The sequence below is a fragment of the Acipenser ruthenus genome, chromosome 35 (assembly GCF_902713425.1).
Source record: "Acipenser ruthenus chromosome 35, fAciRut3.2 maternal haplotype, whole genome shotgun sequence".
Taxonomy (NCBI): domain Eukaryota; kingdom Metazoa; phylum Chordata; class Actinopteri; order Acipenseriformes; family Acipenseridae; genus Acipenser; species Acipenser ruthenus.
The window spans coordinates 5,427,631-5,499,719 of record NC_081223.1 but is presented as its reverse complement, the minus strand read 5'-3'; the positions used below and the strand labels follow the sequence as shown (position 1 = coordinate 5,499,719).

General features: G+C 40.2%; 1 protein-coding gene, 1 long non-coding RNA gene and 1 pseudogene across 2 annotated transcripts; 1 reads left to right on the top strand and 2 right to left on the bottom strand.

The window, feature by feature from the left end:
• Positions 1 to 26,774: 26,774 nt before the first annotated feature.
• Positions 26,775 to 70,373, bottom strand: LOC117968432 (uncharacterized). Its single transcript, XR_004662295.2, has 3 exons — positions 70,209 to 70,373; positions 70,063 to 70,121; positions 26,775 to 29,020 (listed from the first exon to the last, which is right to left on the bottom strand). It is a non-coding gene; the product is annotated as an uncharacterized LOC117968432 (long non-coding RNA).
• On the top strand, positions 30,456 to 46,118 carry LOC117395541 (DELTA-stichotoxin-Hcr4a-like). The gene is made up of 3 exons (XM_033994520.2): positions 30,456 to 30,538; positions 43,141 to 43,298; positions 45,264 to 46,118. The coding sequence occupies exons 2-3, from the start codon at positions 43,162 to 43,164 to the stop codon at positions 45,685 to 45,687; spliced, it is 561 nt and encodes a 186-aa protein (XP_033850411.1). The 5' UTR covers positions 30,456 to 30,538; positions 43,141 to 43,161; the 3' UTR covers positions 45,688 to 46,118.
• On the bottom strand, positions 59,416 to 59,590 carry LOC131705584 (small nucleolar RNA U3; annotated as a pseudogene).
• Positions 70,374 to 72,089: the final 1,716 nt, after the last annotated feature.

The window sequence follows — 72,089 nt, the reverse complement described above, 5'->3', positions numbered from 1 at the left end:
ATTTATAGAAGTAACATGTTTGCAGTTCAAATCTATGGAAGGGATTTAAAGTTTGCTATTGAGTACTTTGTTAATAAGTAATAAGGGGGAGTACATGTGCAGCAATGCATGCGAGAAAAGGTATGAGCAATGTAGGTGGAAATAAGGACAGTGTGATGTTGGAAGGAAAATACAGGAATTACCAGAATACTGCTGTCAGCTAATCAGTAAGAGAAACAGGTTAAAAGCCACGTAGGCTCTGAGAGAGAGAGGAGAATAGTCTGATCAACAGTGTCAAAGAGCAGTGCCTGAGATCCCCAGTTCAGAGAGAGAGAGAGAGAGAGAGAGAGAGAGAGAGAGGAGAGAAGAATAGCTTGATCAACAGTGTCAAAGAGCAGTGCCTGAGATCCCCAGTTCAGAGAGAGAGAGAGAGAGAGAGAGAGAGAGAGAGAGGGGAGAAGAATAGCTTGATCAACAGTGTCAAAGAGCAGTGCCTGAGATCCCCAGTTCAGAGAGAGAAAGAGAGGAGAGAAGAATATCTTGATCAACAGTGTCAAAGGCAGAGGAGAGGTCAAGGAGAATTAGGATGGAGGAGAGGGAGGGAGGCCGAGCAAAGAGGAGAGGGTCACAGAGAGGAGGGCGGTTTCTGTGGAATGTGTAGGATGGAACCCTGACTGAAGAGGGTCAAGCAGAGAGTGCTCTCTGAGGAAGGATGCCAGCTGGCGGTGGACAGCTCGCTGAAGAGTTTTAGAAGGGAATGGAAAGAGAGACAGGGTGATATTCTGGGTGGAGGAAGGGGCAAGAGAAGGTTTCATAAGAATGGGGGTGACGTGAGCGGTTTTGAAGGCTAAGGGAAAGGAGCAAGAGAGGTGTTAATGAGGGAGGAGATGAAAGGAATCAGAGCAGGGCAATGGATTGGAAGAAGCGAGTAGGAAGGGGATCCAGGGTGCAAGTAGTTAACCTGGAATCCAGGAGTAAGGAGCAAAGGTCCGAGTCAGATAGAGGTGAGAAAGTTGAGAATGAGGTGGGAAGGAGAAGATGGTCTGGAGAATACCTTCTAAATGTCCTCTACTTTGGAGCACTAGAAGGCATAGTCATCAGCTATAAAGGTGGAGGATTGGGGAGGTGGTGGGTGTTTGTGGAGAAAAGTCAATGGGGGTTGTTAGTGGAGGATAGTAGCTCACAAGCGATGCCTCTTGGAGAAGCACTCTCAGTCCATCCTGCTCAGCTGAAGGTGTGTATGCCAATGCTCTCCCAGTATACAGGCAACCTGATCTGTTATTTAACTACTGCTATGCTAGTGGCACATTATTGATTCTAAACAATAATGTTGAATGTATAATGCAATGCTTGGTATTTGACATAGGGGCCCATGGAGCCTGTACTCCACTAATATTCTGGACCAGTGTTTGGGCTTATATAAAATAATGCTATGTACCGTTTGATGTGAACGATATCTTTAAAAATTATATGTTTTAAAACTCCACCTTATAATGTCAAATTACAGCAGAAACACTTGATTCCTGGGCCCCTATTCTTACCAGTAATACTTCACTACTATACAGTGACTTTCAAACGGGGCAACAACGACACTAGCTGAATAATAATCAGAGTTCTGCAAATCTGGTGCACCATCAATACCTGCCTAGTCCCGTCAAGCAAGTCCCGTCTGTGACTTTGTAGAAATAAATAGTTTTTGATTCATTTCATGTTAAGGAAGTAAAGCTTCTCTCCTCTGAAGCTACTGTGACAGGCACAGTCCAAAGCAGATGCAAGGCATTACCGCAAGGCACAGCAGAGCACAGAACCGCACAGCACAGCACAGCACCGCACAGCCAGCACCGCACCTCACCACACCGCACAGCACAGAACAGCACACAGACTGTTACAGAATGTACCTTTGTTATGACCTCAGGGTTCTCCAGTAAACAGGGACAGGTACACAGGTACTCTAGCAGTACAGATCTTGGCTTGCGAGATACAGTTCCTCATATAAAAATTGTAATGCTGTTCTTTTTAAACAGGATTTGAACTTCCAGTGGACATAATGTTGATCCACCTCAGCCGACAATCAAAGAAAAAGCCACAGCCCTGTTTTCCTTCAGCAAAACCTATGATGTCTTCAACAACAATAATGCTGTCGAATGCATTGACATGATGTTTTCTGTACCATATGATTACAATTGCTATGAACGCTGGTTCACTTTAGGGTCCTTTAGTGTAGGAACGTCCTGTGATAATGCCTTATACAAGCAACAGCTGGGATCATAGAGTCTACTGGGAAAGCTTTTGAAATAAAAGCCACAATGTCTGCTGCCGGCAGGTCAATAATGCAGTTGAAGTATGAAACAAACGTACATGTGCTTGAGACATAGTGTGCTGGCTTTTCATTGACAGCCTGATATTTGCATGCATGAAATCATTCTACTCAGCTATTGTGGAACAGTCATATAGTGAGCACTAAATGCATTATACTTTTTATACTGTATAAAAGCATTTATCAACATGTATGACAAACTATGGATTGTGTTGAAGCTTTTGATATAAATGAACACTGTACTGTATGTACACTTCTAACTTGTATGGACACGTCTAACCGGTATGGACACTTACCATTGTGGACACTTATAACCTGTCCTTTTTCGGACAACTTGAGGTGAGGTGGTGTGTGTATTTCTCTGTCCAATCTCAATTAGTAAACTCAATAAAATACATTTTTCTTCCAAAGATGAAGCTTAAACTCACTAAAATAACAATTGTACAATGCATATGAATGTGCTACTTTAACTGCTATGCCTATTTTCATGCACAGTTCTTAGTTATTAACGCGTGCATTAATAAAGTGATTTGTTTGTTTCATGAAGTTGGAGATGTAGGGAATTACTTTTGGAAAAGTATTGTAAGGTGACATTTATAGAAGAAACATGTTTGCAGTTCAAATCTATGGAAGGGATTTAAAGTTTGCTATTGAGTACTTTGTTAATAAGTAATAAGGGGGAGTACATGTGCAGCAATGCATGCGAGAAAAGGTATGAGCAATGTAGGTGGAAATAAGGACAGTGTGATGTTGGAAGGAAAATACAGGAATTACCAGAATACTGCTGTCAGCTAATCAGTAAGAGAAACAGGTTAAAAGCCACGTAGGCTCTGAGAGAGAGAGGAGAATAGTCTGATCAACAGTGTCAAAGAGCAGTGCCTGAGATCCCCAGTTCAGAGAGAGAGAGAGAGAGAGAGAGAGAGAGAGAGAGAGAGAGAGAGAGAGAGAGGAGAGAGGAATAGCTTGATCAACAGTGTCAAAGAGCAGTGCCTGGGATCCCCAGTTCAGAGAGAGAGAGAGAGAGAGAGAGAGAGAGAGGAGAGAAGAATAGCTTGATCAACAGTGTCAAAGAGCAGTGCCTGAGATCCCCAGTTCAGAGAGAGAGAGAGAGAGAGAAGAATAGCTTGATCAACAGTGTCAAGGAGAAGTGCCTGAGATCCCCAGTTCAGAGAGAGAGAGAGAGAGAGAGAGAGGGGAGAGGAATAGCTTGATCAACAGTGTCAAAGAGCAGTGCCTGAGATCCCCAGTTCAGAGAGAGAGAGAGAGAGAGAAGAATAGCTTGATCAACAGTGTCAAGGAGAAGTGCCTGAGATCCCCAGTTCAGAGAGAGAGAGAGAGAGAGAGAGAGGGGAGAGGAATAGCTTGATCAACAGTGTCAAAGAGCAGTCCATGAGATCCCCAGTTCAGAGAGAGAGAGAGAGAGAGAAGAATAGCTTGATCAACAGTGTCAAGGAGAAGTGCCTGAGATCCCCAGTTCAGAGAGAGAGAGAGAGAGGGGAGAGGAATAGCTTGATCAACAGTGTCAAAGAGCAGTCCATGAGATCCCCAGTTCAGAGAGAGAGAGAGAGAGATAGAGAGAGAGAGAAGAATAGCTTGATCAACAGTGTCAAAGAGCAGTGCCTGAGATCCCCAGTTCAGAGAGAGAGAGAGAGAGAGAGAGAGAGAGAGAGAGAGAGAGAGAGAGAGAGGGGAGAAGAATAGCTTGATCAACAGTGTCAAAGAGCAGTGCCTGAGATCCCCAGTTCAGAGAGAGAAAGAGAGGAGAGAAGAATATCTTGATCAACAGTGTCAAAGGCAGAGGAGAGGTCAAGGAGAATTAGGATGGAGGAGAGGGAGGGAGGCCGAGCAAAGAGGAGAGGGTCACAGAGAGGAGGGCGGTTTCTGTGGAATGTGTAGGATGGAACCCTGACTGAAGAGGGTCAAGCAGAGAGTGCTCTCTGAGGAAGGATGCCAGCTGGCAGTGGACAGCTCGCTGAAGAGTTTTAGAAGGGAATGGAAAGAGAGACAGGGTGATATTCTGGGTGGAGGAAGGGGCAAGAGAAGGTTTCATAAGAATGGGGGTGACGTGAGCGGTTTTGAAGGCTAAGGGAAAGGAGCAAGAGAGGTGTTAATGAGGGAGGAGATGAAAGGAATCAGAGCAGGGCAATGGATTGGAAGAAGCGAGTAGGAAGGGGATCCAGGGTGCAAGTAGTTAACCTGGAATCCAGGAGTAAGGAGCAAAGGTCCGAGTCAGATAGAGGTGAGAAAGTTGAGAATGAGGTGGGAAGGAGAAGATGGTCTGGAGAATACCTTCTAAATGTCCTCTACTTTGGAGCACTAGAAGGCATAGTCATCAGCTATAAAGGTGGAGGATTGGGGAGGTGGTGGGTGTTTGTGGAGAAAAGTCAATGGGGGTTGTTAGTGGAGGATAGTAGCTCACAAGCGATGCCTCTTGGAGAAGCACTCTCAGTCCATCCTGCTCAGCTGAAGGTGTGTATGCCAATGCTCTCCCAGTATACAGGCAACCTGATCTGTTATTTAACTACTGCTATGCTAGTGGCACATTATTGATTCTAAACAATAATGTTGAATGTATAATGCAATGCTTGGTATTTGACATAGGGGCCCATGGAGCCTGTACTCCACTAATATTCTGGACCAGTGTTTGGGCTTATATAAAATAATGCTATGTACCGTTTGATGTGAACGATATCTTTAAAAATTATATGTTTTAAAACTCCACCTTATAATGTCAAATTACAGCAGAAACACTTGATTCCTGGGCCCCTATTCTTACCAGTAATACTTCACTACTATACAGTGACTTTCAAACGGGGCAACAACGACACTAGCTGAATAATAATCAGAGTTCTGCAAATCTGGTGCACCATCAATACCTGCCTAGTCCCGTCAAGCAAGTCCCGTCTGTGACTTTGTAGAAATAAATAGTTTTTGATTCATTTCATGTTAAGGAAGTAAAGCTTCTCTCCTCTGAAGCTACTGTGACAGGCACAGTCCAAAGCAGATGCAAGGCATTACCGCAAGGCACAGCAGAGCACAGAACCGCACAGCACAGCACAGCACCGCACAGCCAGCACCGCACCTCACCACACCGCACAGCACAGAACAGCACACAGACTGTTACAGAATGTACCTTTGTTATGACCTCAGGGTTCTCCAGTAAACAGGGACAGGTACACAGGTACTCTAGCAGTACAGATCTTGGCTTGCGAGATACAGTTCCTCATATAAAAATTGTAATGCTGTTCTTTTTAAACAGGATTTGAACTTCCAGTGGACATAATGTTGATCCACCTCAGCCGACAATCAAAGAAAAAGCCACAGCCCTGTTTTCCTTCAGCAAAACCTATGATGTCTTCAACAACAATAATGCTGTCGAATGCATTGACATGATGTTTTCTGTACCATATGATTACAATTGCTATGAACGCTGGTTCACTTTAGGGTCCTTTAGTGTAGGAACGTCCTGTGATAATGCCTTATACAAGCAACAGCTGGGATCATAGAGTCTACTGGGAAAGCTTTTGAAATAAAAGCCACAATGTCTGCTGCCGGCAGGTCAATAATGCAGTTGAAGTATGAAACAAACGTACATGTGCTTGAGACATAGTGTGCTGGCTTTTCATTGACAGCCTGATATTTGCATGCATGAAATCATTCTACTCAGCTATTGTGGAACAGTCATATAGTGAGCACTAAATGCATTATACTTTTTATACTGTATAAAAGCATTTATCAACATGTATGACAAACTATGGATTGTGTTGAAGCTTTTGATATAAATGAACACTGTACTGTATGTACACTTCTAACTTGTATGGACACGTCTAACCGGTATGGACACTTACCATTGTGGACACTTATAACCTGTCCTTTTTCGGACAACTTGAGGTGAGGTGGTGTGTGTATTTCTCTGTCCAATCTCAATTAGTAAACTCAATAAAATACATTTTTCTTCCAGAGATGAAGCTTAAACTCACTAAAATAACAATTGTACAATGCATATGAATGTGCTACTTTAACTGCTATGCCTATTTTCATGCACAGTTCTTAGTTATTAACGCGTGCATTAATAAAGTGATTTGTTTGTTTCATGAAGTTGGAGATGTAGGGAATTACTTTTGGAAAAGTATTGTAAGGTGACATTTATAGAAGAAACATGTTTGCAGTTCAAATCTATGGAAGGGATTTAAAGTTTGCTATTGAGTACTTTGTTAATAAGTAATAAGGGGGAGTACATGTGCAGCAATGCATGCGAGAAAAGGTATGAGCAATGTAGGTGGAAATAAGGACAGTGTGATGTTGGAAGGAAAATACAGGAATTACCAGAATACTGCTGTCAGCTAATCAGTAAGAGAAACAGGTTAAAAGCCACGTAGGCTCTGAGAGAGAGAGGAGAATAGTCTCATCAACAGTGTCAAAGAGCAGTGCCTGAGATCCCCAGTTCAGAGAGAGAGAGAGAGAGAGAGAGAGAGAGAGAGAAAGAGAGAGAGAGAGAGGAGAGAGGAATAGCTTGATCAACAGTGTCAAGGAGAAGTGCCTGAGATCCCCAGTTCAGAGAGAGAGAGAGAGAGAGAGAGAGGGGAGAGGAATAGCTTGATCAACAGTGTCAAAGAGCAGTCCATGAGATCCCTAGTTCAGAGAGAGAGAGAGAGATAGAGAGAGAGAGAAGAATAGCTTGATCAACAGTGTCAAAGAGCAGTGCCTGAGATCCCCAGTTCAGAGAGAGAGAGAGAGAGAGAGAGAGAGAGGGGAGAAGAATAGCTTGATCAACAGTGTCAAAGAGCAGTGCCTGAGATCCCCAGTTCAGAGAGAGAAAGAGAGGAGAGAAGAATATCTTGATCAACAGTGTCAAAGGCAGAGGAGAGGTCAAGGAGAATTAGGATGGAGGAGAGGGAGGGAGGCCGAGCAAAGAGGAGAGGGTTACAGAGAGGAGGGCGGTTTCTGTGGAATGTGTAGGATGGAACCCTGACTGAAGAGGGTCAAGCAGAGAGTGCTCTCTGAGGAAGGATGCCAGCTGGCGGTGGACAGCTCGCTCAAGAGTTTTAGAAGGGAATGGGAAGAGAGACAGGGTGATAGTTCTGGGTGGAGGAAGGGGCAAGAGAAGGTTTCATAAGAATGGGGGTGACGTGAGCGGTTTTGAAGGCTAAGGGAAAGGAGCCAGAGAGGTGTTAATGAGAGAGGAGATAAAAGGAATCAGAGCAGGGCAATGGATTGGAAGAAGCGAGTAGGAAGGGGATCCAGGGTGCAAGTAGTTAACCTGGAATCCAGGAGCAAGGAGCAAATGTCCGAGTCAGATAGAGGTGAGAAAGTTGAGAATGAGGTGGGAAGGAGAAGATGGTCTGGAGAATACCTTCTAAATGTCCTCTACTTTGGAGCACAAGACGAAGGCAAAGTCATCAGCTATTAACGTGGATGATTGGGGAGGGTGTGGGTGTTTGTGGAGAAAAGTCAATGGGGATTATTAGTGGAGGATAGTACCTTACGTGTGATTCCTATTTGATAAGCACTCCCTGCTCAGCTGAAGGTGTGTATGCCAACGCTCTCCATGTACACATGCAACCTGATCTGTTATTTAACTACTGCTATGCTAGTGGCACATTATTGAATCTAAACAGTAATGTTGAATGTATAATGCAATGCTTGGTATTTGACATAGGGGCCCATGGAGCCTGTACTCCACTAATATTCTGGACCAGTGTTTGGGCTTATATAAAATAATGCTATGTACCGTTTGATGTGAACGATATCTTTAAAAATTATATGTTTTAAAACTCCACCTTATAATGTCAAAATACATCAGAAACACTTGATTCCGGGGTCCCTATTTTTACCAGTAATATTTCACTACGATACCGTGACTGTCAAAAGGGGCAACAACGACACTAGCTGAATAATAATCAGTGTTCTGCAAATCTGGTGCACCATCAATACCTGCCTAGTCCCGTCAAGCAAGTCCCGTCTGTGACTTTGTAGAAATAAATAGTTTTTGATTCATTTCATGTTAAGGAAGTAAAGCTTCTCTCCTCTGAAGCTACTGTGACAGGCACAGTCCAAAGCAGATGCAAGGCATTACCGCAAGGCACAGCAGAGCACAGAACCGCACAGCACAGCACAGCACCGCACAGCCAGCACCGCACCTCACCACACCGCACAGCACAGCACAGCACACAGACTGTTACAGAATGTACCTTTGTTATGAGCTCAGGGTTCTCCAGTAAACAGGGCCAGGTACACAGGTACTCTAGCAGTACAGATCTTGGCTTGCGAGATACAGTTCCTCATATAAAAATTGTAATGCTGTTCTTTTTAAACAGGATTTACACTTCCAGTGGACATAATGTTGATCCACCTCAGCCGACAATCAAAGAAAAAACCACAGCCCTGTGTTCCTTCAGCAAAACCTATGATGTCATCAACAACAATAATGCTGTCGAATGCATTGACATGATGTTTTCTGTACCATATGATTACAATTGCTATGAACGCTGGTTCACTTTAGGGTCCTTTAGTGTAGGAACGTCCTGTGATAATGCCTTATACAAGCAACAGCTGGGAGCATAGAGTCTACTGGGAAAGCTTTTGAAATAAAAGCCACAATGTCTGCTGCCGGCAGGTCAATAATGCAGTTGAAGTATGAAACAAACGTACATGTGCTTGAGACATAGTGTGCTGGCTTTTCATTGACAGCCTGATATTTGCATGCATGAAATCATTCTACTCAGCTATTGTGGAACAGTCATATAGTGAGCACTAAATGCATTATACTTTTTATACTGTATAAAAGCATTTATCAACATGTATGACAAACTATGGATTGTGTTGAAGCTTTTGATATAAATGAACACTGTACTGTATGTACACTTCTAACTTGTATGGACACGTCTAACCGGTATGGACACTTACCATTGTGGACACTTATAATCTGTCCTTTTTCGGACAACTTGAGGTTAGGTGGTGTGTGTATTTCTCTGTCCAATCTCAATTAGTAAACTCAATAAAATACATTTTTCTTCCAGAGATGAAGCTTAAACTCACTAAAATAACAATTGTACAATGCATATGAATGTGCTACTTTAACTGCTATGCCTATTTTCATGCACAGTTCTTAGTTATTAACGCGTGCATTAATAAAGTGATTTGTTTGTTTCATGAAGTTGGAGATGTAGGGAATTACTTTTGGAAAAGTATTGTAAGGTGACATTTATAGAAGTAACATGTTTGCAGTTCAAATCTATGGAAGGGATTTAAAGTTTGCTATTGAGTACTTTGTTAATAAGTAATAAGGGGGAGTACATGTGCAGCAATGCATGCGAGAAAAGGTATGAGCAATGTAGGTGGAAATAAGGACAGTGTGATGTTGGAAGGAAAATACAGGAATTACCAGAATACTGCTGTCAGCTAATCAGTAAGAGAAACAGGTTAAAAGCCACGTAGGCTCTGAGAGAGAGAGGAGAATAGTCTGATCAACAGTGTCAAAGAGCAGTGCCTGAGATCCCCAGTTCAGAGAGAGAGAGAGAGAGAGAGAGAGAGAGAGAGAGAGAGGAGAGAAGAATAGCTTGATCAACAGTGTCAAAGAGCAGTGCCTGAGATCCCCAGTTCAGAGAGAGAGAGAGAGAGAGAGAGAGAGAGAGAGAGAGAGAGAGAGAGAGAGAGAGGGAGAAGAATAGCTTGATCAACAGTGTCAAAGAGCAGTGCCTGAGATCCCCAGTTCAGAGAGAGAAAGAGAGGAGAGAAGAATATCTTGATCAACAGTGTCAAAGGCAGAGGAGAGGTCAAGGAGAATTAGGATGGAGGAGAGGGAGGGAGGCCGAGCAAAGAGGAGAGGGTCACAGAGAGGAGGGCGGTTTCTGTGGAATGTGTAGGATGGAACCCTGACTGAAGAGGGTCAAGCAGAGAGTGCTCTCTGAGGAAGGATGCCAGCTGGCGGTGGACAGCTCGCTGAAGAGTTTTAGAAGGGAATGGAAAGAGAGACAGGGTGATATTCTGGGTGGAGGAAGGGGCAAGAGAAGGTTTCATAAGAATGGGGGTGACGTGAGCGGTTTTGAAGGCTAAGGGAAAGGAGCAAGAGAGGTGTTAATGAGGGAGGAGATGAAAGGAATCAGAGCAGGGCAATGGATTGGAAGAAGCGAGTAGGAAGGGGATCCAGGGTGCAAGTAGTTAACCTGGAATCCAGGAGTAAGGAGCAAAGGTCCGAGTCAGATAGAGGTGAGAAAGTTGAGAATGAGGTGGGAAGGAGAAGATGGTCTGGAGAATACCTTCTAAATGTCCTCTACTTTGGAGCACTAGAAGGCATAGTCATCAGCTATAAAGGTGGAGGATTGGGGAGGTGGTGGGTGTTTGTGGAGAAAAGTCAATGGGGGTTGTTAGTGGAGGATAGTAGCTCACAAGCGATGCCTCTTGGAGAAGCACTCAGTCCATCCTGCTCAGATGAAGGTGTGTATGCCAATGCTCTCCCAGTATACAGGCAACCTGATCTGTTATTTAACTACTGCTATGCTAGTGGCACATTATTGAATCTAAACAATAATGTTGAATGTATAATGCAATGCTTGGTATTTGACATAGGGGCCCATGGAGCCTGTACTCCACTAATATTCTGGACCAGTGTTTGGGCTTATATAAAATAATGCTATGTACCGTTTGATGTGAACGATATCTTTAAAAATTATATGTTTTAAAACTCCACCTTATAATGTCAAATTACAGCAGAAACACTTGATTCCTGGGCCCCTATTCTTACCAGTAATACTTCACTACTATACAGTGACTTTCAAACGGGGCAACAACGACACTAGCTGAATAATAATCAGAGTTCTGCAAATCTGGTGCACCATCAATACCTGCCTAGTCCCGTCAAGCAAGTCCCGTCTGTGACTTTGTAGAAATAAATAGTTTTTGATTCATTTCATGTTAAGGAAGTAAAGCTTCTCTCCTCTGAAGCTACTGTGACAGGCACAGTCCAAAGCAGATGCAAGGCATTACCGCAAGGCACAGCAGAGCACAGAACCGCACAGCACAGCACAGCACCGCACAGCCAGCACCGCACCTCACCACACCGCACAGCACAGAACAGCACACAGACTGTTACAGAATGTACCTTTGTTATGAGCTCAGGGTTCTCCAGTAAACAGGGCCAGGTACACAGGTACTCTAGCAGTACAGATCTTGGCTTGCGAGATACAGTTCCTCATATAAAAATTGTAATGCTGTTCTTTTTAAACAGGATTTGAACTTCCAGTGGACATAATGTTGATCCACCTCAGCCGACAATCAAAGAAAAAGCCACAGCCCTGTTTTCCTTCAGCAAAACCTATGATGTCTTCAACAACAATAATGCTGTCGAATGCATTGACATGATGTTTTCTGTACCATATGATTACAATTGCTATGAACGCTGGTTCACTTTAGGGTCCTTTAGTGTAGGAACGTCCTGTGATAATGCCTTATACTAGCAACAGCTGGGATCATAGAGTCTACTGGGAAAGCTTTTGAAATAAAAGCCACAATGTCTGCTGCCGGCAGGTCAATAATGCAGTTGAAGTATGAAACAAACGTACATGTGCTTGAGACATAGTGTGCTGGCTTTTCATTGACAGCCTGATATTTGCATGCATGAAATCATTCTACTCAGCTATTGTGGAACAGTCATATAGTGAGCACTAAATGCATTATACTTTTTATACTGTATAAAAGCATTTATCAACATGTATGACAAACTATGGATTGTGTTGAAGCTTTTGATATAAATGAACACTGTACTGTATGTACACTTCTAACTTGTATGGACACGTCTAACCGGTATGGACACTTACCATTGTGGACACTTATAACCTGTCCTTTTTCGGACAACTTGAGGTGAGGTGGTGTGTGTATTTCTCTGTCCAATCTCAATTAGTAAACTCAATAAAATACATTTTTCTTCCAGAGATGAAGCTTAAACTCACTAAAATAACAATTGTACAATGCATATGAATGTGCTACTTTAACTGCTATGCCTATTTTCATGCACAGTTCTTAGTTATTAACGCGTGCATTAATAAAGTGATTTGTTTGTTTCATGAAGTTGGAGATGTAGGGAATTACTTTTGGAAAAGTATTGTAAGGTGACATTTATAGAAGAAACATGTTTGCAGTTCAAATCTATGGAAGGGATTTAAAGTTTGCTATTGAGTACTTTGTTAATAAGTAATAAGGGGGAGTACATGTGCAGCAATGCATGCGAGAAAAGGTATGAGCAATGTAGGTGGAAATAAGGACAGTGTGATGTTGGAAGGAAAATACAGGAATTACCAGAATACTGCTGTCAGCTAATCAGTAAGAGAAACAGGTTAAAAGCCACGTAGGCTCTGAGAGAGAGAGGAGAATAGTCTCATCAACAGTGTCAAAGAGCAGTGCCTGAGATCCCCAGTTCAGAGAGAGAGAGAGAGAGAGAGAGAGAGAGAGAGAGAGAGAGAGAGAAGAATAGCTTGATCAACAGTGTCAAGGAGAAGTGCCTGAGATCCCCAGTTCAGAGAGAGAGAGAGAGAGAGAGAGAGAGAGAGAGAGAGAAAGAGAGAGAGAGAGAGGAGAGAGGAATAGCTTGATCAACAGTGTCAAAGAGCAGTGCCTGGGATCCCCAGTTCAGAGAGAGAGAGAGAGAGAGAGAGAGAGAGAGAGAGAGAGAGAAGAATAGCTTGATCAACAGTGTCAAGGAGAAGTGCCTGAGATCCCCAGTTCAGAGAGAGAGAGAGAGAGAGAGAGAGAGGGGAGAGGAATAGCTTGATCAACAGTGTCAAAGAGCAGTCCATGAGATCCCTAGTTCAGAGAGAGAGAGAGAGATAGAGAGAGAGAGAAGAATAGCTTGATCAACAGTGTCAAAGAGCAGTGCCTGAGATCCCCAGTTCAGAGAGAGAGAGAGAGAGAGAGAGAGAGAGAGAGAGAGAGAGAGGGGAGAAGAATAGCTTGATCAACAGTGTCAAAGAGCAGTGCCTGAGATCCCCAGTTCAGAGAGAGAAAGAGAGGAGAGAAGAATATCTTGATCAACAGTGTCAAAGGCAGAGGAGAGGTCAAGGAGAATTAGGATGGAGGAGAGGGAGGGAAGCCGAGCAAAGAGGAGAGGGTTACAGAGAGGAGGGCGGTTTCTGTGGAATGTGTAGGATGGAACCCTGACTGAAGAGGGTCAAGCAGAGAGTGCTCTCTGAGGAAGGATGCCAGCTGGCGGTGGACAGCTCGCTCAAGAGTTTTAGAAGGGAATGGGAAGAGAGACAGGGTGATAGTTCTGGGTGGAGGAAGGGGCAAGAGAAGGTTTCATAAGAATGGGGGTGACGTGAGCGGTTTTGAAGGCTAAGGGAAAGGAGCCAGAGAGGTGTTAATGAGAGAGGAGATAAAAGGAATCAGAGCAGGGCAATGGATTGGAAGAAGCGAGTAGGAAGGGGATCCAGGGTGCAAGTAGTTAACCTGGAATCCAGGAGCAAGGAGCAAATGTCCGAGTCAGATAGAGGTGAGAAAGTTGAGAATGAGGTGGGAAGGAGAAGATGGTCTGGAGAATACCTTCTAAATGTCCTCTACTTTGGAGCACAAGACGAAGGCAAAGTCATCAGCTATTAACGTGGATGATTGGGGAGGGTGTGGGTGTTTGTGGAGAAAAGTCAATGGGGATTATTAGTGGAGGATAGTACCTTACGTGTGATTCCTATTTGATAAGCACTCCCTGCTCAGCTGAAGGTGTGTATGCCAACGCTCTCCATGTACACATGCAACCTGATCTGTTATTTAACTACTGCTATGCTAGTGGCACATTATTGAATCTAAACAGTAATGTTGAATGTATAATGCAATGCTTGGTATTTGACATAGGGGCCCATGGAGCCTGTACTCCACTAATATTCTGGACCAGTGTTTGGGCTTATATAAAATAATGCTATGTACCGTTTGATGTGAACGATATCTTTAAAAATTATATGTTTTAAAACTCCACCTTATAATGTCAAAATACATCAGAAACACTTGATTCCGGGGTCCCTATTTTTACCAGTAATATTTCACTACGATACCGTGACTGTCAAAAGGGGCAACAACGACACTAGCTGAATAATAATCAGTGTTCTGCAAATCTGGTGCACCATCAATACCTGCCTAGTCCCGTCAAGCAAGTCCCGTCTGTGACTTTGTAGAAATAAATAGTTTTTGATTCATTTCATGTTAAGGAAGTAAAGCTTCTCTCCTCTGAAGCTACTGTGACAGGCACAGTCCAAAGCAGATGCAAGGCATTACCGCAAGGCACAGCAGAGCACAGAACCGCACAGCACAGCACAGCACCGCACAGCCAGCACCGCACCTCACCACACCGCACAGCACAGCACAGCACACAGACTGTTACAGAATGTACCTTTGTTATGAGCTCAGGGTTCTCCAGTAAACAGGGCCAGGTACACAGGTACTCTAGCAGTACAGATCTTGGCTTGCGAGATACAGTTCCTCATATAAAAATTGTAATGCTGTTCTTTTTAAACAGGATTTACACTTCCAGTGGACATAATGTTGATCCACCTCAGCCGACAATCAAAGAAAAAACCACAGCCCTGTGTTCCTTCAGCAAAACCTATGATGTCATCAACAACAATAATGCTGTCGAATGCATTGACATGATGTTTTCTGTACCATATGATTACAATTGCTATGAACGCTGGTTCACTTTAGGGTCCTTTAGTGTAGGAACGTCCTGTGATAATGCCTTATACAAGCAACAGCTGGGAGCATAGAGTCTACTGGGAAAGCTTTTGAAATAAAAGCCACAATGTCTGCTGCCGGCAGGTCAATAATGCAGTTGAAGTATGAAACAAACGTACATGTGCTTGAGACATAGTGTGCTGGCTTTTCATTGACAGCCTGATATTTGCATGCATGAAATCATTCTACTCAGCTATTGTGGAACAGTCATATAGTGAGCACTAAATGCATTATACTTTTTATACTGTATAAAAGCATTTATCAACATGTATGACAAACTATGGATTGTGTTGAAGCTTTTGATATAAATGAACACTGTACTGTATGTACACTTCTAACTTGTATGGACACGTCTAACCGGTATGGACACTTACCATTGTGGACACTTATAACCTGTCCTTTTTCGGACAACTTGAGGTGAGGTGGTGTGTGTATTTCTCTGTCCAATCTCAATTAGTAAACTCAATAAAATACATTTTTCTTCCAGAGATGAAGCTTAAACTCACTAAAATAACAATTGTACAATGCATATGAATGTGCTACTTTAACTGCTATGCCTATTTTCATGCACAGTTCTTAGTTATTAACGCGTGCATTAATAAAGTGATTTGTTTGTTTCATGAAGTTGGAGATGTAGGGAATTACTTTTGGAAAAGTATTGTAAGGTGACATTTATAGAAGAAACATGTTTGCAGTTCAAATCTATGGAAGGGATTTAAAGTTTGCTATTGAGTACTTTGTTAATAAGTAATAAGGGGGAGTACATGTGCAGCAATGCATGCGAGAAAAGGTATGAGCAATGTAGGTGGAAATAAGGACAGTGTGATGTTGGAAGGAAAATACAGGAATTAAAAGAATACTGCTGTCAGCTAATCAGTAAGAGAAACAGGTTAAAAGCCACGTAGGCTCTGAGAGAGAGAGGAGAATAGTCTCATCAACAGTGTCAAAGAGCAGTGCCTGAGATCCCCAGTTCAGAGAGAGAGAGAGAGAGAGAGAGAGAGAGAGAGAGAGGAGAGAAAAATAGCTTGATCAACAGTGTCAAAGAGCAGTGCCTGAGATCCCCAGTTCAGAGAGAGAGAGAGAGAAGAATAGCTTGATCAACAGTGTCAAGGAGAAGTGCCTGAGATCCCCAGTTCAGAGAGAGAGAGAGAGAGAGAGAGAGAGAGAGAGAGAGGAGAGAGGAATAGCTTGATCAACAGTGTCAAAGAGCAGTGTCTGAGATCCCCAGTTCAGAGAGAGAGAGAGAGAGAGAGAGAGGCTTTAGAGTGAGCAGTCACAGAAAATATGAGCTCCTGAAAATTTTAAAATGTATATGTTTCTTAGTGAAATAAAATGCCAATTTAATAACATAAACATATGTAAAGTAGTACTGTGGCAATGTGCCCCATCCCTGTGTGCATTTGTATGTTGCGTGCGTGTGTTAATGTTGGTGTATAGATTGGTACACGGGATATAAACGGGTCTGTGTTTCACGTATATTTAAAAAGTGTAGATTTGTATTTAGGCACGAGGAGAGCACAAATCACTTCACGTGCTGGTTAAATGTAATATGTGAGCACGGGGTTGCACGTAATTAATTCACGTGCTGGGATTCAAGTGAATAATTAATTAGTAATTGAATCCCAGCACAATAGTATATATAGACGCACATTTCTTGCAGTCGGGGTTAGGTGTTCGGTGAGTGGAGAACGGGTGAGAGAGAGAAGGAGAAATACATTTAAATATCAATTGCTATTACGTGCTGGTAGGACCAGCACGATACTTGTTTATTTAAAACTCACCGTGTTTGTTTGTGTGTCTGTCCGTTTACTGTATAGTCCGTTTTGTTTGTCTTTTTATTTTGGCGTGTAGTGCCGTGTCCCGTGTTTTTGTCTGTTAAACCCTTTTATTTTCTGTGCTGTTTTATTAAATGCTGAGCAAAACCATTCGTCTCTGTCGTTTGTGTTCCTGTTTCTGGTCTGACGCCACCCACTCCGGCCGTCTTTGTGACAAGTACTTAAAGTAGTATTTAACGTAATATGAAAAAATAAGAGAAAACATTTTGATTAAATATTATAAAAACACCAAAAGAAGATCCCAAGACCAAAAGAAAAAAGAACACAGAGGAAAGGGAAGGAAGGAAAGAAGAGAGAATTAAAGGAAGAGAAGACAAATTAAAAGAAAAGGAAAGAAAGGGAAAAAAGAAAGAGAAAGAAAATAAAGAAAGGAAGAAGGAAATAAGAGGAAAATAAAGAAAGGAAGAAAATCACAGAGCAAAGGGAAGGAAGGAAAGAAGAGAGAATTAAAGGAAGAGAAGAAAAATATTTAAGAAAGAGAAAAGGAAGAAAAGGATAAAGAAAGAGAAAGAAAGAAAAGATAGAAGTAAATAAAAGAGGAAAATAAAGGAAGAAAATTACAGAGGTAGAGGTAAGCGTTTTACACTACCATCATTTTATTTTATAATTTTATAGTAATAAATACAAAAAATACTACACAAATTAAAAGTTCAGCAGTAGTTTGCTTTTAAAAAAATAAAATAAAAAGTTCAGTTTACTTTCAAAAAGCAGCCGTTGGCAGTGACAGTTGGAAATTGCAACAAAGTGTAGTAGATTCTCCCGGTTGCCATGGAGACGAGTCAGAGTGCAGAGAGCAGGGAGTTCCAGTACCCGGCTGAACTGCGCAGCGCACAGGCCAGGAAGCATCATAAACTGAGCGTGCTGAGAGAGAACCCGGAGTGTCTGTACACAGACTACTCTGGGACAGGAGACAACAAGATGAGAAGCAACCTCATCTTCTACACTCAACACCTCAATGCCTGGCACACTGCTGTGTGTAAGACGTACAGCAACGTCACAAAAAGAGGGATCTGCCAAGGTAGACAGATTCTCTTAAGAGAAGACTCTGACCCGGACAGCACAGTCTTGAGTATTAATGTCTACCACAGCGGAACTGTGTTGATCCAGGGCAGTGAGGCCAGCCTGACCTCCTTTTAAAAAAAATATAAACAACTAAAAGAGGCAGCAGAGATTGAAAAAACAAACACTACAGCCAACGACCCCGAGAACACCGACCCCGAAGACCCTGAAGATCCTACCTCAGACAGCACATCACCCGACACCAACCTGCCCACCCCCACGACCCCCAGCGACACCCAGCACATGCGGGAGTGCCTGGCCCTGCTGGAGCTGGAGTTTGTGGAGTTCAGAGAACTTACACTGGCCAGACTCACGGAAACCAGCATCACCCAGCAGCTCAGAGATGAGGTGAGCCAGCTCAAGAGAGAGAGAACAGGGTGGCCATCACCGAGCTGACCAGCGAGATGAAGGACCTGCAGCAGGAGAACGCGAACCTAAGGACCCAGCTGACCAGCGTCAAGGAGGAGATGCAGCGCAGAGAGAAAACCACCAACAAGGAGCTGCAGGGATTGAGGGAGCAGCTCCACAGATACACAGCCCCCCACCCCTGCTCCCCGTGCTACCACCCTCCCTACACTCCCACCCCCGCTCCCCCCCTATTCCCACCCCCGCTGCCCCCCCCACTCCCACACCGGTCCCATCCCCACCCCCGCTCCCCCCCGGTCCCCCTCCCACCCCGCTCCCATCCCCACCCCTGCTTCCCCCCTGCTCCCCCTCCCTCATTGACAGCAACGGGAAATACCTGGACATGAGGAGACTGTTTCCCAGCCGGCGTGTCAACAACATCCGCTGCACAAACACGGAGCGAGCCCTGCAGCTGCTGAACCGGGACACACTGGGGAGCCCGAGCTGCATCGTCATCCACACCGGCACCAACGACCTGGGCTCCCTGCGCCACGACACCGCCAAGGCCGTGAGGAGGGTGGCTGAGAGAGCCATGCAGGAGTTCCCCGACTCCAGAGTGGTCATCTCCACGCTGCTGCCCCGAGCCGACACCCACCCACACACCATCAACGCTGTGAACGCAGAGATCACCAGAGGCTGCGCTGCGCTGCCTAACGTGCACCTGGCACACCACCCCACAGTGGGGCCCTGGCACCTCTACGACAAGGTGCACCTCAACCAGGAGGGGGTCAAAGTCTTTGCCAAGACCCTGAAGGATGCAGCCATGGGCCGTAGCCCAGCCAGCCCCCCTCGCAGCAGTGCCAGCAGAGGCCAGCGTAGCATGCAGCCCCCCCGCACTGCAGCGCACACATCCCGCCCCCGCAACACCGTACAGCCGCCCCCCACTCGTCCCCCCACTCGTCCCACTACCGCCAGGCTCAGCGACCACCAGCAGCAACTCAGCTATGCTGCAACTCTGTCCCAGCCCACCCCCCCAGCCCCCACCGAACTGGGAGAGATCAAACAGCTCCTCAGCATCCTCTGCTCCAGGCTGCTGAACTGAGACCTACAACACTCGGGTAGGGAAGAAAAAAAAAAAAAAAAATCTACATGTAAATAACTACAAATAAATAAATAAAGTATAAATAAATAAATAATTATTAATACTACTAAAAGAATTACTATATTTGTACTTTACTGTTTAAAGGGAACTTAAAATGATAAAAGGTTGTGTTATTGTTAGACATTTTATTTCATTAAGAATAATATTGGTTGGATTACATGAGTTCATTTACTGTTAGCTGTTGGAACATTCAGGGCCTGTATTCCTCTGCTTTTGGGCTGAAGAGCACAGACCCTGAATTTCTTAAAAATACAAAAGATGTTGATGTGATAGTTCTGTTGGAGACATGGTGCCGTGCAGACGCGCTCACACACTGCCCCTCAGGTTACAGGGAGGCGATAGTGCCCTCTATTAAACTGAGCACAGTCCGGCGCGGCAGGGACTCAGGGGGGATTATAGTGTGGTACAGAGAGGAGCTGGCCAGCTACATCAGCCCAGTCAAACAGGGCCAAACACACACATGGCTCAAAATTAACAAGGGAATAGCCCAATGTCAAAATGACATATACCTGTGTGCAGCATACACCCCCCCCCCTTCTGAATCCCCCTATTACAACGAAGAGTATTTTAACACCCTCCACACAGAGATCGGCCATTTCGAGTCAAATTGGATTCCTACCAAATCACTGCACAACAGATCATATTTACACCCTACACACCCTAATAAACAAACACGTACACCAAAAAAATAAAGGCAAAATTTTCGCCTGCTTCATTGACTTTAAAAAAGCATTTGATTCTATTTGGCATGAAGGTTTATATTACAGAATTCTTCAAAGTGGTGTAGGGGGTAAAATCTATGATATAATAAAATCAATGTACACAGAAAACAAATGTGCAGTCAAAATTGGCAACAAAAGAACTGATTTCTTCACTCAGGGGTGGGGGGTGAGGCAGGGCTGCAGTCTGAGTCCAACACTGTTCAATATTTATATTAACGAGTTGGCTACTATGTTGGAGCAGTCTGCAGACCCCGGCCTTACTCTACACAACACCGAAGTCAAGTTCCTGCTCTATGCAGATGACCTGGTCCTGCTGTCGCCCACAGAGCAGGGGCTGCAGCGGAGCCTGGCACTGCTGGAGCAGTACTGTCAGACCTGGGCCCTGGCAGTAAACTTTAAAAAGACCAAAATAATGATTTTTCAAAAAAAGGCCAGAACTCAAGGAAACAGATACCACTTCACCCTAAACAACACTACACTAGAACACACCTCAGACTACACGTACCTGGGCCTGACTATCAGTGCGTCAGGGAGCTTTAACCTAGCAGTGAATGCACTAAAGGAAAAAGCCAGAAGAGCTTTCTATGCCATCAAAAGAAGATTCTATAAAATAAATATTCCTATCAAAATATGGCTAAAATTAATTGACAGTGTCATCCAGCCCATTGCGCTGTATGGTAGTGAGATATGGGGTCCACTCAGTCAACAGGACTACACTAAATGGGACAAACACCCAATCGAAACCCTGCATGCTGAACTCTACAAAAACATCCTACAGGTGCAAAGAAAAACACCAAATCATGCATGCAGGGCAGAATTAGGCCGTTACCCAACACTCATAAATATAAAGAAAAGAGCACTAAAGTTTTGGATGCACCTAAAGAAAAGTTAATCAGACTCCCTCCAGTATGAGGCCATGCAAACCCAAGAGCTCAGCCCTGAAAAGAGTCCTCTAAGCCAGCTGGCCCTGAAGCTCACTGCACTGAACCCAACTAATAATACTAAAACAAACCAGCTTCAGGGCAGCACTGCTTACCAGCCCCCAATCAGAGTCAACCAAATTATAAAACGAACCAAAAACTGCTATCTGAAACATTGGGACACAGAAACAAAATCTCAAAATAAACTGGATTGTTTTAACGGGCCCTAAAAAGAGATTACACTCTGGCAGAGTATCTCTCTACTGTCAGAGATACAAAGCAGAGACAGATCCTGACCAAGTACAGGCTCAGTGACCACAGCCTGGCCATTGAAAAAGGCCGTCACCGGCAGACCTGGCTTCCTAAAGAAGAAAGGCTCTGTGGTCACTGTGAGACAGGAGAGGTTGAGACAGAGATGCACTTCCTTCTTCAATGTAAAAAAATACTCGGAAAATAGACAAACTTATTTTAAAAAATTTGCAAATTCCCTCCCAAACTTCCCAAACATGTCCAACCCTGAAAAAGTCCCAATCCTCCTGGGAGAGGAGAGAAGCACAGCCCAACTAGCAGCCCAGTATGTGTCTGCATGTCACAGATTGAGGGACACACAATGAGAGCTCTGCACAGAGACACACACACACTTATGTATATACAGTATGTATGTTGTTGTGTATGTAGGCATGTATGTATTATGTAAATGCTTATTGTCCTGATACATGTTTATTGTTAGTAGTGATATGTTTTTTTTTTTTTACTGTACTTTATAAATCAGTTTGTTTATATATATGTATTCATGATGCATTGTATATATACATGTCTGTATTGTATAATTGCTTTGGCAACACCTGCTTTTGTAAGTCATGCCAATAAAGCACCATTGAATTGAATTGAGAGAGAGAGAAGAATAGCTTGATCAACAGTGTCAAAGAGCAGTGCCTGAGATCCCCAGTTCAGAGAGAGAAAGAGAGGAGAGAAGAATAGCTTGATCAACAGTGTCAAAGGCAGAGGAGAGGTCAAGGAGAATTAGGATGGAGGAGAGGGAGGGAGGCCGAGCAAAGAGGAGAGGGTCACAGAGAGGAGGGCGGTTTCTGTGGAATGTGTAGGATGGAACCCTGACTGAAGAGGGTCAAGCAGAGAGTGCTCTCTGAGGAAGGATGCCAGCTGGCGGTGGACAGCTCGCTGAAGAGTTTTAGAAGGGAATGGAAAGAGAGACAGGGTAATATTCTGGGTGGAGGAAGGGGCAAGAGAAGGTTTCATAAGAATGGGGGTGACGTGAGCGGTTTTGAAGGCTAAGGGAAAGGAGCCAGAGAGGTGTTAATGAGGGAGGAGATAAAAGGAATCAGAGCAGGGCAATGGATTGGAAGAAGCAAGTAGGAAGGGGATCCAGGGTGCAAGTAGTTAACCTGGAATCCAGGAGTAAGGAGCAAAGGTCCGAGTCAGATAGAGGTGAGAAAGTTGAGAATGAGGTGGGAAGGAGAAGATGGTCTGGAGAATACCTTCTAAATGTCCTCTACTTTGGAGCACTAGAAGGCATAGTCATCAGCTATAAAGGTGGAGGATTGGGGAGGTGGTGGGTGTTTGTGGAGAAAAGTCAATGGGGGTTGTTAGTGGAGGATAGTAGCTCACAAGCGATGCCTCTTGGAGAAGCACTCTCAGTCCATCCTGCTCAGCTGAAGGTGTGTATGCCAATGCTCTCCCAGTATACAGGCAACCTGATCTGTTATTTAACTACTGCTATGCTAGTGGCACATTATTGAATCTAAACAATAATGTTGAATGTATAATGCAATGCTTGGTATTTGACATAGGGGCCCATGGAGCCTGTACTCCACTAATATTCTGGACCAGTGTTTGGGCTTATATAAAATAATGCTATGTACCATTTGATGTGAACGATATCTTTAAAAATTATATGTTTTAAAACTCCACCTTATAATGTCAAATTACAGCAGAAACACTTGATTCCTGGGCCCCTATTCTTACCAGTAATACTTCACTACTATACAGTGACTTTCAAACGGGGCAACAACGACACTAGCTGAATAATAATCAGAGTTCTGCAAATCTGGTGCACCATCAATACCTGCCTAGTCCCGTCAAGCAAGTCCCGTCTGTGACTTTGTAGAAATAAATAGTTTTTGATTCATTTCATGTTAAGGCAAGTAAAGCTTCTCCCTTCTGAAGCTGCTGTGACAGGCACAGTCCAAAGCAGATGCAAGGCAATACCGAGGTTAGGATGCAGGTCCAGCAAATGTGCCTTGTAGATGTAGTAGAGCACTGCAAGAGGCGAGGACGATACATCGGCTGGAAACGCATTCATTTTGTTTCCAGGTTCATTTAAACACGCTGCCCCAACTTGTGTGATTGTGAGACACTTCACATGTATTCCCCTCAAGTTTGCAGCACTGACAGCATGCACAATAAAACTTTGTTTGTAGTGTGTCAAAATGAGTTCAGTTTTAAATGTCTTACCTTTTTAGAGGCACATACTGACAAACTTGCACACAGCTTAAAACATCCACGCAGCTTTAAACCGTGTAGGCTTGTGGCGTTTAGATAAAAAGAACAGTAAAATGGCTAACAAGTCATTCATTTTGATCCAGACTTGAGGTGAATATAAGCTTTTTTATGGCTGCCTGAGCCTTAATCATTCGCGCAAGCCTTTCATGTTTTACAGGCCATCGGCTTGGACAAAGTGATGAAACCAGAAAGGTTTGTCATCATCCACTTTCTGTTGTCATTTCCATATTCAATATTAGGTTTGTGTATTTTATTTTTGTTTATAACTGTGACTGTGTAGCGTCGGCAGTTATTCTCAGAGACCAGAAGGCTGCAGTTTAAGCGCTCATGCAGATTTATTTACAAATCAAGACAACACAAAAACAACAAACAGCACAGCACAGCACCCTTGTTTGTTTCAATAAAGTGAAGCACGCAGACAAGTTTAGAGCGTACAGATATTCTGGAGCTGTAGTTTGAATCGTAGCGCTGGTGTGTGAGGGGAGATACTCGCCAGGGAGAGAGGTTAAATCTCAGAAGATGGAAGAGAGAGAGACCGCCAGTCTCCCAAAGTCTGTCAAGGATAAGGGTTCCTCATCGCTGGGTCCCAGTGAATCATTGCTGTACTGATCACATCTAAAACCTGGGTACGTGAGTAGTGAGACACACTCGCTTTTGGATGTCACTTGTCTTTGCTAAGATAGTTGCTATGAAGGATGCAGGTCAGTGAAAATAGTTATTTTATAACACCCTCTTCAACACCACTGAAGAGTTAAGGTGGGGAACCTCTACTCCCCTGCAGGCACGGCACACCCAAGGAACTTTTAAAACCGACACAAAACCCAGGCCGCTGAAACCTCCTGCCAGGCAGTGAGGACACTGGGTAAGGGAATCCTGTTTACCTGCATCACCTTCAGTGACAATACCAAAAATATAAACCCTTACATTTGTATTGTGTGTGTACTCTGTGGACTGTGTGTTTGTACTGTGTGTGCACTGTGCGTCTGTACTGCGTGTGTGTGTGTACTGTGTGTTTGTATTGTGCATGCGATGTACACAAGTACTACACAAAATAAGAAGCTGAAAAGAGGCAAAACAATCAAGTGAAAAAAACAAACAAAAAAAAACACTGATACTAAATTTAAAGACAAATATAAAATGAGATAAAACAGCCCCTGTCAAACGCTTACACACCTGCATGGAAAGTCCCACAGCATTGGGGTATGTAAACCTTTGACAAGTCTATACAGAGCTCTGGCAGAACAAATGAGCACCTGTGAAACACACACACATATATTATATATATTAAACTGTCACTCCGATTTTTGCCACTAGTTGGTGTAATTTCCCAGATATAGTCAAGACAGGACCAGGAAATACACGGTGAGTGGATTTTTATTTACAATTGTCAGTTAATAGACCCTAGTCCTGAACGGACATTAACTAACTCACTTTATTCTAGAGCTTTAAACATACGACTCCCAGCTTCATCTCAGTGGTCTTCTGCCGGCTGGGAATGATCACCTCCCTTGAGCCTGTGACTGGGTAGCACGGGTACATTGGGAAACTGTCACCCCCTCCAGGAACAGTAGGGTAAAGGTAAGTTGGGAAAATGGCTCCCCCTCCCGTAACAGAGAAGCACAGGTAAGTCAGAGAAATGGCTCCCCCTCCTGGAACAGTGAAGCACAGGTAAGTCAGGGAAATGGCTCCCCCTCCTGGAACAGTGAAGCACAGGTAAGTCAGGGAAATGGCTCCCCCTCCTGGAAAAGTGAAGCACAGGTAAGTGGGGGAAATGGCTCCCCCTCCCGTAACAGTGAAGCACAGGTAAGTCGGGGAAATGGCTCCCCCTCCTGGAACAGTGAAGCACAGGTAAGTCAGGGAAATGACTCCACCTCCAGGAACAGTGAAAGGTGGCCCTGCTGCGCTTTGACAACCACCTCAGCACAATCCGATATTGTTTGATACAAAGATTTGTTCTTCCCAAGTGTCTGGTCGTAAACAACAATAAAAGATTATAACACCCAAGGGTCTCCTTTTCCCCATGTGTCCGTTGTAAACAATAATAAATGGTTATACCAGACAATGGTCTCTTCTCTTGCTCATCTATCTCCAAACCAGGAGTGGGGGACGGAGGGGGGTGATACTGGGACGCCAGAATCACCGTCGAGCCCTCTTGAGGTGTCGTGGGCTAGTCGACGAAACACTGAGGATGGAAGGTGCCCACTTGAAAACCCCAGAGATGAACCCTACTTAGCTCAGTCCAGACGGTTGTCATGCTGATGCGCTGGGGAGGCCGCACTGTGGTTGATCCCCGGAGCCAGCATCGCAGCCGTTGTGTGTGCTGATGCGCCAGGGGAGGCAAAATAAGCTGATCCCTGGAGCCAGCATTACACTTCAGCCATTAACACCAGACAGAAGGATATCTACATCATCATATGGAAGGAAACGTAAATGGATGGAAACACATATGGATCACATTATTTTACTGTAAAGCTACGTCTTAGTTGGTGCTTATCTTGGCGAGAGCCGAGTTCAAATCAGCATGAAGTTTTAACATCTACTCTCGTGTAATGGAAATCATCATTGTTACATATTAAACCTAGCAGTGATTATACTCACCCACTGCGTCACGATAAACAGCACCGTTCTTTCACAAACTTTTACATATAAACACTAGTGATGGGGACAAAGCCTCACCCGCTTCGACCCGTCTCAAACCATTTAAAGCAAACAGTGTTGTGATTCAAAGGTTCAATTGGTTCGCATGAAGCAATACATCACTTGACACAAACGCCAGCAGTTCTACGGATCCTCTGAAGCTGCAGATGCTCGGGGTATTCAGTCACGCACGCTCACAGAGTAAAATCTTCCTGACAGTGTTGTAGGTGCAGTTTAATTATTGTTAATTATTATAAAAATAAATGTAATGATTATTTGAGATGTTTTCCAGAAATAATTGTTAATAAAATGTGTTTTCAAACCTTTGTCAAAGAAGTCTTGAATTCAATATTATTTCATTGTGATACATCAACAAAATAAATATAATTTATAAATATCAAATTGTTATACTATTGAAAAAAACACCATTACACCTTAAAGCACCATATCTTGTCGATGTTTGTGTTATTACTGTGGGATCCGTGGCAGCTCTATGAGTTTATTATTATTATTATTATTATTATTATTATTATTATTATTATTAATTTATTTCTTAGCAGACGTCCTTATCCAGGGCGACTTACAATCGTAAGCAAATACATTTCAAGTGTTACAGTACAAGTAATACAATAAGAGCAAGATAAATACAATGACTTTGGTTCAAGCAAGTACAAGTGTGACAAAATACAATTCAATAATACAGCAGATAACAGTGACAGTGATAGTTACATCAAGATATGATTAAATACAAAATACTACAGATTAAACACTTGGCAGATTACAGTATTCTGAAGTACAGGATTAAATGCAGTAAAATAGGGGGCAGATAAGAGTGCATTTAAGGAAGGGTGATAGTGTCCCAGGTGAAAAACAGAGGAGTTTTACAGGTGCTGTCTGAAGAGGTGAGTTTAGTGAGATGAAGTAATCAACCTCAATCCAGAGGTCCGGTTTGTGTCCACTAAGTCATATATGTAATAGGCTTTTTTTTTTTTTTTAAATAAAAATATATATGGATGTTTATGTAGAAATCTTTGCATTCAAGTATGTTTTACTGAAATTTAATAAAATAAACATTTTTATTATTTTATGTTTCCAATTATGGGAGACATTATGGGAGACTATATTTGGGGGCTGATTCGTGAAAGTGATTTACAGTATAATCGTAAATCTCGAAAAACTACTCACTTCTAAATCTTTTGTACTCATTTTTGTATTACTTTAGTATAAATACATGTTAATTTGGATTCATATGTTGTTTTTTTTCTGACTTTATGTGAACGAAAAGACACAAATTTGCCCGTTTTCTCATTGGAAATAGGTAAATTTCAAAATATCACTGTCCTGGTCACAAAAGCAAAGTTTGTGGAGCATAATAGCCATTTTCTATACTTTTGAGGCATAAGCAATTAGGAAATAACACTTACTACCCAGGAACAAAAATTGTGTTACATAGTGTAATCTGTAATAATCTAGCCATCATAGAGACACCGATGAGACACTGAACTAATGACCCATTAATGATATTCCTAATACTAGAATGCCTATGAGTTTTGGATTCAACTTCAACTGATTCAACTACGTTAGTGCGGAGCTTCAAATCATTCACGAGGTTCATTGCGGCGTCAAATCATTCACGAGGTTCATTGCTTCATTGAGGCGTCAAATCATACATTGGGTTCACTGCCTCATGAGGCTTCAAATCGCTCACAGGAGCTCATTGATGCCTCGGATCAGTCACATGATTAAGTGATTCACTACTTCAGGAGATTCAAATGACCACTGCTTCATGTGAAGCAAACAAATGACGTAACCCGTTTTGAACCATCTGAAGCAAACAGTGTTCCGCATGAAGCAACACATCACGTGATCTGACTGAACCAGAATCCATACAATGCTTCATTGAAATATAGCCTAGATTACTCCTGGAAGGAAGCATTTATTATTTCTTTCTCTTTTTCCAATTAGTTTATTTAAAAATATCAACAAATACAAGTTTTGCATTTTGTAAAATGTAATTATTATTATTTTTTAAAATCTAAAACAAATTCTCTACACGCACACTTTCTCACAGGAGCACGGATTCGATCCTGAGCTTGACTAGCATGTCTAATTACACGACTTACTAACTTTTTGCGCCACCGGGAAACTGGCTAACAAATGTAATATCAAATATCTTACTTGTTTCAACTCTAATTTCACAGCCGAGTACATCAGGTCAGATATGCCTACCTTTCTAAAGCAACATTATCGTGTTTTCGATTGTACAACAATTTTACATTTCAAGTATGATAATGCGTATGCGTGACTGGCTTTTTTGTTGGGTAATCACGTGTGGTTGATATATAACCAGATAACAGAGAAATTATAAAATGTAACTTAATTTTGTAAGTCACAAATGACACTGACATGGCTCCCGAGTGGCGCATCCAGTAAAAGCACTCGCTAGAGTGCAGGATGCGCTCTATAGCCTGGACGTCGCCGGTACGAGTCCAGGCTATTCCACAGCCGACGGTGGACGGGAGCTCTCAGGGGGCGGCGCTCAATTGGCCGAGCGTCGTCCGGGGGGGGGGAGGGCTAGGTCAGCCAGAGTCTCCTCGGCTCACCAGGCACCAGCGACCCCTGTAGTCTGTGCGGGCGCCTGCGTGCTTGCCTGTAAGCTGCGTTGTCCTCCGACGCTGTAGGTCTGAGGCGGCTGCACGGTGAGTCTCCAGAGTGTAAAGAAGCGGGCGGCTGACGGCACACGCGTCGGAGCACAGTGAGTGTTCATCTGCGCCCCTCCCGAGTCAGCGCAGGGTGGTAGTGGTAAGCTGAGCCTAAAAATAATTTGGGAGAAAATAATAAAACACTAATTAAAAAAATGACACTGACAAAGCTTGTGCTTTACGGTGTCTTTCGTGCCAGGTTTCAGGCAGCCTGTAACTCGTATGTTCAATGACGCGGCTCTACCAACAGATGTCACTATGGAGCTCAGTAAATCTTTTATGAATCAGAGGGTTCAGTGGTTCAAGAGGCTTCACTTTTCCCACCACTAGTCCGTATCATTTCTCCATAGTGATCCTGTTGTTTATTACGCTCCCATTCTCAACAATAAAAGCTGTTTTGTTCATACAGCTGTGAGCTTTTACTGAACCCGTGGCCCAATCCTTTCACAGGTTTATTCAATTAGCTATTTTAACAGCCGGTGCAATCAGTTTGCAATTATCCTTTGTAACACTCAGAAGGGAAATAAACTTTACATTTCAAATTGATCAGAACATTTTGATAAACTGCATCAAAACTCATCAAAGACTTAAAAAAAGACAAATAAACTGTCTTCCATAGTCTGTTATGAATAGGAAATCTAAACACAGAGCGCCCCTATAGGGTGCGAGGTTGCTAAGGGTATGACTGTTCTTAGACTTTGTGGTTTACAGACACACAGTATTTAGAAAATATAAAGAGATGTCAAAACACAGTTTGCAAGCCAGAAGACAAACTAAGAACAAGTAAATGGACAATGAAGATTATAGGAAATTGTTTATCTGTAGTGAAGCGGAGGTAGTGAAAGTTTGGGCTGTATATACTTTTTGCAAACAACACAATTAAAACTCTGCATGCCCCATTAAAACTTGGATTTGCACTTTGCATTTCAGATTGACTATTATTACCAAGAAGCCAGTGATCCCTCCTGCCTGACTGCAACGTGGGTCATCAGCGAGAAGACTTACAAGCACAAGCAAACGACGTGTAGTCGTAGAAGTTTACAACACATATTTCGAGACATAAACAGAATCGTGAAAAACTGTCTGGTTAACATAAGCTTGAAAAATATAACTAATGTTAGTACTACTGTATGTATCACTCTGCTTTACCACGTGTTCAGATTCCAGAACATTAAGAAGATTTTGTATATTTTAATGTTATATTTTACTGTAGCTGTTTGCGTTTCATTGACTGCTTTATGGGCTGGCTGGTCACTGTTCAGTTACTTCTATTTTCTATGATCACTCACGGATCCAATGTGTTACTCACTGTGAATGTAGTTATATAGTTTTTATAACAATACTGCAACGGTTCTTCGCAAACCACTTGTGTTTCGCCTAATGTTTAATAATTCACCTGTACTGCTTGTGGCACATACATTTATCCACATCATTTCTTAGATGAAGTTCGCAATCTGGTGTAGCCTGAGTAAATTTACACGCCCAAATACCAGGGTTATCTTCCTCTGCTGCACCCCTTGTTTGTGTAACAGTATAAAGCTCATAGTTTTGCTTCACATTTTACTCGTCTATGCTCACCCAGACTGCGCTGACATCCTCCTGTTTCCAGCTCCTGCTTCCAAAGTACAGGTTAGAAATCTGTTGGGTTTAACCAAGCTAAACTTTGTAATGTTCATTTTAAAACACGAATAATGAATTGTAATGTGTATAGTACTGCAGACGGGCAGTTCCCTTTGATTTGCAGCTGATTAAAATATGTGATTGTGGGTCTGTGGGTTCAGAAAGGGAGAGGAAAGAGGACTTAGTTTCTTTGTTAAAAAAAATGAATGCATAACAAGTCTCTGTGAATTTAAGCTCCAGGTCTGGTTTGCTGTATTCTGCTACTGCTCTCAGTTCTAACTATTTCCTGTATCTGAACTTGATTTTACTCCCGTATTCACGGTTTTTGTAATTGCTCTTGTTTGAAATCGTTCTTAAACATTTATTGTACTACTTGCTCTTCATGGAATTTACTCTTATTAGCAAATCTTTTTACTGTACGGTTAACTGCTGTTAATCGAAATCGCGCTCAAACGTAATTATTTATTGTATTTCTTATTTAAATGTGCTCCTTTTTACACTAACTTTATTGTATGTAGAACTGCTCTTATCTGTAATGTGATATTGTGTAACAATTGCAAGTCACCCTGGATAAGGGCGTCTGCTAAGAAATAAATACATTATTATTATTATTATTATTATTATTATTATTATTATTATTATTATTAATAATAATAATAATAATAATAATAATAATAATAATAATAATAATAATAATAATAATAACTAGAGTTGTGAGCAACTTTACGGCTTCCAAGCAGTTATCGTGAAATTTAAGCGCATTGGTTATTATAGATGAAGCGTTATCACCACAACTGTGCTAACTGTCTCAATTTTGGCACAAATATTGGAATTATTGGTTAGTATCCTATTCAAATTTTATTTGGATGCACACAAAATTCGAAATACTATGCAGTCATATAGACTTTGAAAGTGATTCATATAAGAGGCTAACATTATTCTAAATTCTATTTGAGTTTGTGTGCGTGTGCGTGTGTCAGTGTGGTGCCCTATTCTTAATTTTGCAATATAAAATACAGTCTACAGCATGTACTGGTTCTTGTATATTTTAATGCCACTATCATTTAATGTACATTCTTAAAGCAATAGAAAGTGATAATAGTGTAACTATTGGCTATATGGGGTGCCTGGCAAATACACAGTTGGGCTTCATTGCCACATATTTAGGATTTGCGATTGTTGTTTTATCATTTTGTCTTAATTTTAACTATCACTGTAGTTATGAAATAAAAAAAATAAAAAAAAAAAAAACATAGACGCCATATCAGTAAAAAGAATAGTGCAGTTTCTTTTTTTTGCCTTCTGTTCAGCCAAAACAACGTTTTTTAAAAAAAAATCTGATTACAGAACATTTCTGTACAGCCCAAGATCACGTTAATTTTTTTTTCAAATTCTTAGTGTGTGTATCAGTATTGCCTGCATGTCCACGAGGTTATTTTAAGTAAACAAACAGCATTACGACTGAGAAGCTGGTCAGCTCGAATTATACTAAAATGTCCTTTTTTGGGGGGGATTCTCCACGAATAACTATGCGATCTTTACAGTTACAACGCAGTTTTATAGAACAAGCGATTCTGAACAGTTTTGTCTATAAATTTCATTACCTAAAATAAGTATTATGCATTTGTTTCAATTGTCTTGTTGTTTAAAAAGTATGGAGCAGTTTTTTTTTGTGGATGCAGCTGCAACAGTTCTTAGTTTACAGTATGTATCTTTGTTTAATGTACTGTGTGTATGTCTAAATTAATATAATCCTTTCCACTGTGATTACTGTGTTTTAAGTTAAATGAGTGTTTTAAGTTACATGAGTTACATTAGTAAAACTGCTCTTGTTAAACACCAGTGAGAAATGGCTGCTTTTAAGAAATATTTTTTCTATAGCTTGCTGACTTTTCCATGTTAACAGCTGTCCCCAGTGGTGGGAATGTGTCATTTCAGGGTGAAATATGCTCAAAACTGGCATGTCACCCATAATGATTGGCTTATGGCGGTCATGTTTGTTGATGTAGGAACTTTTCCTGACTAACTATTATAGAGGACAGCACAAAGATAATGTATACCAAAGATTCACGTCAATCAGCCAAAGGGCTCATGAGGAGTTGTTGTTTAAGCATTTTATGCAAAATCCAACATAGCTGCCACACCATGTGACTGATCCATTCTTCCTTAAGTAGAATCAATCATGGACATGTGCACACTATGTACAACATTTTTCACAGCTGTACTACTTACCATTCATGAGAAGAAGGCTTTTGAATATTGTCCAAAATTTTCATTAAATCTAAGATGGCTGCCACAACATGTGACCAAAGGCAGCCATATTGACCATGACACAACATCCCATAGTCCTCTACATCCGTGTCAAATTTCATGCATTTTGGTGCAGCTGATCAGAAGTTATACGCAGTTTTATAGCCAGTTGCGTATGTTGATGATGTCATGCAGCGTGGACGCCATGATTTTCACAGTAGCAACTTCTCTTGAACAAGCGTATTAGGTGACCATACTGAGATGTTTTATTCCAATTTTTGTTTCAATCAGATAAGCAGTTTCAGAGAAGAAGATGTTTGAATTTTGATGATTTTATATTTTTATGTCATTAATCGATGTGGTTGCCAAACCACATAACCAATCAGCTTCATATTAACAGTTAATCATTGACTATCCCTCAACATGTATAGCAATTTTCAGTAAGCGGTTTCCGATACACAGACGTTTTAACAAATTCTGCAAAATCCAATATGGCTGCTGAACCATGTGACTTGCGCAAAGTTTGGACACCAGTCTGGTTATCTGCACATAGCCACCTACCTACACACCCTTTCATAAGCCTGCAATGAGGTCACGGATGAAATAATAATAATAATAATAATAATAATAATAATAATAATAATAATAACAACTAGAGTTGCAAGCAACTTTACGGCTGCCAAGCAGTTATAGTGAAAATTAAGTGCATTGGTTAGCGCACTATGTACACAATTTTTCACAGCTGTGGTATTTACCGTTCATGAGAAGAAGACTTTTGAAAATTGCTCAATTTTCATTTAATCCAAGATGGCTGCCACACCATGCGACCAAAGTCAACCATATTGACCAAGGCACAACATCCCATAGTCCTCTACATCCGTGTCAAATGTCATGCATTTTGGTGCAGCCGATAAAAAGTTATAGGCAGTTTTATAGCCAGTTGCGTATGTTGATGATGTCATGCATCACATTCGACCTTTAACCCTTTGCAGTCCATTTATTAAGTGAGTGTCAGGCACGTCAGGTCCAATTTATTTTCAAACGCGCAGTTAATTTTAGACGTGCTGTTTAAAAGTATTTTTTTCCACAGTCAAACGGGTTTAAAAGGCCCTGCATATCAACAAAGCACTCACTAGGCATCTCCAGCCCTGCCCAACCCTTTCATTCGCTATAGCTTTCACATATGCTAATAAATAAATAATAATAATCGTACATACCGATCAATCATCTGATCACTCGTTTGATCACCAAACGCCTCAATAATGCGATCTAAGTCATTATTTTATTACTATAACATCTGAAAAAAGCTCTGCAAACGTCCGCGATATTCTCTGAGCCCTGATGCAGTAACAGCCAGCTTGTTTCCTTATGGCCGCCGTTATCTGATGCCAGGGGCAAGTATAACTATTCATGAGATACACCCTTTTTTCGGCTTGTCTCGGCTCCTGTCGCTCCCAGTCAGCCATTGAATGGTTTTCTCGGCTTTTTCCGGAGGAAAAAACGACTAGAAACCAATTTTTTTGAGTTTTTTTGATGCCTTTAACTTGGAAGCCTAATGATAATAAACACAGCAATAAAAATAGGCTTCCCAACCTTTGGCTTGGAAGCCTAATAATAATAACTAGAGTTGCGAGCAACTTTACGGCTTCCAAGCAGTTATCGTGAAATTTAAGCGCATTGATTATTATAGATTTAACGTTATCATCACAACTGTGCTGTGTCAATTTTGGCACAAATATGAGAAGACTTTTGAAAATTGTCCGAAATTCATTAAATCTAAGATCGCTGCCACACCATGTGACAAAATGCTGCCATATTGACCACAGCACAACATCCCATAGTCCTCTAAATCTGTGTCAAATTTCGTGCATTTTGGTGCAGCCGATAAGAAGTTATAGGCAGTTTTATAGCCAGTTGCGTATGTTGATGATGTCATGCATCACGTTTAACCTTTAGGGGAGGTCAGAGGTCATGGGAGATGACATTTTTTTCATAGAGCACATATGACTTCCTGTACTTGTTCCATTATAACTTTGACCCTTTCAACGTAAATTTGAATATGGCCGCCGCGCCATGTGAACAATCGGTTTCAATCTTCAGCGGTTATTACTTTCCAATGGTCCGTGCAATTGTGTTGACATTGAAGAGCATAAGTGCAATGGTGTTCTTGTTATGGGTTGTAAAAGTTTTTTTTTTTACAATTATCAATATGGCCGCCAAACCATGTGACCAAAATGTGTCATTTTCATATCACCAATACTTCATGTGAGTCTCTATGGTCATATAAAGTTTCATGACTGTAGTGTATTGCACCTTGAATTTATGCACGAATGTATGAAAATAGAGACACCGTGAAACGGTTATTTGTACACAGCAGCCATATTTTGTAACAAAAAAGTGTGGATTTTACAAATGGTAGAAAGGACCTGGTCATGAACAATAGCCTAATAATAAACACAGCAATAACAATAGGCTTCCCCAGCGTTTGGCTTGGAAGCCTAATAATAATCCTAACTTAAACAATAGGCTTCCCAGCCTAAGGCTTGGAAGCCTAATAATCCTAACAGAAACAATAGGCTTCCCCAGCCTACGACTTGGAAGCCTAATAATAATAATATTCAGTGAACAGGCTACATTATGTTCAATTCTATTATAAGCCACATATAACTACATATTGTTCCTGCTTTATTGTTTTCATTTTATGTTGCTTTTCAAATGGATAGAATATAAATATATAAGTTATTAAAGAGTGCAGTCTAGAATGGTTCAATGTAAATCAATCTACACAAGATCAATCTGCACCAGATCAATCTGCACCAGATCAAAATGCACCAGATCAATTTACACCAGATCAATCTGCACCAGATCAATCGACACCAGCGATCTCCAACCCTGTTCCTGGCGACCCTCAATCCTGCAGGTTTTCTAGGTGTCTTTACATCATCATTGGCTAAAGATCTGGAACACCTGTTAATCTTGACTAATTAAGCCAATAATTGGTGCAATTAAGTAATTTTGAGCTTGGTTGAAACGAAAACCAGAAGACCCCGTAGCTCTCCAGCACCAGGGTTGGAGACCCTTGATCTACAACAGTGGTTCCCAACCCTGGTCCTGGAGGACCCCCTACCCTGCTGGTTTTTGTTCCAACCGAGCTTACATTTACATATAGTTTGCCTAATCAGAGCATTTTAATTATTTTAAACAGTTGAGGTTCCAAGTTAAGCATAAAATTGTTTAGGGAACTTTAATTCACCAACCTTTTATAAGTTACATGATTTAAAAAGACCAATTTAAACAAATTATTACTTAAATTAAGGGTTCAATTAAGTAATTGAGCGCTCATTGGAACAAAAACCAGGAGAGTAGGTGGTCCTCCAGGACCAGGGTTGGGAAGCACTGATCTACAACATTCAATGCCAGGGTTTAAATAAACTCAGAAAAACACCTGGTTTCAAGAAATGCTAATTACCACAGGCACTGAAAAGAAGTTCAACTTTAACCTGGACTCAGGATTTTGATTCCTATTTGGACACAGGGTCAGCTTTTAACCTTTGAACGTTTAGCATCCAGATCTGGACTGAATATTTTACAGGTTAACCCACCTTAACTGGGACTGCAGCTGCAGCGCTATGTAAGGGACCCGTTCACAGAACTGCAGCTCACAGTTGTTTTTTTTTTATTTATTTTTTTATTCATAAATAATGCATGTGTTATTTAAACACAATACAACTCGGCTACGACACCTCTTATTGATAGATAACACCGTGTAACAATTTTTTTTTTTTCCTGGGTAGTAAGTGTTATTTCCTAATTGCTTATGCCTCAGAAGTATAGAAAATGGCTATTATTCCCCAGAAACTTTGCTTTTGTGACCAGGACAGTGATATTTTGAAATTTACCTGTTTTCCAGAACATTCCAGATAGATTCAGTGCTGAGTGAACTTGGAGTAACTTCTAGAACTTTCTAGAACTTTCCAGTAATATAAATAGTAGTATAAATACAGGGGCCTTAAGCCCACCAGTTCAGTTTAGTTCCAGCTGCCTAAGTGGATACATATCTGCATTTTTCTGAGATGGCATCAAGAGGCTGCCAGCATCCGGCAGACGCATTTTGCTATGTCTGTGGCCAGTTTATCAAGACAAGAGCGAAAAAGTACTCCGTGGAAGCATCTGCTAAGATGTGTGAGGCCTACAAGGCATATTTCGGCATGCCTGTCGGAGATCAAGACAAACCCTGGGCACCTCATTTCACCTGCGAGCACTGCAAAAAAACTCTGGAAGGTAAGATGGACAATTGTTGCTCGGAATTTTATGTTATAAAATTTGTTAACATTTTTAAAATTGTAAAAGTTTTTAATTTTAAAATGTTTTACAATTTTCAATGTTATTGAAAAAATATATCATATATGAAAAATGTTGCAAGAATCTCTTACACATTAGTCATGGGTGAAATAAATGTATTTTTGTAGGATGGTACAGAGGGAAAAAGAGAGCCATGAAGTTCGCTATCCCAAGAATTTGGCGGGAACCCACTGACCACTCAAGCAACTGCTACTTCTGCATGGTGGACCCTTCCAAACGTCGGACTGGCAAGAATGCACCTGCTATCATGTATCCGGACCTTCCTTCATCCATCGCCCCGGTGCCACACTGCCATGAGCTCCCTGTACCCACTCCTCCAGAGAGAGAGCAGCCGTCTTTAGAAGAGAGCAGCAAGTCAGAGAGCGAGGAAGACGTTGTAGATCCAGATGACAATTTCAGAGGTGGAGCTGAGGAGAGAAACCCATACTACCCCAACCAAAAAGACCTCAACGACTTGATTAGAGATCTTGGTCTCACCAAGTCCAATGCCGAGCTTTTGACGTCTAGGCTAAAGCAGTGGAACTTGTTGGATGAAAGTGTGCAAGTCGCAGATCAGAGGAAGCGTCACCAACCTTTTTCCAGCTTCTTCACCCGTCAAGATGGGCTCTGCTTCTGCCACAATGTGACCAGTCTGTTCGAGGCCATCGGAATCGCCTGTAACCAGAATGAGTGGCGCCTCTTCATTGACAGCTCATCCAGGAGCCTCAAAGCCGTGCTGCTCCATAATGGTAACAAGTACCTGTCTCTTCCCCTGGCTCACTCGGTGCACCTCAAAGAGGATTACAACTGCATCAAGACCTTGCTGGACGCCTTGAAGTATGATGAGTATGGCTGGGAGGTCATAGGAGACTTCAAAATGGTGGCATTCCTGATGGGTCTCTAAGGCGGTTTTACCAAGTTCCCCTGCTATCTTTGCCTTTGGGACAGCAGGGACACCAAGGCGCACTACCACAGGCGGGACTGGCCACAGCGGATCGAGTTCTCTGTGGGGAGGAACAACGTCAAGTGGGAGCCACTGGTGGACCCCTGGAAGGTGCTGATGCCACCACTGCACATCAAATTGGGCCTTATGAAACAATTTGTCAGAGCTCTAGATAAGGAGTCGGCAGCCTTCAAGTACCTTCAAGACTTCATCCCTAAGCTGTCTGAGGCAAAGGTCAAAGCCGGTGTCTTCGTCGGACCACAGATAAAGAAGATCCTGGAGTGCAATGAATTCCCCAAGAAGCTCACTAGTAAGGAGAAAGCGGCTTGGAACAGCTTTGTCACAGTGGTTCGGGGCTTCCTGGGCAATCACAAGGCCGAAAACTATGTGGAGCTGGTTGAGACTCTGGTGAAGAACTACGGCACAATGGGCTGTAGGATGTCCCTCAAAGTCCATATCCTTGATGCTCATCTTGATAAATTCAAGGAGAACATGGGAGCGTACTCGGAGGAGCAAGGCGAGCGCTTCCACCAGGATATACTGGACTTTGAACGCCACTACCAAGGACAGTATAACGAGAACATGATGGGAGACTACATTTGGGGGCTGATTCATGAAAGTGATTTACAGTATAATCATAAATCTCGAAAAACTACTCACTTCTTTTGTAGTCATTTTTGTGTTACTTTAGTATAAATACATGTTAATTTGGATTCATATGTTGTTTTTTTCTGACTTTATGTGAACGAAAAGACACAAATTCGCCTGTTTTCTCATTGGAAATAGGTAAATTTCAATATATCACTGTCCTGGTCACAAAAGCAAAGTTTGTGGGGAATAATAGCCATTCTCTATACTTTTGAGGCATAAGCTATTAGGAAATAACACTTACTACCCAAGAACAAAAATTGTGTTACATAGTGTAAGAGAAGTGGGACCCCAAGGGTGAATTGCAATGAACTAGTTACTTGCATCATTTTGGTATTAAATTCGGGTCTGGTTCAACCCCTGATAAACCATTAAAGTTGTCTAAATTAACTCCTATTCCAACGTACCAAACAATTTAACCAATTAATTGGTTTAGCAAGATCCATTCTGTGATTTATTTTAGACACATTTTAAACCAACTTTATTTAAAGACTAATGCCGCAAATGAACCTTTCCTTGCTAATTCATCGAGACAATAAGGACGTTGTATTTTGTAATATTGAATATCTGTATGAAACCTAAAATACAATTTAATATAGCGTTTAAATTACTATATTGTACCTTTTAAAGCAGTTTAGCAGCAATGTCTGGAAAACGAGTGGGGAACTAGATCACCAAACAAAATAATGCATCAGGGATCATTTAGTATTGGGAGATAGAAGTTCATGAGACACTGCTGCACAGGGCAGAGGCTTGGAAGAACATGATATACCGTTTCAGTACCATCCATGATAATGTAACAACGCGCACACGATGATATATTGGATCCGTGATTAAATCCTGTTTAAATATAGTTCTTCAATACGTTTCACATATTGTACCTATTTTATTCTTAGTATTAATATATTGAAATATACAATTGATCTGTTCCAGTAAAAACAAACATTCTATATAATTCAACAAGTGTGTCCTGTGCTGTGCTTTCTGGCCTGGCCAGTGTGATCGACTGTGCTGCTTGCTCATGTTATCCTCTAAAGATGCATTGTAGCATGCATACATTCCATTGGCATCATAAAAAACATTTTAGATACTAAAATGTGTATTTTTTGTTTGGTTGTAAATACACAGCATGTATAAAATTAGTAAGTTGTTAGTTTGCAACGCTAAATGCCTCATTGATGACTGTTGCTATTTATAACCATTAGACAGATCAACAGAACGCTTGGAGAACATACGACTATTTAGATACCTATTATTTCATTTACCTTATTAGTTTTAATGCACTGTGGTATAACATTTGTTAGATGGGCTACATTTGTTATATTTGTTACACTGTTGCTCTCAATTGTATTCCTTGCATAATTTTCAGTTGAATACAGGTATGCAATATGGGCTTATAATATTTTTTAAAAAGCTGTTTTTTTTCTTTTTTTAAAACCTTTAATATTTTATATCAGCACTAAAGTTTATGAAGACGGGTGTGCTGGCAAAACAAACTGAGTCAAAATACAAATACAGTGGCTCTCAAAAGTATTCACCCCCCTTGGACTTTTCCACATTTTATTGTGTTACAACATGGAATCAAAATGGATTTAATTAGGATTTTCTGCCACTGAACAACACAAAAAAGTCCATAATGTCAAAGTGAAAAATAAAATCTACAAATTGTTCTAAATTAATTACTGTCACAGGGTGGCTTTGTGAATGACGTCAGACCAGAAAGGAATACACAGAGAGACAGTGGTGATGAGTGAAACTGAGTCGTGGCAGCGCTCAGTGTTTAATAAACAAATAAATAAAAAAGGTTGAACAAAACAAAACACAGGACACGGCACTTTAAGCCAAAATAAATAGACGAACAAAATGATAAAACAGTAAACAGACAAACAAACACAGCGAGTTTAAACAACTATTTACATTTTCTTTTCTCCTCTCCACACCCGTTCTCCACTCACCGAACACACAACCCCGAGTGAGTGCTTTGTGCATCTAAATATACTGTTGTGCTGGGATTCAATTACAAATTAATTATTCACTTGAATCCCAGCATGTTTATTAATTATGTGCAACCTCGTGCTCACATATTAAAAACTTTAAATGCACGTGAAGTGCCATTCCCGTGCCTAAATACAATTATACATTTTAAATAACTTGTGCTGCACACACCCATTTATATCCCATGCAGCCACATCTATACACCAACATTAACACACGCAACATACAACATATAACACACAAATGCACACAGGGGCGGGGCACATTGCCACAATTACACATATAAAACAGGAAATAATTGATTGCATAAGTATTCACCCCCTTTGCTAAATAAGCTCTGGTGCAACCAATTGTCTTTAGAAGTCACATAATTAGTTGAATGGAGTGTGTGGTGACATCACGGACCAGGAAGTAACAGAAACAATGAATGGATGGTGCTGAAGCTGAACGCAACGGCGCTCAGCGTTTTATTAAATAAATAAACCACAAGATTTAAACAGAACAAAACACAAAACAAAAAGGCACATTGGCCAAACAAATAGAAATAAACAAATAAGCGTGCTGGTTTTACCACCAACACGATACTTTGCAGTTGTTTTTAAAATGTAGTTTCTCTCTCCCCGTACTCTCCTCTGTACACTCTTCTCCGAGCACAGACAGCTGCAGGTTCTTATATTCTGGCTGAGGGGTTAACTAGCTGTTAATTATCTTATTACCCCTCAGCCACAGTCTGCATGAGTTAAGTAAGGATGCGTGACTGTAAGCTAGTTAAATAATCAGTAGCTGATCAGCCACGCATCCTCAGAGTTTTTAAAATATAAATACAATAACAAATAAGTGGGGCTTTTATCCGCACCGCAAACAATAATACAAATAATAATAAACAGTGCACCATACAGATCTGGAAGTAAAGAAAATAAATAAATAAATAGTGTGAAAAAAATGGAAGATCTGGTAAGAGCTCTGATGCAAGCTTCAGCTGCCCAAGACAGAAGGCTCCAAGAGCAGCTGACGGCTCAACAAGCTCTCAGGAGCAGATAGATGCACAAGAAAGGAGGCATCAAGAACAACAAGCAGTTACTCAACAGCTGATGGCTGAGCTGGTAAAAGAAAGAGAGGCACGGGTGGAGATGGAGCAGCGAATTTCCACAATAGGGGCTACCAGGTCAGTGACTTACCCCATAAGACCTAGTCATCTCTTGTCCAAGATGACCCCGCAAGATGATGTGGAGGCGTATCTGCGGGCATTCGAGAGAATTGCCGCCCGAGAGAACTGGCCTAAAACAGTTGGCTGGAAGTCTGGCCCCCTTTTTGATTGGTGACGCTCAAAAAGAAGCTCTTTTCTATCAACATATCTGAATCAACAGAGAGGAGCAGCAACTGGCTGTGGTTGAGACGGAAAGATTCTGGTTGGGGATCTCAAGCACAATAGAAAGAAAGAAACACTGATGTACGGGTAAGTATGCTGGGTTGAATTGAGTGGGGGATGGAGGGGGGTGATGCTGGGACGCCAGAATCACCATCGAGCCCTCTTGAGGTATTGTGGTCTACTCGATGAAACAGAGGATGGAAGGTGCCCACGTGAAGACCCCAGAGATGTACCCTACTTAGCTCAATCCAGACAGTTGTCATGCTGATGCGCTGGGGAGACCGCACTGTGGTTGATCCCCGGAGCCAGCATCACAGCTGTTGTGTGTGCTGATACGCTAGGGAGGCAAAATGAGCTGATCCCTGGAGCCAGCATTACACTTCAGCCATCAACACCTGACAGAAGGATATCTACACCATCATATAGAAGGAAACACAAAAGGATGGAGACACAGATGGATCACATTAGTTTACTGTAAAGCTACGTCTTAGTTGGTGCTTATCTTGGCGAGAGCCAAGTTCAAATCAGCATGAAGTTTTAACATCTACTCTCATGTAATGGAAATCATAATATATAAGTGTGATGGGGTGCCAGCTCGTTCCTATAATTTGTGTTTGTTTATTGTTATTTTTACTGTTGTTTTTCTTAGAATTCTTGTTTGTTTTGGTTTGGCAGGGAGGGGGTTAAATTCCTCCCTGTAAAATACATGTGAGAATGTGGCTGGAGCCTTAAGTGTTTAATTGTTAATTATTAGTTAATTGGGCTCCAGCCACAGACTATAAAAGGCAGGTGAAACCCTTTGTGTAGGTTTTTTTTTTTTTTTTTTTTTTGGGGTGAGTTTGTTTGTTGTTGTGCTGTGCTGTTTAGTTTTTAAGAAAGAAACTGTAGTGAAGCCTACATTTCTGTATTTTGTTTAAACCTTTTGTTTGGGCCCTTTTGCCTATTTATTTGACTATTTTTTGTTTACTAAAGATCATTATTTTGCCCCTTCCACTGTCTCTGAGCCTCAAACCTCTGTCATCCTGCCACAATAAGCTAATAAATTTGCATTTGTTTGAATTTTAGTACAAGTGATACAGCGTGAAGATGGCAGTGTCAGCAGCTATAGCTGGAGCGTCGTTGCTAGGAGTAACAGCAGAGCAAATCTCCAGAAATATACAGACAAACAGAAATGTTACTATTTCAATTCAAAACCACTGTGATTTCTCTCTAACAAACCCAAGGTAAGTGATCATAATCCTACTTTTTGTTGACACCGAAGGCTGTTTGGTATTTTTTTTTTAAATTTCACTGAATTATTTTTTATGTGAATACAGAATTTTAAAAAAGCTGTTCTGCAGGGAAGCCAAATGGATTTTTTTGTCATTATCAGTCCTATATTTACACAGAATAAATAACATTGCCTGCTTTGAAAATGAAGACCATCTATTCTTGGTAATGCATTCATTTGATACACAGTGGGATATATGCATGGAATCTTTAGAATGTAACAACTCTTGCTCAGAAGTACACAAAAATGATACAAAACCAAACCCTAACAAACCAAAAAAACAACATTAAACCTATAGTATAGCTGCACTGTAAGCTTTTGCTTAAGAAGTTCTGTTAGAAACTAGGAAAAACAGGGTTCCTCTCTGTTAGAACTTAAGAACATGCATGAGTGAGAGGAAGCTATTCAGCACATATACAGACATCCAGTTCCTAGTAGCTGATAGATATCAAAACTTTGTCGAATTGGGTCTTGAAGGATCCAAGTGATCCAGCATCAACAACATGACCACTGGTACAGGGAACCTGGATTCTGAGCTGCACTTAAAAGTATTAGTTAGTGTATAACTTTGTCAACTCCTTTTAAGATTTTACAGACTTCTCCCCATCTTCTAATTCTTCTTTGTTCCAGGCTATATAGATTGAGTTCTTTCAGCCTTTTATCAAGGCTCATTCCTCTAAGCCATGATGCGATTAGTCTGCTTCTCTTCATTGGACTCTATCCAGTGCCACAGTGTCCCTCTGGTACTGTTTTGACCACAACTGGACACAGTCCTCTAAGTGAAAGCTCACTAGTGCATTATACAACCAAATCATAACCTCCTTTGAGTTAGTCATTAGTCACATTTTGTAAAGCTGTCATCTACAATAATATCCATGTAGATGAAATCTAAAGACTTCAGCCTTTCGAGTGATGTATTGGATTAGCAAATAACTGAATTTATAATGATGTGGGAGCACACAAAGTTATACACCTGTATTAATTTCCTCTATTTCCAGCATGCTATGTACACAGGTACCATTTTTATAGGACTATTAAAGCACTTTGCATTTTATTTCATCACAATCAGGCCCATATAGTAGATTTAATTCAATCCTGCTAGATTAGCCAGCTGCAGTTTCATTTTTATTGCATTATTTAAAATAAATATGCTATATATTGAGACACATACATGTACTGCAACACAAAGACTGGGTTCCCTTAGACATGGCTGTATTGGGCTCTGCATTGCTTCAGGCTCTCAGGCTCCTGCGTGATTTGATAGGATGATAAGAAAACTATGAATCTACAAACCAATCCTGAATCGTTCTGTCCATCTATCTAATAGAATTGTGGATTGCATCTATCACCAGGTCCTACAGCACTTCATCAGTCAGTTCTCTATTAAACCTGGAATCGAATTGCCCACCAGTATCTATGTTACGGGTAGGCATTGCTGGAACATACCTTAGAAATGTTGTTACAGTTTAGCCCAATCTAATCTAATCAGTCATATTTAATACAAGCTCACTCACAGTAACAAGACAGTTAATATTTGTAGTCAATGGTACCCATAATATTCCAGCTGCTTTATGCATGGACTACATTGCTTAAATAAAAATAAAAAAGTGCCAGTTATGACAAATTAAAGTTCAAAAACAAGGAAACATCAGGTAACTAATAGACATCCAGCAAATCCAATCATTGCTTGTATCTTTGCTGGCACAGTGAGGACAGAAGTGTGCAGTTACTGTAAACAGCTTGGCCCATTCTTCCTGCCCATTCAGAAATGACTGTTACAGAATGTACCTTTGTTAGGAGCTCAGGGTTCTCCAGTAAACAGGGACAGGTACACAGGTACTCTAGCAGTACAGATCTTGGCTTGCTAGATACAGTTCCCTCGTATGATCATTGTAATGCTGTTCCCTTTTTTCATCAGGATTTACACTTTCAGTGGATATAACGTAGATCCTCCTCAGCCAACCATCAAAGAAAAAACCACAGCCGTGTGTTCCTTCAGCAAAACCAGTGATACAGCATGTGGAAGTGTGGGTGTCTTAACCTACGATGTCATCAAGAACAATGATCCTGTCGAATGCATTGCCATGATGTTTTCTGTACCATATGATTACAATTTGTACGAAAACTGGTTCGCTATAGGGGCCATTAGTGTAGGAACGTCCTGTGATCATGCCTTATACAATCGAATGTATCACGAGGGGGAGAAAGGTTTCATCAGAAAACAAGCAACAGCTGGGCTCATAGAGTTTACTGGGGAAGCTGTTGTAATAAAAGCCACAATGTCTCCCGCCGGCAGGTCAATAATGAAGGTTGAAGTGTGGAACAAATGTACATGTGATTGAGACATACTGTACTTGCTTTTCAATGCCCTGATATTTGCATGCATGAAATCATTCTTCTCACCTATTGCAAAAAAAGTCATATAGTGAGCACTAGATGCATTTTACTTTTTATACTGTATAAAAGCATTTTCAACATGTATAACAAACTATGGATTGTGTTGATGCTGTTGATATAAATGAACACTGTACTGTATGTACACTTCTAACCTGTATGTTTACTTTTAGCCTGTATGTACACTTATAACCTGTCCTTTATTGGACAACTTGAGGTGAGGTGGTATGTGTTTCTTTAGTAAACTCAGTAAAAGGCATTTTTCTTCCAAAGAGATAAACTTACTAAAATAACAAATGTACAATGCATATTAATTTGCTACTTAGCTGCTAAGACTATTTTCATGCAGTTCTTAGTTATTAAAGCTTGTATTAATAAAGCAATGTGTTTGTTTCATTGTTTCATATCTTTGGAGACAACTTCTAAAAGTGTGTGTGGGGGGGGGAGTTAACTGTGTATAAAATAAGTCACCTTGTGAAGTTGTGTTCTCTATCATTTATAAATGGAGAGGTTGAGTAAACTTGAGGGTGGTTCCACTGGTTTAAATTCTCGAAAGCTAGATCTCCAATTCCATATGTGGACAATGTGCTTCTTTAAAACATGAAGAATCCATTGTGCATGTTGAAGTATCTGTAGCAGCTGGTATAGAGCTGCATTCTGTATCAATATAATAAATACACAAATCAATGGGGCAGTGTGAGGAGCTCAGGGCTGATCCTAAATACACATATCAATGGGGCAATGTGAGGAGCTCAGGGCTCATCCTAAATACGCAAATCAATGGGGTGGTGTGAGGAGCTCAGGACCGATCAGAAGTACACAAATCAATGGGTCAGTGTGAGGAGCTCAGGGCTGATCCTGTATAGATGTATTTGCTCAGCAAGTCCATCTGAATGAAAGGAATGGACAGCAGATTGTTCATCATGAGTTAAAGCAGCTGTGATCACATTCACTGACAGACAGGATTATGGCAAGCCTAATTATCATTTTGAGATCTCAAATTGCATTTTAAGATATCTTGAAAAATTTAGAGATATCTGTAAAACATTTCCAGATATCTTAAATTGAATTCCAGACATCTTTAATTGTGCAGTTTTTAAGATATCTAAAATTAATTTAAAGATATCTGTAAATCAATTTGAGATCTAAACATAAAAAAGATATCTCAAATTGATTTACAGATATATTTAAATACTATGGAAACCCTGTGGATTGTGCTAGCATGGCATGCCAAACTGTCATTTAGAGATATCTTAAAATTAGGGTTTTAAAGATATCTCTAAATCATATGAAGATATCTTCAAATAACTTCCTGTTCATTTAGAGATATCTTTAAATCATTTAGAGATATCTCTAAATAACTTCCTGTTCATTTGAAGATATCTTTAAATAAACAGGAAGTCCATTGAAAAAATAGAGCATTTTCACAGGAAGTCATTTCCAGATATCTCAAAATAGCTTCGTGTTCATTTGAATATATCTTCAAATTATTTAGAGATATCTCTAAATGAACAGGAAGTTATTTGAAGATATCTTAAAATTTACAGATATCTTTAAAACCCTCATTTTAAGATATCTTTAAATAACTTCCTGTTCATTTAGAGATATGTGCAAAACATTTAGCGATATCTTCAAATAGCTTCCTGTTCATTTAGAGATATCTCTAAATCATTTAGAGATATCTCTAAATATCTTCCTGTTCATTTGAAGATATCTTTAAATAGACAGGAAGTCCATTGAAAACATAGAGCATTTTCACAGGAAGTTATTTCCAGATATCTCGAAATAGCTTACTGTTCATTTGAAGATATCTTCAAATGATTTAGAGATATCTCTAAATGAACAGGAAGTTATTTGAAGATATCTTTAAATGATTTAGAGATATCTTTAAATGAACAGGACATTATTTAGAAATATCTCTAACTGATTTACAGATATCTGAAATGTATTTAAAGATATCCCAAAAACATTTAGAGATATCTTAAAATGATTTAAAGATATCAAAATGCATTTTAGATATCTCATTTAAAGCTCAATTTAAAGTTATCTGTAAATCATTTAGAGATATCTCTAAATGTATTTTAGATATCTTAAAATGATTTAGAGATATCTCTAAATATTTGAAGATATCTTCAAATATTTAGAGATATCTGGAAATGATTTAGAGATATCTTCAAATATTTAGAGATATCTACAAATGAATTAGAGATATCTCTAAATGATAATTTGGCTTGCCATACAGGATTACCTTGTGGAGGGTTTTCCTCTCCTGTGTGGGAGCTGGTTTGCAATGTGTGTCTTCCTGGGAAGATTGTTTGCACACAGCCATCCACCCCAGCGTGCAAATTTGGCCATATGGTGCTAGATTATAGATTTTTTTTATTTATTAATTTTTTTTTTTTTTTTATCAGAAACCATGCTGATAGTTTCTCATTGGGTCTGGACTACTCACATGACCATTGGCACCAGGAAACCTGTGTGTATGCACACTGTGGGTACCATTGGTTTGCAAATATTCAGCTTCATAAGTGTATTGAAGCGAAACACACATTTTAAGCATATAGAATCATGCTGTTTATTTAGGGGTAGTAATGAACAAATGGGAGCAGATAAGTTTGGTTGAATCTTTGAAAAAGAGCAACAATCTCTCTTCTGAGAAGGATCAGAGGGGAAAAAATCATTAAAAGCACCAAACCGAATAAGTTGACCAGGAAAAAAGTTGATGATGCAAGCACAGTAAGGCAAAAGTAGACAAAAGTAAGCCGGGGCTACAGTTTGATTAAAGGGGAGGTTCATTGCATGGCTTTTTATTTTTATCTGGCTGTTTTATTTACTAGACTGTGTATGTTGGTGCGTGTTCGTGCTGCTGTCATTTCGTATGAATTTTAAAATGTGTGATCGACGGCTCTTTATAGGGTAAAATGTTTTAAATCCCTGTCTTTTTATGTTTCTATAACATCGTTGTCAATGTTTAAAGCTTGATGTGTTCCCCGGCGTAAGAAGTCGACACAAATCCAGATGTGAAACAAACAAATTAGCTTTTATTACTCAGGACTCATTTGCTGCCTTTCTTTCTACTCTGCTCTTGCTCATGACCTGTTGGAGCAGACCCGCGCCTAAAGCGCCCCCCCCAGGAACACAGTAACACACAACAATAGGTTCTGCACATATTGCTACATCCTTTCTCTTTTTTTTTTTTTTTTTTTTTTTTTTTTTTAAACAACTAAACATTATCAACTAACTTTTGTTAGCATTTGTACTCTCTAGTACCTGAACTAAAACAAATGATGATGAACATCTCTATTGATTCAAACAAAGTCTTTTAGGTGTGTGGGCCTGCAAAGGGGTCTTCCATATCTACTGTGGGCATACTCTGCAGCCGCTGAAGACTCATGGTAGGCTGGCTGACCCTGGTCCTCGGAACTCCCTGGACCCCTGATGTCCTCCGCGAGGCCCTCTGTACTCTGTGTACTTTTCTGTAGTTCTTTGTGCTCTTCATCCTAAGTGTTTGTCTCCTTCAGTTCTTGGGGCTTATCCAGAGTTGGAAAGTGGTTTCCCTGTTCTTTAGACCTCCAAAGGTGTCTTCGGTTTCTTCTTAAGGTCTGTCCTTGTTCTGTTAGTATCTCATAAGACCTCATGTTTACTGGCTTAATCACCGTGGCTTTCTGCCACCATTTACTCTGTCCACCCCATGGCTGTACTCTCACCTTGTCATTTCTTTGTAGTGGAGGTAGATCTTTTGCTGATGTATTGTAGTACTGTGCCTGCCTGTGTTGGCTCTCCATGATCATCTTCTGCTTGTTGCTGGTCACCCCAGGCCTTAGTAGATTTTCACTCATCAGCAAGAGGGTTTTAGTTCTCCTGCCCATCAGGCTTTGTGCTGGACTGCTGTCTACACCCTGAGAGGGGGTGTTTCTGTTGTCCAACATGGCCAGATATGGATCAGATCCTGCTCTTTTTGCTTTAGCCATTAGCCTTTTGGCTGTTTTCACTGCTGATTCTGCTTTTCCGTTGCTCTGCGGGTAGCCAGGGGATGACGTTTTGTGTTTAAAGTCCCATTTTTTGCTGAACTCTTTGAACTCTTCTGCTGTGTATTGTGGTCCATTGTCAGAGTACAGTGTGTCTGGAATCCCATATCTTGCAAAGTGTGCTTTTAGCTTCCGTACAATTGTCCTGGATTTCGTGTTCTCGAGGAAGTCAACTTCCCAAAAGTTGGAGTAGTAGTCAACGGTAATCATATGTCCTTCTCATTGACTGTAAAAAGATCTGTTCCCACTGTTTCCCAGGGTCTACTTGGTGTTTCGTGTGATTTTAAAGTTTCCTTTTGCTGCTTGATTCCCTGTGCACTGCACACACTGCATTGCTCCATGTATGTTTTCAGCTGTGCATTCATGCCTGGCCAATAGATACTCTCACGTGCTCTTCTTAGGCATCCTTCTATTCCAATGTGTGAGGAGTGGACTCTTCGCATAATATCTGCTCTGAGAGAAGCTGGTATAACTACATGCTCACCCCTGAAGACAATTCCATTTTGTACACTTAGCTCATCTCTGCTATGGAAAAACACTGTTGCTTCCCGAGGTACGTGTTCCTTAGTGTCCGGCCAACCCTGTAGGATCACTTTCTTTAACACCTGAAGATCCTTGTCCTGCTCTGTTGCTTTTTGTATGGCCTTCAGCCTCTCGTCAGAGATGGGCAAGTAGTGCACCATGTTAATGGATTCAATTTCAGTTTCTACTGGATGTTTTGAGCTGGAGTCTGGTAGGTATGCCCTGCTTAGCGTATCTGCCAGTAGTAAATGTCTTCCTGGGTAATATCTGAGTCTGACATCATATCTCTGCAACCTCAGTAGCATCCGCTGTAGTCGTTTGGGTGCACAAAGAAGGGGTTTCCTTATTATACTCTCTAGTGGTTTGTGATCAGACTGTACTTCTACCGTGTGTCCATATGTGAACTGATGAAATCTCTCTATTCCAAACAGTACTGCCAGCAGCTCTTTTTCTATCTGAGCGTAGCCTTGTTCTGTATCTGTCAGGGCTCTGCTTGCGTAAGCAATTGGCTGTCCTGACTGCATGAGTGCCGCCCCCAATCCAGTTTCTGATGCATCACATTGCAAAACAAGCTGTTCTTCTGGGTTGTAGTATTTTAGTACTGGAGTTTTTGCAATTGCCTCTTTAATTTTCTCAAAGGCCTCTTCATGCCAATCAGTCCACTCCCACAATACGTCTTTGTGTGTCAGTTGTCTCAAAGGTTCGCACATCCCTGACAGGTGTTCACAAAATTTTGCTAGGTAGTTCACCATACCCAGGAATCGTTGCACTCCCCGAATGTCTGTTGGTCTAGGCATCTGCCTAATGGCCTTGACCTTCTCCGGATCGACTTTCAGACCCTGTGATGTCAAAAGGTGTCCAATATATGGCACTTCTTTCAGCCTGAGCTGAAATTTCTCTGGGTTTAGCTTCACATTGCATTCTCTGCACCTTTCCAGGAGCTTTCTCAATTTATCATCATGGTCTTGTGCAGCTACTATATCATTGTTTCCTTCCCCAACAATAAGGATATCATCAGCTATGATTTTGATTCCTGGCACCCCCTCTAACACTTGGTTTAGTTTTCTCTGAAAGACCTCAGGTGCAGGACTGATTCCCATCGGCATGCGCAACCAACGATAACGTCCAAATGGAGTTGCAAAAGTGGTGAGATAGCTTGACTCTTCTTCTAATTCAATGTGCCAAAACCCATTCTTAACATCACATACTGAGAAAACTCTGTATGGCTTTGCTGCCTAGCAGTGGTCTGAGAACATTATTGTTGACAACAATGAATTCCAGCCTATACGCTTTTTTGTTGCGTGGATTTCTTAACTTAAGTTTGCATTTTCCAACGGGCTTCAGTGTGCTTTTATTATACATTACTAACACTTGCTTGCAGTTTTCTAAGTGGATGTCTCTTGTTAGGAGGTTCTCTGGGATTACATTGCAGCTAGCACCACAGTCAAGTTGAAATTTAACTGGTTGTTTGTTCAGTAACATGGTTGCAAACAGTGCTGCGTGAGGCTGTAGTGTTGACGCTTGTACTGCATTGATGTTCTCTGATTCCGGCTCCAAGGTTACACATAGGATATCCTCGCCACTGTCTGACTCAGTTGAAACATTCTCCAATGCTAACACTTTTTGCTTTCTCCTGCTAATGCTACTTCTACATGTGCTAATAAAATGGTTCCACTTGCCACAACCCTTGCATTGCTGGCCATATGCTGGGCATTTTTCTTTTTTCCTCTCATGTCTTCTTCCACAGTAGTTGCATTGTATTAAATTAGCGTCATTTGGTGTGGGTCTTTTTTGTCTCATTGTTTCCTTTTGTGTAACTGCATGTATCTGTGTAGACCCCCGTTCTTCAATTGTTTTTGTTCTTTCTTTGGATAGTTCTGCAGCTCTCCCAATCTGTAGACACTTGGCTAAATTTAAGTCAGCTTCCCTTAGTAGGCGTTCTCTTAAATGTGCGTCTCGAGTTCCACACACAATTTTGTCTCTTATGAGGGAGTCTGTAATATTTTCAAAATTACAGGTGGCTGTCAATATCCTTAATTCTGTGACATATTTGTCAAAACTTTCATCCGGGCCTTGGTTGCGTGTAAAGAAATTGTATCTCTCTACCGTCTCATTTTTCTTTGGGTCACAGTAATTGTCTAGCGCAGTCCTTACTTGTACTAACGTACGATCGGCTTGCGCGCCTTCATTCAGTGTTTCACACACCTCCCTGCCTTTTTCTCCAATCAAGTAATACAATAGTTTCACTTTCAAAACATCCTCTATCCTCTATCCCCCATTGTCAGGGCAATGTATAAATTAAACTCCTCTTTCCATCTTCTCCAGGCCAACGATAAGTTCTTTTCATCAAAGTCTATATTTCCTGGGGGTTTGAGTGCGTGTTCCATTTTTTTTTTTTTTTTTTATTAACAATCAGTTATCCGTGTTTCTTCTTGTTACTCTACACAATATCTAGGATGTCAATGTATCGATCTACTCACGGTTAACTTTTAGTCCTTTCCGTTCCGCGCTGTTTTTTTTTTTTTTTTTTTTTTCGCAAACACGTCTTCATGGATTACTTCAGGGTTCCTGAAAGCATACCGCTGCCACCATGTTTAAAGCTTGATGTGTTCCCCGGCGTAAGAAGTCGACACAAATCCAGATGTGAAACAAACAAATTAGCTTTTATTACTCAGGACTCATTTGCTGCCTTTCTTTCTACTCTGCTCTTGCTCATGACCTGTTGGAGCAGACCCGCGCCTAAAGCGCCCCCCCAGGAACACAGTAACACACAACAATAGGTTCCGCACATATTGCTACAGTCAATCTGATGTAGTTTATGTGTGACCGCGGAGATTTATTTATATATTAAATGATTTTACACGTCAAAATGTTGTCAATCTTTAATCGAAATTAAAATGTTTCAGTAATATAATCTGATGACATGCTGCATCCATCATATTAGTATGACAAGGTCGTATTTTTACATTTTGATATGAGTATAGCTGTAACTTTATTACAGTTTAGACGTGGCAAAACCGCCAGTTAAAAAAAAAAATGAATAGTATATACAGTACCTTGATTTGTCTGCATGTGTTATGTTTATTTAAAAAAAGGTTCTATGTTTAGGGTTGTGGTATTTAAATTGGGATAGGGTGAAGAAAATTAACCACAAATAGCCAGACGAAAGTTTTTTTTTTTTAGTAAGGAATTGTGTCGTGTACTCAGGTTGGGAATTAAAAAAAACCTGTCATGCTGTTTGCACACAATACATTAACATAGATGCCATATTCTTCGTAAACGTGACAATTGTATTCCTTGCAGTAATATATAGTATTACTAAGGGATAAGATCTGTACTATTTTAAAAAAAGGACCTTGTCAAATCCTCTTGATAGGAGAAATACAGAAATGAAAAACGCATGCCATGGTAGATATGATTGCTCGTTATGTCTTACATGGTTGTTGCACTACAGGAATTTATATATATATATATATATATATATATATATATATATATATATATATATATATATATATATATATATATATATATATATGAGGAAGAGAGATACTGTATATATGTGTATATCTACATGATTTTAAATCGTGATAATTCACTTTAATTCAATATACTGTATCTCTTTCTCGTTATATGTCTTATTGGTTGTTGCTCTAGGATTTACCATTTTAAAATTATGCTGATATAGAGCAGCCTACATATACTGTATGATCTCTCTCACAACACAAAATCTTGGTTGGTTTTGAACTACAGGTATTTACCTCAAAGACGTTAACTCTTTAGTTTTTAATTAATGAATATATTGTTTCTTCCCACACTTGTAATTGAAATACATGCACTATGACAACCTGTCTCCTGTTCATTTTCTGTCCTAATTATACAAAGTACTGTATGTAAAAATAAATGAAAGAACAAATATAAAATAATAATACTGTATAAGCAACGTATTTCAAGTACATCGTGTGATGGATGTGCACCGTGGCCTAGTTAGTAATCGCAGCATGGAGCTTATTTTTTTCCATGATTGAAACTCATGCTTTAACTTTTGGACAATCGCTGTCCATACTGTAGTGCTTCCCAAAACAAAAACACCTCCAGAAATCAAAATAACGTCAATACGTAACACATTTAAATGTACACAATCAGAAATGTACAATCATACAATTCATTTTTAATTATTTAGTTGCTGTTAATATATATTACAGAGATATTCACATTCCCTTATCTAGCGTAATACTGTCGAATATTTCCGATCTACATGTTAATGTAAATTATGCGTAGAAAAGTCATTTTAAATTATGCATTTTTGTTAGGCTAATATATCGGATCTAAAGCGATATTCACATCATCTTATCTAGCAGCATACTGCAGAATAAATCCGATCCATTAATTGATATAAATTATACTTACAACATTAATTTTAAATTATTTATTGTTCATTGATATATCCGATCTAATTATTTCCTGACTCGATCTACTTATTTCCTAGCCTAGGCTCGTTTACATTAAAAACAATGGAACCTCCCCTTTAAATTCTAGAGCTTGATCAACTTTTTTCCTGATCTACTTATTTCCTGGGACACCGGAAATACATTGGTGACACTGAATGCTACTACTGCATGATCTGAATGCTGCTCCCCTTTTAAAGTTTAATTAGTATTTTCATTTTATCAGTGTTGTTCTTATATTCAAATTAATTATACATGCTTTTAATCATTAACACATCATTTCCAAGTTGTATTATTATTATTATTATTATTATTATTATTATTATTATTATTATTATTATTATTATTATTATTATTATTATTAATAATGTTTTATTTTTTGTTTGGATTTCTCTCTGGGGTTTTCAGCTTTGTTGACCTCAGGCAGTGCCCTGGGTTGCTCATGTCATCAGAACAACTTCAACTTTGAAGGCAGTGTATTTTAATGAGATATTTGGTCATTGTTAAGACATTCAAATACAACCACTTGGAATAAAACAATCATTTTTTAGACATACTGGAGCTGCTTTAGAATTGTACCCAGAGCTGATGGGTTGTGCTGCTGGAATTGGATCACTTGTGAATGAAATTCCATTTTACATTCAGTGACTTGCTCTCGTCAAGGGAAAAAACACTATCACATGGTAAAGCTACAACCTATAGAGGATCATTTACTTCCCAATGTATGTTTTAATTACACTTCTAGACTGCCAGGTGCATTAAACGTGAAATAAAAAATGATTTTACATGAGGGACGTGTATGGAGAAGGAAAAGATCCACATGTTTTAAAAAAAATTCTAATATTTTTTATTTAGAAAAATGTTTGCATTTATAACAATCTGCCATTAATTAAAATGGCACAATTAGCATTGACCCTTTATGCATGCCTTTAAAATCATTGCTCCAGCACTGGCTTATTATTCAGCACAAACACCCAGAGGAATCTTAGAAGCAGAACAATTCAAGTTAGTTACTATGGATTGAATTCTGATATGCGCCAGAAATGGGGATTTGGTTACTAATTAAGAATTAGACCAAATAACATTAAAATCATACACATTTTCATCCTTGAACCACTGCTTATCCAAGGCAGTGTATCTTTCAGATTATAAAAATCCCTGCTGTGAGTTTCCTTGTTATGACAAAAGCACAAGCTGATAGGGAGTGCTTCACAAAGCTCTGCTCAAAGCACTAATCTTTATGACAGGAAAGAACTTCAGCTCTCACCTGTTGAAGTAACAGGCAGCCACTGCTCCACAATGTCACCACCATGTGATAGCATTGAGGATTCACACATTACTAAAAGCAACAGTAACATCTTTCATTTAGCTTCTCATGAAGAAATTGGTAATTGGCATAGTGTACAAACAATGGGAGCATATGCAACACCTAGTGGATGATAGGGCAGCAGTGTGGAGTAGTGGTTAGGGCTCTGGACTCTTGACCGGAGGGTCGTACAAACTGCTGTTGTACCCTTGAGCAAGGTACTTTATCTAGATTGCTCCAGTAAAAACCCAACTGCATAATGGGTAATTGTTTGTAAAAATAATGTGATATCTTCTAACAATTGTAAGCCGCCCTGGATAAGGGCGTCTGCTAAGAAATAAATAATAATAATAACAATAATAATAATAATAATAATGTGTTACTACAATATTGTTTATTTGTCTCATTCAATATCTAGCTGTAAAAACAAATAAAGACCTCAATATCACCAGGAGCTTTATCTGCTGTTGCATTTGCTAAAGCAGGGGAGGCCAATCAAGGTCCTGGAGGGCCACTCCACTGCAGAGGTGCCTTCAACGAAGCAAACGTTTGTAACATTCCCCAAAGGTTCTAAACTTTTTTTTTCTTCTGTTGGTGGTGTGCTGGTGGCTAACATTAGCGACAGAGTGGAACGGCTACCTCTTATACACAATGATATAAGTCGTCAAACTAAGGTAAAATAATTCTTCTTCATCTTCTTCTTCCTCTTCCGTCTACTTTTTAAGGGTGTGTAGCGACTATTCAAACAGAAAAGCTAAATAACTGGACATCTACCAATCATGTGATTCCACATGTTGGTCAACGTCAAAACAAACCAGGGTGTGCAAGCAGTTTGATATCCACACCATTTATATTAAACAAATTATTTATGTTTCAAAACAGCACATATCGCAGGAAAAAAAATACCAAGGTTTGAACTTGCAACATGACGTTCTTGAAGAGCACACGACCTTAGCACGCTGCGCCACTGCGCTGTTGTTGAAATGTGTTACAACATGGTAAAAACATCTAAACTCTTTGAGCTGTATAGAGACACGGTAGTTTCAAACAAGTTTTTCTAACTTGTACCGTTCCTCTCAATCAATTTTTGTGGTTCTTATTGTCATTTTGTTACAGAACTGTAGTCATGCGTAATGTGTTTTCATTATGATAATAAAGCTACAGTTAGAAAATAAATAAAAAAAAATGTTAAAAAAATTAAAAATAAAGCTACAGTTACTTGATATATACAAAATATATATACAGAATGATGCAAATGTATTTGACTGTATTCACATCTTCTCACATTTAAAATCCTCCACAGGTTGGGTGCCTCTCAACTCAGATTAAGGTTGATACTGTATAAATGCAGAACCAATCGTTCCATATGGATGAGACCATTCATTTTTAAATACATGTAATTCGATTTTTCATTTGGTATTATTTGTATTGAGGCAGGGAGGCTGCAGTTGTTTCTAAGCGCCAATGAATCTGGTATAACATTCTTAGAGTTTGTGTCATACGACTTTGTGTCATCAAAGGTGTTTCTGGTGACGTTCAGTGGATTATATTTGGAATCTTTGGTTGTGTCTTTTAGTATTCTAAAATAAGACGACAAATTAATAGCTCATTTGGTTACAGTGAAAGAAACTTCCACCAGTCAGCCCGGCTAGCTCAGTCGGTAGCGCATGAGACTCTTAAACTCAGGGTCGTGGGTTCGAGCCCCTCGTTCGACGTCCTTTTTAAATACAAATTGTAGATGTTTCTTCGAGGCAACGGAGCAATGTCTGATTCTGTTCACGTTGTATACAGTACTGCAACAAAATTACTTATTAGTCACTGTCATATAGCAATTGCTATTGTAAAATGCTTGCATCGTTTATAGCTATAACGATATTGAAATAAATCAACTTACTTTTTTGGGTTGACTTCAATCCGTTTCTTTTTTTACAGTTGTCATTACATCATTCATGGAGCAACAGTTGGTATGTGCGTAATAAACCCAATCGGGTCTTGATATGACAACCCTAGTCTGTGCTGAAATAAATAATGCGGTTTTCTAGTATGATCATCGCAGCTTGTCAGGATGGCCGAGTGGTCTAAGGCTCCAGACTCCAGAACTCTGTCTTTCCAAAGAATGGTGTATTCTTGTCTCCAAATAGAGGTGTGGGTTCAAATCCCTCATTTGACAGTTCAATTTTACTTATTTTTGAAAGGAATAAATGTGTTCATTTTACCATAAAATATTGTTTCAAGGAAATCAACAGCTGATACCAAACTCGTGTCAGCACTCAATACCATTTTAATTTCCATTTTAAATCGGACTAAAATAGAGTTTCGTAAGGGATAAACCACGGTAAATGTTGAATCGGTAAAATAATCCACCGATTCAACACTTACCGTGGTTTATCCCATTTAACACGTTTCTTCCTAATTGTCAATTGTTCAATAATGAGAGTAATTGAAATCTAATTTGGTAATTGATGTTTATATTAATAGGCTACATTGTGTATGCGTTTGCTAGTTTGCCGTCATGAGTTCCGAGTCTGAACCTGATATTCCATTGACACAGGCAACGTATTGTGTTATAAGTGAAGATAGCAACGAGGACTTTGTTTTAAATTTAGACCATGAAGGTGGCATTAGAAAAAAAAAATGAAAAAAACAAAGGAGAAAGCGGAATGTAAGCGTTTTGCTGCACCTAAAACGGATGAAGAAGTTAATATTGTAACGGGCACGGCTGGACTGACTCGCCGTTGCCACCTGTCGGCGAATAGGGCGCTGTGCCCGGAGCCAGTCCCCTACATTTGGTTAATGTGCAGCAGAGGATGCTGGGAGTACGAACTATGGTAGGGGAGAAACGGAATTATTGTTGTTGTGTTTATTTGTTTGTTATTGTAAAAGTTCCAGTACTGTTCTATGCATTTCCTTGTAATTGTTATTACCCTTCCGGTGTTGTTTGTTAAGTATGTGAATGTCACCCTGAGAGGCAGAGTAGTGCTGTTGGTTGGTTGGCGCTGACTTGCTGTTAGCTGCTTAATAAACTGTATTACCTAAAAGAGCTATTGTGTGCGTGTCTCCATTAATCCCTGTGCTCGCTACAATATCTTTGCAAGGGATCGATTTTCAGGAAGTACTCGCGCAAAATGTAAATGGGCTGTGAATCTGTTTGAAGTTTGGTTAAATGAAAGGAATTCAAAAGCGGACTTTAAATCTGAGATGCGTGTGATTAGTGGAGATTTAGTCAATATGGATCATGCTACTTTGTAGAAAGAAAATGTAACGGATTGTATGTAATTCACTGTACAAACCTGTAATGTGTATTGATTTTAACAACTGAACAATTGTAGGCTTGATGGTTTCTTTTTTCTGCGTTTCTACCAGTATGAGACACGCACTCAAAATGTGTCCCCTTCCTTCAACAACCCCCGACTGAAGATTGGAGTGGTCATCACTAGCAGCGAGCAGGTGCTGAGAAGAAAACACTCCCACTCTTCCTGGTGGATACCGAGACAAATCCCTTCAAAACATGTTTCACTCTAGAAATGATCATTTCAAATATAGTCTCAACTTTTATTGGCAGACCGTCGCCCCCAAATGGCAAGCTCTACTTCATATGATACAATGACTGGGCAAAAACGAGGTGTTACATTAACAATACAAACTAACTTGAGACAGCCAAGCCGTTAAAGCATACCTTAAGTTTGTTGTGTGATTAAAAACCAGGTTTTGGCATTTTGTATTGCCTGTCTCGTCAAACAAGCACGAGCCACAGCACACAGCGCTGCTGCTTCGGGACAGAGGTGGATTTTAAATCGACTGAATCAACGAGCTAAGACTACTTTTTGAAGAAATTGAAAACATACCTCTAGTCGAAATATTTGCTATTTAGTTACTCAATTTATTTTTTGAATTTGCAAATGGCAGACTGCATTACCAATAAAATAAAACTATAGGACAATCTGTATTGCTCGTATCAAGCTGCGATGTAGCCTATGAGAATCGCTGGCATAATTTAAGGGGAATTAGCTCAAATGGTTGCGCGTTCGCTGTATTTGCGTATTTAGTCCCAAAGCATTATGGAGATAAATACAAAGTGTGACAATTCTTTGTAACAGAGATGCCCGCCCTACATATGTATTTTAAAGCACAGTCTGCTAATTAGTAATATTCCCAGGACTGAAAAACTGCAGTACGCCCTCCATCGTTGCCTTCCGAGAAGGACAAACGTAGATTTTTTTAAATATATTTTAGCAATGGAAGAGTTTGTGTTATTTGGGAATAAATATAAATGGCTTGAAGTTTGCTTGCATTAGTTTGAATACATGTCATTGTGATTAGACTTTCCTGCCCAGTGTTGCTTTCTTCTTAGACGTGGTCTCAGCAACAGCTGAGCAGAGCTGTCTCTGAGGCGCAATCGGTTAGCGCATTAGGCTGTTAACCAAAAGGTTGGTGGTTCAAGCCCACCCAAGGACGGTGCTTTCTGCTTTTCTTAATCACATTAGAAAATGACACTGTAATACGTTATTATTACCTCCAATTACACTGAAGAAAAACATGTGTTCTTTTTTTTTAGTTGAAAATAATACAAAACGAAAATATTGTTGTTTTAGATTTTCGGTCTAACGCTCTCCCAGCTGAGCTATTTCGGCTTGACAAGCCTCCTTTTTCGAGATAACATTCTTTTTTTAGAACAGTTGTAATATAATTAAGTAAATTTCTAAACAAACCGATAGTAACATATATAATCTCAAAGAGCTATAATTTATTTCAGCTCTTATGAAAGACAAGTATCCTTGCGCATTATATCATCCTTGAATGTAATATTAATTAATTGCCTTCAGTTAATATTTTAGAAAAACTCCTTTGCTAACAGAAGAAACACAAGCTAGCAGAGGATGGTTTTGAGCAATCGACCGCTGGGCCCAGCACGCTTCCGCTGCGCCACTCTGCTACAGCTGCCTCATGACAGAATTACCAAGCAGCAGAAAAAAAAAAAAAAAAAAAAAAAAATGAACATCGTTTTAACCAGTCACACGGCAGTGGCCGGGCCGAACCATGGAAACGTTGCAATTCAGAGATGATCCGTTTTCTTTTCTCCCAAATACGTGATGCAAAGTATGCAACTTTTCTGTCCACTTTGATCACAGGCAGTTTTATCCCCCAGTTTCGGCTGCCAATTCCAATATTCAGTCTCTCTAAAGAATCTTAAATCGTGGAAAACGCTCTTTGGGGCACTATGGAAGATATATATGATTAATTGCAGGGGCGTAGCTAGTTTTAGATTTTTAATGTTAACCTTTAGGTGTAATTCGGTGGACGCTGTAGAGGGCGTTCTCTCGCTGAGCTTCCAATTTGTATGTTTGTATTTGGCTTCTCTAGCCCCCTGGCAGCTCTCAGTGGTGTCGGGATTAGCCATGCAAATTACTTCCTGGTGGGAGGGGGGCGGTTCAGTTTCAATCAAGTACAAGTCTCTCTGCCATTATCTTGCGCTGCTCTGTCTGGTCAGGTAAAAAGGACGTGACCAGAGCGATATGGGCAATCCCGTTAGGTAGCTTGCATGTCAATCTCTCCTTCTTTTCTATTTGTCCCCGGCGGTTCCTCGCCGGCTAGAGGGGACCCCCTGCCACAACTATCCAGTCGCAGCTCATGTGCTAGCCTCACCAAGGCTACAACCTTGCTATCCCATCTAACTTGTTTCATTTCTAGTCCGAGCACCTTTCTGCCCCTTCTGGCTGGCCGAGTCGGGCCGGGCTCTTTATCCTAACTCTCCACGCCGCCCATTTGCCAGCCACGCTGCCTGGGGATGCTGCACTGAGTAGTGACGGAGTGTCTTTTATGTTTGTCTTCTCATTCTGTTTGTTCGTCCAGCAGCTAAGAGACGCCGCCCGGTTTCGACCTGGACTGAGAGCTTTGTCCTTATTTGTTCTGTCTCTCATTCTCAATAGCCTGCCAGCAGCCACAGGATGCTGCCTGACCCGGTGAGACATGAGAGTTCAGAGTGTTTTACGTCATTGTCTTGTCCAGCTCTTCTCATCTCAAGCTATCCAGCTTTATGTCTCTAGTTCTGTGTTACACATATGTTCCCTCTGCGAAGTAAACCCATCTTTGCAGAGAGATGACCACCGACTTGGAGCCCTTTAAGATAACAGACAAGCTGCTTAACAAAGCCAGCAATGCACTGAAAGAAAAAAAAAACTTCTCCTAAAAAAGGCACTGGCAAAGGAAGCTTTGGTATCTTTAATATACCAGCAAGTACTCAGGGATATTCATGTGAAAATGTTATTTTACTATAGGCAAATACACACTGTTGTGCTATAATGAAAACAAAGAACTCTGTTTTTTTGGTTGTTAAATAAAAAATAACAGCAATACGCACGGCTGTCTTTAATTTTCCTAATGAGACATGTGATGAGGATTTCAAGATTCAAACATTTGCGATGTTCTGACTTTTATTTTCGGTTCTTTCACATATTTTCAGGATTACTCAGGCTTGAAAATGAATATGTTCTTTAGAATACTCGGTAATGGAAACATTAAGGAAAATAAACCAGGAGCATGCCGTGCTGCAGGTTACCATTGTGCAAACTTACGACTACTAGAAGAGCCAATGGAAACGGAACGATCAAATAATACCTATAGCAGGTAAGACACGTTGGGTAGAAGTATTAGCTTCTGTTATTTACTTGTCTGTAGGAAGTGTAAAAGCTATGTGATGCTGAATAATGCGGATTTGAGAGAATACATTTTGCATACATAGATATAATGTAATTAAAATGTGTCAAAAAGGTCAAACTTCATAGATAAATAGCTTGAAAAGTTGTATCTGTGGGCATCATCAAACGTAGTGGCTCCCAAACCGGTCCTGAGGACACACTGTGCCTGCTGGTTTTCATGCCAACAGAGCTCTCAATTACTTAACTAGACCCTTAATTGAACTGATTATTTGCATAATTATAACTTTTTTCATTGTTTTCAGCTCTCAAAGCTTGAAAAGAATTGTGGGAAATGTGGGATCAGGCATAGAAGCAAAGGTATATTTCAAGGTCTTAAAACGACATTTCCCACATTTTTTTACAACGTCCCATCCCTGCCTATTGGCTGAGCGTCGCAGAGCAAGCAGGGGCGGAACATTCAAATTTAAAACTACACAAACAGACACGGAGCATTTAGCTTATTTGTTTTTAAGTTACTAACTGTCTCTGTTGAACCGAATACTGTTTTGTTTTTAGCAGTATTTTTATTTTCACCGTAGATGCGCTCTCGGTGCAAGCACAGTGCTGACATGTCATTTTCTAAAATTATATTAAGCAAAGTTTCGGGTAAATATATAAAGAAAAAAGGTAGTGTATATTTTAGCACTAGTACAACAAGACCATGTACGGAATTAAAATGAATGGACTATAGAATAGTTGTTTTTGTAACAATTTAATTGGTTTAAAAGCAAACAAGATTATCCATAAACTAAAGTTAACAGAAAATAAATATAAAAAGAGAATTTTGACAAAAGCTGCCCGGAAGCACTGTCGCTGCTGATTGCTTGTTTCGACGCGCTTTGAAAGGGGAGTCTCGTCTTCCAGATTATCACTTACAATGTGAGCCATCAAAAATAAAAATAAAGTTTCTGAAGATGATTTCAGCAAGCTAAAACACCACACGAACACTGGTCATGTGACACTTTCTACATTGGCTTGCTAGCTTGCAATTGGCTGCTGGTCCGCGGCGGTGCGGCACTGAGCGCTGGTTTAACATGTTACAGGTGTTATACACCAGCGCCAGTAGGCACTGAGCGGTTTTCATCTCCAGCGACAATGTGTCACTGACGCTGGCATGCGTATCGGGTGGCGGTTCCGTGTGCACGTGGGTAGTGGAAACAGATATATATATAAAAAAAAAAACATTATAATTCTTCCCAAGATTCTGACCAGAATCCTTTTTGTATTTTCATACAGATGGTGTATGCTTGAGTTTGATGAAGTTGTAATGGAGGGCCTAATAGGATTTATATTGCTACAGAATTGTTTTGTCCAAGATAAGCATTTAATAATCAAAGCTGTTAGAATTACAACTGTTTTTTTTCTTTGTATCCTTTTGCTATTTACAATATAGAACTGTAAGCAGTGTGATCCAAAGAGGTTAAATCAGACATCTGTGTGTAATGTCAAAACCTGTACATTGTAAAATATAGAATTTAAAGATAATTGAGTTTTAAATTCTTCTTCTTCTTCTTCTTCTTCTGCTTCTTCTTCTTCTTCTTCTTCTTCTTCTTCTTCTTCTTCTTCTTCTTCTTCTTCTTGTAAAACCAAGTCTAAGAATGTAACAAGACTTCTTAACCAACTGAATTGAAAACATACCTGCACACAAAACTACAAATTTAAAAGATTAAAAGATGCAACTACTAGCATGTGTTTAAAATCTGTTGCAAACGATTTAAGTTGAATTCTGAAACATCTTTTTTCAATATATTAATAAGTAGAAATAAGTCTCAACATACAAATTACAACAGCAACACCTTTCAAAGAAAAGCTGCAATAATGGAAACAACTCTGTGGTTGGTGTGCAAAGGGTCCTTTCATTGTTTAAATCCACATTGATCTTCATCAAATACAATTCAAGACTATAACCACAGCCCATCTATCTATCAAAAAACAAAACATAGCATTGACCACAACTGAGACGAGTCCTTGGTTTTCATGTATGCGCTGCTGAAACACACAACACATGTTTGCACAGAGAGAGCAGCATGACTGCACTGAGTGCATAAGAACATGAAAGCCAGCTCTGGCCAGTGTGCACTCATCATCATCACAGTGCATCATTAAAGCAGGTCTTTATGAAAAGCAACAGCTTTAATAGTGCCTGGGGGTCTCTAACAGTCTTATTAAATACCAATAAACAATATATTCCAGGTGTCAGCCTTTTCATTTGGGATTGAATAAAAATGTAAATTATCCATGCAGCTCTCCTCTAGTGGAATGGTAAATCCCTTAAAAACCCAACAAAAACAAATGACACAACCTGATTGGTGGATGCAAAAAAACTGCTTTGAACCGTTTTTTTTAATCACCTCCCCTAAAATCATTGTTAATAATACAAATGAATAAACAGGAGGGCAAAGGGGCAGGGCAAGTCTGTTTCCTAATTCCCATCACCTGGTCAATGAGTGACAGCTAACAAGGTGTGGCATGTTTGCAAAAAATGCCAACTGTAATTGTATTGGCCCAAGTATTATTATTATTATTATTATTATTATTATTATTATTATTATTATTACAAAAGACAATTGCAAATAGCCGAAGCAATATCACAACTATAGTTGGCCTATATTATATTATATATTGTTTGTGAGTTTTCCGCGCCCCCAGCTGGACAGTGTGAGCATTACACCCCTTCCTCCAGTCCCGGTGATGACTGAATGCAACCCAAACTAGGGGTTTCTTCAATCAGCACACGTGTTGCTGCAGAGATCTGTCTGCAGGGAACGGATACAAACTCGGACTTATCAAAAGCAGACGCGATGCTAAGATGACGTTAACAGTATCTGAAAATCAAACACGAAAGGATAAGAGACTGAAGTTGCCATGAAATATACATATTTTTAACATTATTCCTAAATACTTAAAAACTCATGAATTCATAGGTGACAACTAACAATCAGTACAATATAAAAGGAAATTTATTTTTTATCTTTGAAATATGCATTCTAGAAAGTAGAATGCTATTGTTTATATTGTGTATTCATTATTTTTGTATCGTTTAATACTGCCAAACCTCTGTAAAGAACGACTTGTCTATAGTGACCACATGATCACATCCTATAGCAGGATTTCCATGAAGACCAATTGTAACGCATGAGAATGTTTGACTGTCATTGCAGAGTGTATAAATTACAGTAACTGCTCTAACTGTGTAGACCACTAGATGACAGAAAAACCCTAATAATCCAGAAATGTTTTGTTTCCTTGCCAGTACTAATAGATGGAGTTTTCGAGTAATTAAATTTTGTGGAAAAAAAAACTGAATTAAGTATAATTCGGGCTTCTGATCACACACACACACACACACACACACACACACACACACACACGCACACACACACACGCACGCACACACCACAAACGCACAGACACACGCACACACACACCTTGTCCTTCTGGCAAAGGGAGCGGGGGTCTGCGTAAGGTGCGAGGGGGAGCGAGGGGATATAAAACGGTGCGTGGAAATGACCGGGAGATTTGGGAAGACAAGAGTGAGGGAGAGGGGTATGTTTGGAGAGATAGAGAGAGGGGGAGAGGGAAAGGTTAAGAATATCGGAAAACAAGCACGAATACAACTGTTTATTATCCTTTTCGACTCCTACTTCCCTCCCCTACTTCATGAGCCCCTGCCTCTTGTTGGAATTACAATCCCACACTTTCATTATGCTAATGGAAGAGGAGAGCTGGATCCCACAGCTCCATGAAAGCTCTCCAGCATTGCACATGCGTGGAACTACAACTGAACAAAATAGTAATTCAGAACACACCCATGAACTGGTTTTGCTTTTCTCAATGAATATCGGGAGTGGCATTTGCTGTACCAAATAGCAAAAATGACAGTTCCTTTGTACAAGGTCTCTGTTCCTTTTACCTCTTTAATATTGAGCCATTCTATTTTAGGATGAGCCTAGAATGCTGCCTGCAATTCAGTACATTGACGAGCAAACCAAATCTGATAAAGGAAGGAAGGAAGCCTGTTTCAGTTTTGCCTGTATATAAGGTAAACAAAAAAAATCTGACACAATATACTCCACTGGACATTGGATCATGTATAATGCTTTGCACAAGAAAAGATTTATCATATGGAGAGAGAGAGAGCATTTTTTTTTCCCACAGAAACAAAGGCTGCTAGTTGTTTTTAGGGGAACAATAACCACAGTCTATTTTTATTTTGCTGAATTCTAATACATGAGAGAGCTGCTTATAATTTTTTTTTTAACAAAACATGTTTGAAAACACAAGGTAGCGCATTCAATTAAATGTATGAAACTGGATTATGTACTGTCTTGACTTCACATGATAATGCTATCTATTGAGTCAATAAATTAAAAGCTCAGTTAAGCAGTTTTTCTTTCATGAAGCTAAGCACAATTATACATTACTGTACATATCTTTCAGAATGTATCTACAGAGGAGCTTGAAAAATACACGCAAACCCAAGAAAAATAATCTCCTCGCCTTATTCTCTGCATTGCAAACAACATGTTTAAGAAGTCATTATCGTGAGGGACACTATTTCAAACTTTTCTCAGGCAGAACTGCTTCAGATGCTGTTCCAGCTTTACTGGGAACACACCGTGCATTTCACTTGCAGTACCTCAGAGTGTACTCCCAAGTACCTGGATTCCTGCAACATTATATACTGACAGACCCATATACTTATTTGCAAATTTAATAAACTACACCCATACAATGCAGTTTTGAAAATTCTACAGCTTTTATAAAATAAATAATTATATACATATATATAAAGTGCCTTGCAAAAGTATTCAGACCCCTGACCAATTCTCTCATATTACTGAATTACAAATGGTACATTGAAATTTTGTTCTGTTTGATATTTTATTTTAAAACACTGAAACTCAAAATCAATTATTGTAAGGTGACATTGGTTTTATGTTGGGAAATATTTTTAAGAAAAATAAAAAAAAACTGAAATACCTTGCTTGCATAAGTATTCAACCCCCACATATTAATATTTGGTAGAGCAACCTTTCGCTGCAATAACAGCTTTAAGTCTTTTGGGGTAAGTATGTACCAGCTTTGCACACAGTGTCAGAGTGATTTTGGCCCATTGCTGTAAAGTAAGAATGCTTTCAAAAATAGACATGTTAATAGATTATATTTATCAATTAACTAAATGCAAAGTGAGTGAACAGAAGAAAAATCTAAATCAAATCCATATTTGGTGTGACCACTGTTTGCCTTCAAAACAGCATCAATTCTTTTAGGTACACTTGCACAAAGTCAGGGATTTTGTAGGCATATAGTCAGGTGTATGATTAAACAATTATACCAAACAGGTGCTAATGATCATCAATTCAATATGTAGGTTAAAACACAATCATTAACTGAAACAGAAACAGCTGTGTAGGAGGAATAAAACTGGGTGAGGAACAGCCAAACTCAGCTAACAAGGTGAGGTTGCTGAAGACAGTGTACTGTCAAAAGTCATACACCATGGCAAGACTGAGCACAGCAACAAGACACAAGGTAGTTATACTGCATCAGCAAGGTCTCTCCCAGGCAGAAATTTTAAGGCAGACATGGGTTTCCAGATGTGCTCTCCAAGCTGTTTTGAAGAAGCACAAAGAAACGGGCAACGTTGAGGACCGTAGACGCAGTGGTCGGCCAAGGAAACTTACTGCAGCAGATGAAAGACACATCATGCTTACTTCCCTTCGCAATCGGAAGATGTCCAGCAGTGCCATCAGCTCAGAATTGGCAGAAAACAGTGGGACCCTGGTACACCCATCTACTGTCCGGAGAAGTCTGGTCAGAAGTGGCCTTCATGGTAGACTTGCGGCCAAAAAGCCATACCTCCGACGTGGAAACAAGGCCAAGCGACTCAACTATGCACGAAAACACAGGAACTGGGGTGCAGAAAAATGGCAGTAGGTGCTCTGGACTGATGAGTCAAAATTTGAAATATTTGACTGTAGCAGAAGGCAGTTTGTTCGCCGAAGGGCTGGAGAGCGGTACACGAATGAGTGTCTGCAGGCAACAGTGAAGCATGGTGGAGGTTCCTTGCAAGTTTGGGGCTGCATTTCTGCAAATGGAGTTGGGGATTTGGTCAGAATTAATGGTCTCCTCAATGCTGAGAAGTACAGGCAGATACTTATCCATCATGCAATATCATCAGGGAGGCATCTGATTGGCCCCAAATTTATTCTGCAACATGACAACGACCCCAAACATACAGCGAAAGTCATTAAGAACTATCTTCAGCGTAAAGAAGAACAAGGAGTCCTGGAAATGATGGTATGGCCCCCACAGAGCCCTGATCTCAACATCATCGAGTCTGTCTGGGATTACATGAAGAGAGAGAAGCAACTGAGGCTGCCTAAATCCACAGAAGAACTGTGGTTAGTTCTCCAAGATGTCTGGGCCAACCTACCTGCCGAGTTCCTTCAAAAATTGTGTGCAAGTGTACCTTGAAGAATTGATGCTGTTTTGAAGGCAAAGGGTGGTCACACCAAATATTGATTTGATGTAGATTTTTCTTCTGTTCACTCACTTTGCATTTAGTTAATTGATAAATATAAACTATTAACATGTTTATTTTTTAAAGCATTCTTACTTTACAGCATTTTTTCACACCTGCCTAAAACTTTTGCACAGTACTGTATATATAAAATATATTTAACAATGAAATGTATGAGGATACAATTATTTTTATTGTGCATTTCAATTATTTTTAAAGCAGGGGTTACATATATTACATTTAATTATTTGATATTGTTACAAATATTTATTGGATACATTCAAATATCATAATGCAAAGCGGTGCTGCTATTTGCATATCAAAGTATTCAGCGCTACGAGGGAAAGTGCAGTTACACGGAAGTGTGTGCTACATGGCACAGGTGTTTCTAATAATCTGTCCAGCTCCGGTCTTTTTTTTTTTTTCTCTCGTCTTTTTGCTGTTCTGTCATACAGTATTGACATATGAAAGGAATACAGGTCTGTTCAAAAGAAGCCGCGTGAGATTATCATGAATTCATATTACTTCATTGGAGTATTTTAGGGCTCTAGTCTCACTTGGTTTACACGCTGATTACGCGCTGGAAGAAGGGCTTACAAGTAAACCAAGAGAGAAGGTGAAATTACATTTTAATATCTGTAAGTGTATCTATGTATGTATGTGTTTGTATACGTGTATATGTATTTAGACCTAATGAGAAAATGACGCAATAACAAAAAATAAAAAAATAAAAAAATAATAATAATAATAATAATAATAATAATAATAATAATAATAATAATAATAATAATAATGTACCTCTGATCTTATCTTCGGTCTGGCGTGCCTTCCGCCAGAACCCGTGTTTTCACATTGCCCTTTGAAAAAAAATATGATTTTAAACATCATTTCTATTTTGAAAAAAAAGCTCATTAGCAGGGTATGTAAAACGTCGTATCACGTACCTGTGGTTTGTTTCTTAGTGCTGACAGGTGTTTGTCTGACATCCTCCCTGTAACGCAAATCTATGTTAAACACCAGAGTAAGCAAACAAACACCTCTCCATGATATTCATACAATCAGAATACATCCATCTGTGGGTTCAAAATGCGACTTCAATTATCGGTGCACACAGTCACACACGCACGCACGCACGCACGCAACACACACACACACAGTCTCACACACACACACAGTCTCTCTCTCTCTCTCACACACACACACACACACACACTGTTTGTGCTCCGTTTCTGTGGAGGCTGTGGTATTATTTTGTAATAATATTATTTGGTGGGTGATATACCGAGCGCATGAACTGGACGACGGCACTGTTTACTTGCTGAGTATAGAATCCCTGCTTGCAATAAACTGTTGAATTCGAGAACCTCCAATATCTGTGTGAGCTGCTTCTTTTCCACGCAACCTTAGTTCTCAGCTCCCCCAGCTGGACACTGTGAGCATTACACTGCTTCTCAAGTCTCGGTGATACCTGAATGAAACACAAGCTAGGGGGGTTTCTTCAATCAGCACACGTGTTGCTGCACAGATCCGTCTGCAGGGAACAGATACAAACTCGGCCCTGAGCAAAAGCAGACGTCATGCTAAGATGACGTTTACAGTATCTGAAAATCAAACACGAAAGGATAAAGAGGCTGTGATATTACAGTTTATTAAAATCTTGCATGCATTCAAAATGAGTCATTTCTTATTTTTATTATTAAGACAGCAGTTGTCATAAGACAAACATCTTTAAAAAGACACCTAAATACATAAAACCCCATCAATTCATACAAGGTGACAACAAAATGCAGTACTATATAAAAGGAAATATAATCTCTTTTTTAAAATATGCATTCTAGAAAGCAGAATACTGTTATTTGTATTATACATTCATTGTTTTTTAATAGTTTAATATTGTCAAGCCAGCTGACCACATCCCATAGCAGGATTTCTATGAAGATCAATTGTAACTAATAATGTTTGACTGTAATTTTAGAGTGTATCAATACACTCTAACTGTGGTAACCGTCTCGACCACTAGCAGGCAGCAAAACTCTAATAAAGCAGAGATTGAATGTATTTCCAGTACCAGTAGATGGCGCTCCTCCTTCGAGTAATTTAATTTTGTGCAAAAAAAGTCCAAGAATTTAGGAAACCAAACACTCGACTAACCTAGCGGTTGTAAACCTGGTTTATTTTCTTCAAGAAAAGTTTTTAACATGTTGAATTCATTGGGCTGATGCAAAAGTTCATGTTTTGTAAAAATCTTTTTTTTTTTTATCAAAGTACAAGTTAATGACACACATAGGTTTGAACTTCACTAGATTAGTTGCTGCTTCTAAATCCTTTAAAAAACATACTGGAGCACACAGAGAAACATACACTGTCTGGTCACTTTATTAGGGCCTGTCTGCTCGATTGGATTTAGCCTGGCCCAGAATTAGACGTTAAGTTGATCATGTGATCCCTCTAGGACTATAAAGCTGTGGGAGCAGCATGACTGCAAGCAGTCTACCAGCAATAGGGCTGCTACGATTACATTTAAAATTCATTTTTCAATCAATTCCATTCCTCATTATATACATCAAGATAAATACTGGATAATTTATTTAATAATTACATTTTTGTAACGCACATAGTTAATAACATTCTTTAAGATTATCAATGAAACTGCACGGAACCCCCTGCCTTGCTATTTACAGTATTTCTGCCACACAAGCAGTGGGCGTGCTCTTCTCTTCCTGCTCGTGTTAACTAGCATCTGATTTGCTGGTCCCATCCTACCAGCGAATCAGTTTTGAAAATGCTTTGCAAGTACACGCCCCTCTCTGTATTCGATGTAAACA

Excerpts from the sequence above, each read along its gene's own strand:
- LOC117395541 (XM_033994520.2), top strand. The coding sequence starts at position 43,162 with ATGGCAGTGTCAGCAGCTATAGCTGGAGCGTCGTTGCTAGGAGTAACA. Across the intron at positions 43,299-45,263 it reads TTCTCTCTAACAAACCCAAG|GATTTACACTTTCAGTGGAT; the intron begins GTAAGTGATCAT and ends TTTTTTCATCAG.